The 60,888-nt window shown below is 42.1% G+C and overlaps 1 protein-coding gene across 9 annotated transcripts; it reads left to right on the forward strand.

Annotated features, from left to right (window-relative positions):
• Positions 1-542: 542 nt before the first annotated feature.
• On the forward strand, positions 543-50,800 carry LOC142075675 (zinc finger protein 532). Of its 9 annotated transcripts, none has more exons than XM_075137385.1 (11): positions 543-1,052; positions 1,835-3,213; positions 3,648-3,757; positions 15,847-18,206; positions 24,541-24,722; positions 27,675-27,851; positions 36,244-36,406; positions 40,136-40,414; positions 46,173-46,285; positions 48,014-48,161; positions 49,971-50,800. In XM_075137385.1, exons 4-11 carry the CDS (start codon positions 15,867-15,869, stop codon positions 50,463-50,465), a joined length of 3,897 nt encoding a protein of 1,298 aa, XP_074993486.1. In that variant the 5' UTR covers positions 543-1,052; positions 1,835-3,213; positions 3,648-3,757; positions 15,847-15,866; the 3' UTR covers positions 50,466-50,800. The 9 variants fall into 9 exon arrangements, with proteins under 9 accessions (XP_074993486.1, XP_074993492.1, XP_074993485.1 ...); XM_075137384.1 differs by lacking the exon at positions 543-1,052 and adding an exon at positions 9,602-9,699 and having other exon boundaries at positions 1,660-3,213; XM_075137386.1 differs by lacking the exon at positions 543-1,052 and having other exon boundaries at positions 1,660-1,995; positions 3,009-3,213.
• The last annotated feature ends 10,088 nt before the right edge of the window (positions 50,801-60,888 follow it).

Genomic DNA, 60,888 nt, shown 5'->3' on the forward strand with positions numbered 1-60,888 from the left:
CCAGGAAGGACCCAGTCATTTCATGTTAATCTTTTTTTGTGCGGTACGGTAGCACCGGTACGGGACGAAGTCCTAGGCTGTCCTTTCCTGAAGCGCTGCAGGGCGCTAGGACGGCTCCCGGCGCTGAAGCGGGCGCCGGGCCGCCGCCTCGCTCGGCCGCGCCGCGCAGTCACACCTGCACCGGCGGCGAGCGGGGCGGCCTGGCCGCTCGGCTTCCAGAGGAGCCGCGCTGCAGAGCCACGCCTGCGAAGCAACGAAACGCCCGGTGTAGCAGCGCGCCGCTTCTCCTGTCCTCTGCTGATCCAGAACCGAAGCCCTGGCAGCGGAGCCCCGCGGGGACCGGCGGGCCGCGCGCCCCCCCGCCGCCGGGCAGCGGCTCTGCCCGCACTGCCCGGGGGCTCTGCCGCCCGCTGCGCTGCGAGGCCTGGGGCGCTCAGGGAAAGGGAGACCCTCACAGCCGGGGGGAGCGCGGCGGCGCAGGACCCCGCGGCTCCGGGCACGGCCTCCCGCGGGCACCGCGGGGCCGGGGCCGCCGGCGGCGTCGTAGCGGGCCTGCCCCGTCCCTGCCGCGGCAGGGCCGCGGTGAAGACCGGGGGCAGGGATCGGAGCCGGCCCGCTGGCGCTGCCCTGCCCGAGCGCCCGCCGGCACCGCTCGTTCCCTTTCGGGGCGGGATTCCCTGGCCGCCTGGGCTCGGCGGGCGCCGGCGGCAGAGCGGGGAAGCCCCCGGGCTGCGGAGGCCGCGACCCGCCTGGCCCCGGCCCCGGCGCCTGCCCGCGGAGCGCTCGGAGGCAGCGGCAGCCCTCCCCGCCCCCGGCACACTCCAGGGAGCCGTTTCACACGGAATCACACGGGAGCGTCTCCCCCATCTGTGCAAGCCGAGGCACCCCCACCCCCACCTTCTCCTCAGTCCCGGCAGAGCCTCCCTGCCATTATGTTCCACCATCTCTTAGCCAGGCCGCTCCGCAGGCGGCCGAGGCAGCGCGGACCTTAGCCATGGCCGCCTGAGGCCGCCGGCCGGAGCAGCCGCGGCCGGGCCGCGGGGCCGCAGCAGGTGTGTTTGCATGGGGGTGCGGAGTTTGCATGCGGTGGGGGTCGCCTTCATCCCGGCCCGGCTCCCGCCTCGCCTGCGCGCAGGCCCCGCCGCGCCGCGGGCAGGCTGCGGCGGAGCGGCCTGCCGGGCCTGCTGGGCTCGGCGCGGCTGGGGCCGCTCCGGGGCCGGGGCGCTGCGAGGCCGGCGGCTGCCGGAGGCCGGCGGCTGCCGGAGCCCCGCGGCCACCCGAGCACCGCGGCCGCCAGGGCCGGCGGCTTCGGGCCGGCTCGGCTCGCGGGGGGGGGATCGCTCGGACGTGGCCGTCCCGCCGCCTCCCCCCTTACCCCCCTCGGCCGCTCTCCCCGCCGCCGGCGGGGCTGCGGCCTCCCCCTCCCCAGGCGTCCCCCGCGAGTGGCGGGGGCCGTTCCTCCCGCCCGGGGCTCGGCGCCGGGCCGGGCTCGGCAGGCCCCGCTCGGGTAGGGCCGACCCCGGGCCCGCTCGCTCCCGGGCCCGGCGGGGGGGGGGGGGCGCGGGCGCTGAGGGGAGGGGGCCGCGGTCCGTCAGCGAGGTGCCCGGGGCCGCGGCGGCCCGCAGAGGCGGGAGCAGCCCGCCCGGGGTGAGGGGCTGAGGGAGGGCCGGCTGGAGCCGCCTGTGCAGAGAAGACGGGGCTGAGGCAGCGGAAGAACATGGTCGTTTTCCCCAGAATGGGGTGGGGATGAGGGATGTGGAGAAAGTGCCAGATCTCAGCTCTCTCCGCAGGGGAAGGGGGGGTGAAGGGTTGTGCCCGAGACCTCTGCTAACAGTTACAGGTGCAGCCCGGAGAGCAGAGGGGCTGGTTGGTGTAGCCTAGCGTGGCAGCTGGCTTGGAGGGAAGCCTTGCTGAAGAGCCATCTCACGGCAGATCCCGGAGAGGATGGGGCTTGGCGCGTAGGCGGAGGTAGTTACTGGTTTTACCAGTGCAAGGGTGAGTAGCCAAAACAGGAGCGGGGTGAATAATGTCTCGATTTGGGGTGACTGTCAGCCACGCAGGAGGAAGGCCCTGGGTGGCAGAGAAAAAAGGGGGAGCGGGCTAGGAGCAAAGCTGCCATGGGCAAAGGTGGGTGCAGAGCCCTCCTCTGGAGGGACTTTGGCACCATAGGGAGTCGTGACCTTGATGAGGAATTGCCCCAGAGAGAGATGTGGGACCGAGCAAACGGCTGTAATCAGCAGCCATCTTTGCGGGGTGGGAACCGAGCAGGCTGCGCAGAGCTGTGTCCTGGCCTCCCCCACAGCTGTGGGTGTGGGAAGGCGGGGGGGCTGGTCAGGCGTGGGTCTGCAGCTTTCTTCTTTTCAGTGCCTCAAGGATAGTTGAATAGCAAAAAAAAAAAAAATCAGCTCAGCAGCCAACTCGGTGCTGCTAGGAGGGGGCAAAGGAACTATTTTGCAGGCATCTCGCTGCTGCGGAAATGGATTTCTTGAGGGGAGGGAGGTGCGTGTGTGGGTAATCTTTGTAGTAACGCTGTGCAGAGAAGAGAAAATGCCATTCGGGCGGCCCCAGATGCAGCGAGGAGTGGGGAGGGCGGACAGGAGAAGACCTTGATGGGCCACCCCACGGCCGTGGGCATGAGGGGGCAGATGTGACGTTGATCAGCAGCCACCCCTTGTGCTGTGGGGAGCAGAGAGGGGGGAGCAGCCCTTGGTTAGCAGTCTGTCTCCCAGTGCTGTGGCCGAGCCTGCCTGGTGCTGCAAGAGAGATCCTATGAGGATTTTTATTGCGGTCTCTTTGTTAGCTACAGACAGGCACGCACACACTCACAGCTTTCAGCCAGGTTGTGGGAGGTAAGTGGGGGAGGAGAGGAAGGGAGCGTGTGGGGCGGCACTGGGGAGCAAGGGGGCTGCGTGGGCCGGGCACGAGGGGAGCAGGGGGACAGGGCTGCAGCCGTCCCCACCACAGAAAAAAGAGCCCCTGCGATTTTCAGGGACTTGTTGGCAACTCAGCGAGGGTTGCCATAGCTTTTTATGTAGGGTGACCAGAACCGGCTGGAACTGGTTTGAGGCAGATCAGCTCCTGAACACAATGCAGTCACTGAGCTACTACAGTGGGATAGCTTCCTCCCTTCATGGCAGCCAAAAGCAGAGGAGCTTGCAGAAAGATACCATCCCAAAACAGTATGTGAATGCACACTTTAGACACACAGCACTGGTATGTGGCTAATATAGTCATAAAGGATTCTGTATATAAATGTACATATTTGCAGTAACTGAGATTACTTTGGCTTTTCGTGCCTTTTTATGCTTAAGGAATGGGCAAGAGCTGAGATTTATGACCCTTATTAAAATATTTTTGCTTTGCAAGGGTGGGACACTGGTTATGCAGTCTATTTTAAAACTAAACTAAATAAAATTGATTGAATGATTTGTAATTGTAGTTATGCTTGTGACTGAAGAATGCTGCTTTGCATGCTGTTTTATTTACAGGGTGCTGTCTTGTGGTTTTCTTCTTTAGGAGGCGTTGGGGGGGGGTGCTGTGCCTTTCTGTAAGGCCAAAAGGAAACAATATTGTTGTAGAATTGTGCATAAAAGCATTGCAAAGATGCTGTAAGGCATACTCTTTTTCCCTTTTTTTTTTCCTTGTAGGCCTATTGATTGGGGCTGCCTTTAACCCTTTCATATTTGCAGAGGTAATGCATCTGTGGCAGTAACTGAGCATTGGCTAAAAAAATCTTTCAAAGGTCAAGGTTCACAAGGTGAGATGTGGTGTTTTGGGTATGAATATAACAATAGCATGAAGGTACATGTATGTGGAAAGTAAATCTGGCTCCTGATTGCACACTTGGCACATTAGTAAGGAGACAATTGTTTAAGTGTTGCTAAAGAAATGCTATTAGCGTCCTCCAGTTTTAATAGGATTAAAGCTATTATTTGTAAAGACTTGCTGATATCTTGGCTAAATACAGTATTTTCATTGAAATATTGTATATCCAGATATATATTTTTTCACAATATAGTGATACGGAATAGGCCTCTGAGTGAGAATCATAAATTGTGGACCACATGGCAGTGAACTGTTCTGTGTTGTGTTACAGCATTACACATTCAGAATTTGCTGTCTAATTATTTAAAGGTTGCTTGTTTGGCCATATCTGAGTAACCCAATACTTCTGAATTAAGGTCTTCAGTGTTAAACACGTACTTAATATAGCCTACATAGAAAAAAACACATAAAAAAAATAGTATGGATGGTGTTTCTTAAACTGTTGTAACCCAGGGAGGATTTTGCAGCAGCCAAGTGGAAAGATGTATTTTAGAGGTTTGATGGAGCTCCAGTGGGTTATTAGTGGCATGAATTATAATATTGTGCAGTAATGAAATAAGAATAGGAAACCGGATGGGCAGTGCATCAGCTCCTGAGGCATGTCTACTTTTAACTCAAAGCAATGGATAATGGATAGGATTTTTTTTTCTCGCATCTAAAAAATAAATGTGTACTTAGATTTGAGCTGGCATTTGTATCTTATAGTGAAAGCTGAAGGATTCAGAGAGAGGGAGAGGGGGAGAGAGAAGAAAGCAGTAATGAATATAGCAAAGGGAAGAACAAAGGCTGTTAGAGCTTACACATTGGAACACTAAACATTTTGCCTTGGGGATTCTTTTGCTAGAACTGTTACTTCCTATAACAGGAAATCAGCAACTCAAGAATCTTAACCAGTATGATTTTTAAAAAATCTGACCGGTCCTGGCTGGGTTAGCTGGTTTGGTAATCTACAATCAAGATAAATATGGAGGCAAAACATTGAAAATGTTCTGTTCTAGTGTGAAATGAGGGTCTTTTCTTCTGTGCTCAGCAGAATAAAGTAGACAGTCTTAAAAGCCTTGAGAGGTTGTGGATATTGGGTAAGTTGTATGGTGGCTGATGATAGGCAGGGTGCCTGCATCAGAGAGTGACAATACAAGGGAACCTCTTTATTTCTGACTGCAGTAGATTACGTAAGGTATTTAGATATTAATTGTAGAAAATGAAAATAGTATGCTAATGTTTAGCCTGAAATTACGGTTTTGTGGGGTTTAATGCAGCTACACTGTTGTTTCTCAGATTTGATAGGGCAGTAAATAGCTTGGTGGAGCAAAATGCCTAACAGATCACTGTGCTGATTTCTGTTCATATTTTTCATAATTTGGATGCAGAGGTTCTATATTTGACTGTAGACGTCTGTAGCGAAATTATGCTTGCAAACATGAATTCTTGTTGCATGATAGGAATAGTATCTATTGCTGCTGATGATGCATGTTCTTTTCCAAGTGTCAGCTAAAATTCATGTGTTACATGAGAGCACCTTTTAGATTTTTTTTTTCTCTCTACCAGAATAGTAAGCAGTTTTAAAATTGTAAGTTCTTGAATTGTCACAAAATTCAATGTATCTGTTTCATTTGGATTTTTGAACACTATCTGTACTATGAATTTCTATTTTTAGCAAAGGAGGTTTTGAATTTGCAGGGGTTTTTGTAGGCTGTAAGATGAGAAACCTGAATAGATGCTGGAGTCCGCAGTGTTCTTGGTGAGTTTTATTTTTTTAGTCTAATAATATTTGTAAATGCTCTTCACCAGGAGATTTTGATTTTGCACACAGGCCAGCTTTCCCGCAGAAAACACCGCTTAATGCGGTAGGGTTGGTCCTCTGTATCAGCAATCATGATCTCATTTTGCATTGAGGCTTGTCTCAGGTATTTGATCTTGAGAATAAGGGTAGTGATTTATCAAGTTCCAAGCCTCTTTTGAATGAATTAACTAACTGTGGTTTTCTTAGAAGTATGAATGTGTGTTAAAATATAAATATGCATACAGATTGCTGGGAATGTATGTTTAAAAAAACCCAAAACTTGACCCTGATGTTTTAGGACCTGTTTGTTCCTAGTGTTGCACAGGCGGGCCCTGCCTGGCTTGGAGTGCTCTCACCGAGATTGTCTGCAGCTGCTTCACGCTGGTTTTGAGCAAGAATTGCCATCCACTTAAAAAAAGAGTACATTAAAGGAAATAGGCAGGAAGCAAATGCCATTTAGAATGTGATTCAAATTTGCATTAAATTGGGAATCTCAAAATTCTATTCATTATTGTTGTACATCCAAATTATTCACGTGTTACTGTCTCAGCCCATTTTACCTACAGAAATACAAAATTAAGCCATTTTTATAATTCATTTTTAAGTAGAGTGCAAAAAGCAGGTAAATCCCCATACCATTCTTTTCATGAATTCATCTCCATTTAGCAGACATTCGGGAAGTTGCGAGGCCCAAAACCTTAACTGGATCTCTTGATAAATACAGGTAGTTTTCATTTGGCCAGCTCTAGATAGAGATGGTCTGTTCAGCTCCATACGGTGTGGGAAAGGAGATACCTTGCTCGTGTTACAGTATCCCTGTTCTTTTTGCCAGCCAAAGGCTGATAATAGTGAACTGTGAACTAGTTGCATGTGGTTCTCTTTAAAGTATACTAGACGTGGTTCAGGGGTGGTGTGACAAGAGGAAATGGACAGACTTCAGAAGATGCCCCTTCTCCTTCCCTTCCTGTTTTCTCCTACCCAAAGAGAACTTGAGATACCCATTTTGCAAAAAAATGAGAAAGTTAAAAAATGGAGGAGTTAGACTACAAGATGAGGCTTCTAAGGAGTCATAAACTACACGTAATTCTATTTTGGCTGTCAAAAAAGCCCTGTGGAAATTTGCTTAAGAAAACAAAAATTCTCAAGAACTGTCTTTACTTAATTATACCTATTGCAGGGGAAAAGGGCTCATCTTTTAACAGGTCAGATAAGAAAGATCCATAATCAGATGCAGGATATAGTAGAAAAGAAGACAAAGACAATTACTTGCTCTTTTATAATCGGTTAGAGGCATGGATATGTTTTGAAAACGATGGTAACATGCTCAGGCTCCTTTTGAGGATATCTTATTTGTTGGTTTGACGTGGCTTGGTAATCCATAATTGCAAAACTCAGCTAAGCGATAAGCACAAATAACACTTTGCCATACCTCACATTAAAGACTGAATAAGAGACTCCTCTGCAGAGATCTTGTATTCCTAGGGCTCTAAACCAGAATCCATGGGCAAAGTGATTGGAAAAAGTTTTGCCTGTATGAATTAACAGCAAACAAGGCAACATAAATTCTCAAGTTTAGTCTGGCTGCATTCTTTGTGTGGAGATAAGTATCATCCCCGTGGCCTCTGGGGACTCCCAAATTATTTTGTTTACCGGGAAAAGACAGTGTGCATACACATGCACTCTAGATCTGTCTCTATGCCAGGTTATAGCAATACACCATAACATCAAGTGCCGTTCAATATCTTTGTGACTTTTTCCATGCTTTCCATTTTCTGCTATCCCAAATGTAATTTTCTACCATTGCTTTCATTCCTGGTGTATGTGATTTTGAACTTCCAAAATTCATATGGAAGACACTCCTGAATTGAAAAGTTAAAAATATGTAAACAATTACAACCAAACTGCACTTTTATTCAAATCAGCAGAATACACTTGGTAATGCATTGACTTTGGTGGTTTTATTGCTTGTTTTGTTTTCAGCGTTTGCTAGTTTAAAACAACTCTTGCAGCCAGTGTGTGGATTAACAGGCTTCTGCGGTATTCTAGAACTAGATGAATAAAAGTAGAATGAGTGGAAGAATGGGTTAGTTAAATAATTTTTTTGTTTGTTTTGTAAATAATTTAGCAATTATTCTAAAATAATGTTGTCTTTTGTGTATAATACTGAACAATAGTGTGGGTTAATAGTTGAGAAAGGTTGGCATTCAAGTTTTTTTTCCTCCTTACGGCATCCAGATTTGTTTATAGCATCTTAATTGTACAGCTCGCATGAAAGTAGATCAAAGTCAAATGTGAACTGGTACCGTCTGCTGTGGAAACAGGCTGCAGAGGCAGCCTTGTAAATCACAACCACTACCTGAGCTTTGTGTAGCTTCTTGCCCTGTCCCAATTCCAAAATGTTCTGTCTATCCCTGTCATGAGCTGGGATTGTGCTCTGGATCAGCAACGTATGATTTGATAAGCTTCCACAGCTTGCTTGCATTTGATGGTGCACTCTAAAAATGCATTTAGATATTGTCATAAGTGGGTGGTAAGGCAAGTGAATGTGAGTAGGTCTGAATGCTAATTAATGGTTTAAATCGTTTTTACTGCGAGGGTGGTAAAACACTAGAACCTGTTGCCTTAAGAGATTTTGGGGTCTCCATCTTTGGAAATACTCAAAACCTGACTGGACAACGTCCTGAGGGTCCTGCTATAGCTGTCTCTGCTTTGAGCAGAGAAGTTGGAGTTCCAGACGTCCCTTTCAACCTCAGCTACCCTGAGATTCTGTGGAATGCCTGTTGAAAACTTTTTTGGGCTAGTAAAGAATAAATCTTGAAATTCTTCTGAAACTGTCAACAGCGAGGTTACTGCATTGAGTAAAAAAAAAAAAAAAGCTAAAAATTTTAGTACTTGAAATACTGGGCTAGTACTTACCCTCCGAAGCTTTTTTGAGGAGGAGGAGAGAGGAAGAATATTGGTAGAATGTTCTCTTAGAAAACCAGAAGTGCAAATTCACATTTCTCTTATTCATTAAGGCTTGTGCATGGAGACAAATTGGATTTTTTTTTTTTTTTTTAAAGGCAGATAGATACGGTCTATAATGTTGAAATATCAGATTGCTTGGTATAAATTTTAACTGTAGAACACCCCATACTTCACAAAGATGTTTACATAAGGACTAGCATGACCTTATTGATACTATGGATGGTAAATGAGACCTTTAGCCTAAGAAATTAAAATGCTGCCTATTATGAAAGTTATATTTCTGGAAGCAGGAATCTGTCTGAGTTTTGCAACAGTAACAAGTCATGGGACCTTTGATAAGTGAAAAGGAACCTGTATTTTATGTGAATATGATAGGTATTGCTGATTGTGGTTAAAGGGGCCTCTTGCATATCCTACTTGCCTGCTGAGTATTTCAGACCACACCAAGTTGTGATTTGAGATGTGGTTCTCATTTCCTGAAGGTTTGGTGGTTGAATTAGCATATTGCTTTTGTCTTTCTTTCAGATACTTAGCTTTCAAAGTAAATAGTCAGAAGTGTTAGTCAGTCATAATGACTAATATATGTTTAATAACTAATGAACTGCTCATAATCTGTGTATTAGGCTGACGTTTGCCTAATGTTAGGATATATATTACTGTAATTGTGATTGAATCACTTAAGTCTTCTCTACCTGATGAAATTTCTTGGCATAACAATACAGAAATTAAAAAACAACGAAATGCTTTTATGCTGGTTAGGCTGGTATTACTCCCTGTGTAGGCATTTTGTTCCAGAATGAGCATGATGTTATTTAGGCATCATTACTTGTTTTAGAAGTGAAGTAATTATACCAGATTATCAGACTTTTGTTCGGGAATAGTGTGTCTAACTGGGAATTTATACCAGTCTAACTAGTAACAGAATAGTTATTATATATGGTTATACCAGAAGTATTCTTCCAGAATCAAGACATTACTGTGTGCTAGACACTGAAAAGTGGTGTCTCAATGTTCTTGTTTTCACAGTCCTGAAAAGAAGGCTGATTTTCTTTGAAGAGCATACAGAAGAAAAGGTCTCTCCCTAAAGAGTGAACAGTACGCAACTGTACATAGTATAAACGGAGGTAAAAACTGTAGGAAGAGTTTAAGGAAGGTAAAGGAATGTAGTCAAAAAAACATGAATTCCATAGGTAGATGAAAATTAAAGTTGTTTTTTTTCCTATTTCCTTAAACAATAAACAGACTTGCTGCTGAGAGAAGATTGAGTTGAGTAGTTGTTTGAACAAAAGCATGGAATTACGTGTTGTAAGTATAGACAGTTATGTGGGATTTGAAGGCAAAGGTAAATTTAATATGGTAGAAAAGATGGGGCTGGTACAGACAGTTAAAGCAATTGCATAGAGTCACCAGACTTGTGGTTGAGCAATGAAGATTTGGATGAGCAGGAGGGTGAGTGTCAAGGAGGAAAAGTTGGTCAGTTCTTGAAAGGTTAATGATGAAATAAAAGAATAAAAATTGAGCGTGGAAGACCATGCTTGTGATCCAGAAACAATAGTTAGAAGCCTTCAAGTGTAGAGAATATTAGTGGGAAAAGTATTGGAAAGAGAGGAGGATTATTTCTCATTGCTAGGCCTGGAAAGCTTGAAGTTGTTCTTGTACCAGTCAGTCAAAAATCAGAGTTTTGAGCCGTTTGGAGATATGACCTGTCTGGGAGCTGCCAGATGATTCTGTTTGCTTGTTTTCATTAGGCTGTTGAATCTTCCCAAAATGAGTCTGGTTTGAGTGTTTACAATTGCCTAGCTTTACACCAAAAAGTACCTTTTAATTTCAGCAGCAATTTATATGCAGCTTAGTCTTTCTTGTGGAGAATACTGTGCCCCATCTGCAGCTGTCCTAAAGCCCAAGCTACAAGATAAATCATATTTAGAAAGTGAGAAAAAAATGTTTTCTTCTGTATGTTTCTCTGCTCCCCCCCACCTTGGCAGAGTACGCGAAAGGGTAGGTTTGTTTGTTTTTCCTCATGTGGCTAGAGTCCCTCCACCTGGAATGGGTATAGATACAGGGCTTGAGGAGGAGGGACAAAAATTGCATGTAGTAAAACAAAACTGCCTTTATTAATCCTTCAGAAGCACCTATTTACTTCTAAGCCCTGATATTTCTTTGCTTGATATTTATGTCATTGCATATTTGAGCCTTCCTCACATCTACACAAATAGTTGCTGTAAGAAAGCAGTATTTCAAAACAGTCTCTGGAATCCCAGATAATAGGGCAGAAGCTCCCGGATGCGCTACATCTTGCAGATGTTTTCCCCTTTTTCTGGAGATCAGCCTTTTAAAATCTTTGAATACATCCTTAGGCTTTCTGTCTTAACAGCCAGGATATGAAGACCCCAAAAGGTTTACGAGAATTCAACTGTTTCTCATGAGTGTAGCATCAAATTCTTGTCCTGCTTGCTGCTTCTTCCCCTGTCAGTAAAGAGTTCTCATGGACTGGTTCTCATTTTGACATAATTACCCAAGCGAGTGCTTCACTGCATGTGTTATCAGATGAACTGGAGTAAAAAGGCTAACTGGGAAAAGTAAGACAGTAACTCAAGGGGTATTTTCTTTTGGCTAAAACCTGTGCCATTTACTTCATGCCGTTCATAGGAAGCAGTTATTTCAGCAGATGCGTTTCCAAAGAAAGAAGAATGTAGAAAGTCATGCACACATGCTTTGAACAAAGCATGAACACAAACAAAACAATCTTGGTTTATCCTCCAGAACTTAATTCACAACTTACGTTTCATTAAGGTATTGATGCACACATAGGGTGGACTTTGTCACCAAAGAGATTAATGGAAATCATGAAGTATATTCAGAGTCTGCTATCTTAAGTTTTTAAGACTCGCTGGTATCTCCCCAGAAGTTCTATCACCCACCATCAAAAAAACAGAATCCAGAAGCATCGCACCTCACTGCTCCGTGGCTCTCTAGCTGTGCAACTCCTATTGGCCGCATCTAGATTATTTTTTCATTTTTACTTGCTTTTATAATTGAATAATCAGTAAGCAAAGTAGTGCTTGAATTTTTAAAGAAACTGATTTTTTTTAATAACTTTTCTCAAGTAATTCAAGCACGCTAAAGGTTGCAAATCTTACGACAAAAATGAGAGGCTTTTCCTGGCGTTCTCCTGGTAAACATCAGCAGACAGCCAGGTGGAGAGGTGGGAAATGGAACTAGCCCATGGGAAGGAAAAGGAATGTTACAAAGGGGGACTGTAATCTGAAAATGAAATAGTACTTTGGACAGAGTCAGTAAATCAAAGAACTGATTCTTTATGCGAGTACCCACAAAATTAGGGGTGTTGACTTTATTGTATCATCTATCCACGGTTCTTCATAATATATGCTTCAAGTTAGCATTCCCCTGTTTTGAGGTGAATTTTGTTTCAATTACTTAGAAACTAAAAATGAAAAAAAATCTATTTCAGACAAAGATGTTTGAGGAGGTGGGGGTCTTGCAGATTGTTTCTTTAAATATGTTTTTGTTTGTTTAGTCTGAGGAATGTATCCTTGATTACACACCATGTGCACTGTTTCTCAGTTCGATTCTGAAGATCATCTTAGTGGCAGCCCTCTGATGCTAGGTATTTACACCTTTTTGTGTCTCTTTGGAGACACTGAGCTTTGCTCTCAGCACTTTAAATGCAGTTCTCAAAGAAATTCCAGTTCCTGGAAAATCACAATTTCCTAGGGAACCAGGAACTTGCCTCATTTCCTGTTCTGGAGTATTTACAGGCATCATGTTGGCCCAGAGAAGGAATAGACTAACAGCTTGTCTGGCAGCCAAGGTGTCAGTTGATTTTGATCTTGGATAAAAGGCAGAGTTTTATCCTTAAGGGAAGGAGTAACTGAAAGGTTTTTGGAGGGAAAAAAGGGAGGAACGTGGCTTCAGCGTCTTGGCTGTTGTGCTAGAAACATAGTGAATCTTAAAATGCTATATTAGAATAATGAGGAAGAGATTAATAAAATTGCCAGGTTACAACTTTGCTTACTTGTTTATCAAGACTGGCCATGTCTTTTGTCCCTTTTTGTTTAGCTTAGATTGCTTTAAAAGTTTGAAGAATGGGAGAGATTCTTCATAAGGGCAGCAGTAATTCTGGGTCCCCCATATAGAAGAAACCATTCCATTCTCATGCTCTGGTATGAGCATGTTCCTTCTGCATACACTTGAAAGACAGTTGCAACTTTATGCAGTGTGCTCTCTGTGGATAAATTTATGATCTCAGCTCTGCAGACCTCTGAATTCTTTTGAGGTATCTTCCCGTTTTAGAATTAGCCTAATCGAGATTCTCAGTAAAGGACAAATGCATCTCCTCTGCCACACTGTTTTGCTCTTAAACATACTTGGATAAAATACTGTGTAAGTGGGCCTTTACTTAATTCATTGCTATTGCTAAATGTTAATTAAACTCCAGTATATGTAATTAGAGGAAGTTTTAGACTAGGAAGACTTTCTAGTTCTTTTTGAGTGTATATAGTAACTGTAAAAAGACACCTGTGGACAGATGTACAATCAGAGTGCAAATAATTAGTATCTCAAATCATGAAAAACTGTGTCAATTAAGGCTTTGTTTCTGTGGTTTTACATGGATTTGGTATGCTTTGGTCTCTGGAATCTCTTCCATTTAATTCTTATAAGAACTTCCTTTGTAATTTTGGTATTATGTGTGTATGTATTTTTGTATTGATTAGATAACTTTCTTTGTAATTGTGGCCCTTTCACAGGCTCTTGAAATCCTTCAGGCAGAGGGTAGACTAAAATCCAGGCCTGCAGAACTGTGCATAAGTGTGATAATCATCTTGCTTTGGTATAGGAAGGCATCTACTGCCATGTGTGCTGAATGCGATGGGTTAGCTTCTGACTATATTGCAAGAGAGTTGAGCTGTACTGATTACTTGTCTAGTCTCTTTTCTTAAATCTTTGTCTTCATTTTATCCCAATTACTAGTTTTAAATGCATAAGGGCTAGAAAATTGCTTTTGAATAAATGAATTTTAAAATTTTATAATTAAACAAATACACAATAAAACCAGAATTACCATCATTATGAAACAATCTTATGTCTGATAAGTATGGATTATAACCATATGCTTTACAAAAGTAGTGAAGTCTTGATAATGAGCATTTACCATGATAGGCTAATATATATTGTCCATTAAGTAAAGGAATTATGAGTTAATTAAGAGATTAAATTCATCAGTTGCAATGGTATACTCATATTTTCTAGAGAATCACATGCTGAGTTCAGCTCTGCAGAAGGACTTGGTGTAATGAAAAGGAGTTAGTAAGTTAGACAGAGCAACAAAACCGTTAAGTGGACCATGTAAACAATTTTCAAAACTATTACATATTTATTTGAAGGTATTATGTGAAATGTGAAAGTTGCCTTTCTTAGAGTCCATAATGACTTACAGGTAGCCAGTGTTGATGAATACATAAGTCTTACAGATTTTTGTCAAGCAAAGGGATTATGCCATTTTAATAAACTGCTTCTTTCTGAGGAACAGTTAGAGTGTTGCCCGTGTTGATAGTGATATGCATAAAAATATGTATTTAAACATATATGCATTCTGATTGGTTTTTCTTAGCATTGTTACAGCTGGATTCAACAGTCAGCAAGTAGTTTCTCTCCAGAGCTCAAGATAATGAGCTAAGAGGAGGAGGAAGTGAGCTACTGAAGTTATAGGATGCATCTCCATTGGCAAGTGCCTTCCAACAGACCTTCTGCCATGGGGCATGTAGCTTCTTGCTTATCTGAGCTCACGTGAGGAGCTTGGAGAGCACTGTTGCGGTTAGTCACACCGTGGTTCTCTGATGGCCTATGTTAATTGATACTGGAGACAGAACATTGAGCTATATTAGAAGAGTGTTTTCCAGTCCTTTAGTGCCGATACAAAGGCAGGAGGATACACAGGATGCTTCTTAAATGGGCATTTTCTAACAATAACACTTACGTAGTTAAGTATCTTTTCACATTGAATACTGGCTTTGGCCTGATAATTACTGAACAATGAAAGTACGTTTAAAAACAGCTCTGTCACAACAATACAAAGCATACCTGTGCATGGTTATGAAAGAGAATTAAAAAGTGTCTGTGCTTTCTGTAGCTGAATTTTTTTAGATCTCTACAAGTGATTCCCCTGCACAGCTATGCATATTATTGAAATATAATTGTCTGTGGAAAAAGGCAAATGTCATAGTGGGATTTAAATCTAAAAGTATACTCAAAGTTAGTTTTTCTTTTTACACAGCATTTGTAAAGTTTCAGTTTTGAGTTACCTGTTCAGTTTGGGAATTGGAAGAAAAAAATCCCAACAATAGAGGCCAGTGGTGAACAAAAAGAACAGGATCTAGAAAATGTTATCTGCGAGAGGAAGGAAAACCCTAAAGATCTGCTGTTGGTTAGCCTAAAAAGGAGAAGATTGAAAGGAGATAATGGTCTCAGAGTAAAGTGCTGTTGCAAAGAGGTGAATAGAACCACATGTAGTTCATTCAGATTGCATCAAGAAAGATTCAGATTATGCAGTAGGAAACACAGAACAGTGAAAATTGTGAATGACTGGAATAAATTACAGTGGAGGTTGTAGAATCTCTGTTATGGGAGGTCTTTAAAGTAGTAAAGTAGGTGAGACACCTGTCAGGAGTAGTGTAGATACAGCAGATCCTTCATTAGAGTTGCTGGAAAAAACCATTGTGAACACTGGGAGACACTTACTCCACAATTCTTATACAGCAATTTAATTTATAGAAAACAGTGCAAGTCTTAAACTGTTAGTAGAAAAACATTTGTTACCATCTTCAAGAAGGCTCATCAGGTTGGTAATGCAACTGTCAAGGAAAATCTAGACTTAGGAGAAATTGCAAGTGCCTCACGTTATTTTCATGAAAATCTAGGTATCTTGCTTAATCATAGCGTATGTGGGAGAGGGTAGGAGGGAGTGTAGGAGAGGGGACAGGAAGAAAGTCACTGAAGAGAAATTTGTAGCTGGAATGAAATGACTAGGTAACAGTCTGTGAAGTTGATGGATTACTATACCTCTTGGTGTAATAATTTGGCTGTACACTTGCACTGGAACAATCTTCTGTAATGTATAATTTCTGAAAATATTACTTCAGAAGTGAAAAACACCTTTTTGCATGGTATATGTGAACATAGACTTATTTTGTGTAAGACTGTGCTATTAGAGCTTAAAATACTGAGATGATGACTTTCTGCTTATTTTACAGATTTGCTTACAATCAAATACATGACCATGGGGGATATGAAGACCCCAGATTTCGATGACCTTCTTGCAGCCTTTGACATACCAGACATGGTTGATCCAAAAGCAGCTATTGAATCTGGGCATGATGACCATGAAAGCCACATAAAACAAAATGCTCACACAGATGAAGATTCTCATGCCCCGTCATCATCTGATGTTGGTGTGAGTGTCATTGTGAAAAATGTGCGTACTATTGATTCTTCCGAAGGAGTGGACAAGGATGGCCACCATTCCACAGGCAATGGCTTGCATAATGGCTTTCTAACATCATCAGCTCTTGATAGTTACAATAAAGATGAAGGGAAGTCACTTAAAGATGATGGGTCAGCTTCTGAGACTACACTGAAGGATTCAGCTTTCAACCAGTTTAGCCCAATATCAAGTGCTGAAGAATTTGATGATGATGAAAAAATTGAGGTGGATGACCCTCCGGATAAAGAGGAGATGCGTGCAAATTTCAGAGCAAATGTCTTGGCGGGATCTGTATCTCAGCAGGAATATGACAAACTAAAGGCACTTGGAGGGGAGAACTTGATTAAATCTGGAATCCCAGTTTCAACTAGTATAGATAAAAATAAAGTTGCTAAACGAGAGACAGAGACAAACTCCATGAATTTAAGTGTCTACGAGCCTTTTAAAGCTCGAAAAACAGAGGACAAATTGCTAAAAGACAATTCTGAGAAGCTTCTTGAAAACAGGGTACTTGATGGAAAACTGAGTGCTGAAAAAAGTGAAACAAATCTTGCCAGCATTTCACAGTCCAAAGCAAAGTCATCAGCAAAGCTTTCTTCATGCATTGCTGCAATTGCAGCGCTGAGTGCTAAAAAGGCAGCTACAGATACCAGTAAAGATTTACAGTCTAATTCAGGAGAACCTTCTCCATTACCAAAAGACATGAGTGAAAGTCCCCGGGCTATTGAAAAATCACCTGAGTCTCAGAGTCTCATTGATGGTGCTAAAAAGCCATCTGTCAAACCACCTGATAGTCCCAGAAGTGTATCAAGTGAAAACAGTAGCAAAGGGTCTCCATCTTCTCCTGCAGGGTCAACACCAGCAATTCCTAAAGTTCGCATAAAAACCATCAAGACTTCTTCTGGGGAGATCAAGAGAACTGTTACTAGAGTGCTGCCAGAAGTTGATTTGGACTCTGGTAAAAAGCCAGAGCAGACTGCTTCTATGGTAACTTCCATGACGTCTCTCCTGTCCTCACCAACTTCTGCTGCTGTTCTTTCCTCTCCTCCTAGAGCTCCTCTCCAGTCCACAGTTGTCACCAATGCAGTTGCATCTGCAGAACTTGCACCAAAACAGGTCACTATCAAACCTGTAGCTACTGCCTTTCTCCCTGTTTCAGCAGTTAAAACAGCAGGTTCACAGGTTATTAATTTGAAGCTTGCTAACAATACTACAGTGAAAGCCACTGTAATATCTGCTGCTTCAGTGCAGAGTGCCAGTAGCGCCATTATAAAAGCTGCCAATGCTATACAACAGCAGACTGTTGTGGTGCCAGCATCAAGCCTTGCCAGTGCTAAACTTGTGCCAAAGACAGTCCATCTTGCCAACCTTAATCTTCTGCCTCAAGGTGCTCAAACCACCTCTGAACTCCGCCAAGTGCTAACGAAACCTCAGCAACAAATAAAGCAGGCAATAATTTCTGCAGCAGCCTCACAGCCTTCTAAAAAGGTGTCTCGAGTCCAGGTGGTGTCATCTCTACAAAGTTCTGTAGTGGAAGCATTCAATAAGGTGCTGAGTAGTGTCAATCCTGTACCAGTTTACATCCCAAACCTTAGTCCCCCTGCCAATGCCGGAATAACGTTACCAACGCGAGGTTACAAGTGTTTGGAGTGTGGGGACTCATTTGCTCTTGAGAAGAGCCTGACCCAGCATTATGACAGGAGGAGTGTGCGAATTGAAGTGACGTGTAATCATTGCACAAAGAATTTAGTTTTCTACAATAAATGCAGTCTTCTTTCCCACGCTCGTGGACACAAGGAAAAAGGAGTTGTAATGCAGTGTTCACACCTGATTTTAAAACCAGTCCCAGCAGATCAAATGATAGCATCTCCTTCAAGCAATACTGCTACGTCTATGCTTCAAAGCCCTGTGGGAGTTGGCACGCATACTGTAACAAAGATACAGTCTGGCATAACTGGGACAGTAATATCAGCCCCAGCAAGTACACCTGTCATTCCAGCTATGCCACTAGACGAAGATCCATCGAAACTCTGTAGGCATAGTCTAAAGTGTTTGGAGTGTAATGAAGTTTTCCAAGATGAGACATCTCTTGCAACTCATTTCCAGCAGGCTGCAGACACAAGTGGACAAGTAGAGTATCATATGTTTAAATTCCAATGTTTCATCTATAAGCCTAGGAGGCTTTGGATATGTTTTACTTTCATTTAGCTGTTAATTATCTGAACCTCCGTGATTAAAAGTATAAATGAAAACCACAAAAAATCTTGCAAGCACTTACATAGTGAATGTCAACATTTTTAAAATAAGTTTTCTTAGAATTTTTTTAGGCCCTGAAATCTGAAATTTACACTGTATATTTTTACTGAAATTTAGCATTAGCTTTCGTACAGCTGAACATTATAATACTGAAATTAATAATGGTCTTTACTAAGAATTTTTAATGATTCTTTCTGTGCTTTGGAATTTGAATATCCTGTGGAATCCACTTAATTGGCACCCTCATTAACAGCCCGCCTATTCAATCTGAATGTTACATTTAAGTGATTCATTCTTGATTTGTCTTCACTTTTTATTATTTTCATGTAGCACCATAAGTGAGCTAGGCATTCCTCTTATCTACGGGAACTCTAGGCAATGAATAAATGGCACACTGATTCTATTAAAGGATATGCATGCTGTTTTCTTCAGGTCTTTCTTAAACAGAAGTGAAAAGTGGTGTTCACTAGCATGCATTTCTTGCTGTGTGACCATTTGTTTATTTGTGTTGGTTTTCCTTTCCTCTTACGATTGCTAATGAGTTAAACCTACAAACCATTTTAAAATTCTTTACTAATGTATGTGGCCTAATCCAAAAGACACACATCATTCAATAAAAGGTAATATTAATCAGTGTGCGATCTATTTTATAATCCTGTAAGAGTTGAGATCATTAATTAAATTATATAGTTGGATTTCTGTTGGGGTGTGCCAATTAAAAGGGATTCCGGTGTGTTTCAAAGCATTCTGTTGAGCCTGGTGTTGCAGTTTATTGCTGTGTGGGAAGCTGAAAACCTGCAAACATGCTCAGACTGATAAAGACAGGAATGCCCCAGGAATATTCCTGGGAATCGCACAGCAACGTGCGGGATAAAGGTTTTTAAGTCCTGCAGTTAGGAAAACATCCACTAGTCATAGAAGCACAGACAGGTTCCTGTCAGAATCTATTCACTAAACTTAAGACCTATTCTGTGGCCGTGAAGCAGTTACACTGCACCCACCACTGCAGATAGTAATGTAAAGAGAGATGAATGTGGAAATAATCTTGAGTACATGGATTATGTGGCTCTGCCTCAGCTCCTGCTTTACTAACTGGCTAGCGGACTTAGGCTGAAATTGCCTGGATTCACAGTGAACTGCCATGTGAGTGAATTTCCGTTTGTAAGATACTACAGATGTGCCTGCCTAAAGCAAGTTTATTTAAGCTTTTTGTCAGAAAGAAGTTAGCACAATGTATTCCATCCTTAGATCTTGCTGCAGTTTTGAACAGTATCTAACAGCTGACCATGAGTATATTCTGCACCAGCTCTTGAGTTACTTAATCCTCAGTAATTGTTTTTTAGCTGACTCCTTTGCTGGTGCTTATTGGTGTTAGATTTATCTTTTTTTCCATAATAGGTCCATTAGTTATCATTTGGTATGGTAGGATCCAGTAGTCCTTGTGAAAACCCTGTTGTTCTTGATACTATAAAATCAAGCAATTAAGAAGGCACCAAGATAAAGCAAGTGGATGAGGGACAGACAAATATACTGAGAATAGGTTGGGAGGATGAGGTAAGGATAAAGTGAAAAAATGGAGAAGAACAAAGATAAGAAAGTGATGTACTCGCTTTTTGTGGGGGCCTTTTTTTGTACGGACAGATAAATTAAAAAGATTTGTAGAAACACCTTTTGCCCTTTCCTGCCACCTCTGTCTGGTTCTTTTGCCTTGTTGGTGCCAAGTTTACTCTCTATGCATGTCTTGGTAGATACTGTTTACCCTGGTGATTTACTACGGGAGAGCAACTATCATCTTCATAGAATGTCAAAATATAACTGCAGTTAGGTGCAGAGATAAGTATGGGTACACAGATACTGCTGTTCAGGGAGGAAAGCTCATGAAGGTACAGAAAACAGTCAGCATTGCCTACTACCTGTCAATGTGTTTGTGTTTCTTGTTGGAAACTTGCTCTTTTAAGAGCTGATGTATGAACGAGGCCTTAATACCTGCTTGCTAGGCCATGGATTTCCAGGTTTTAAAAACCCCAAACCCAGCCTTGTTCTGCAAAGCACTGGAAGAAAAGAATATATTCATGTTGTTCCATTTAAAAAAAACACTCTTAATGAACGTAGTTTTAAATGTTCTTTGTTGAAATATCCTCTTAAAAATCAACTAAATATTTTTCTTAGTTCTTTTCATATATCAAGCAGCAGTTTTCAATGCTCTGCTGGTTTTTTTACATTGCGTTTTATTACATACTGTAGTGTTGTAGCTATACGGAAATGCCCAGCATGGAAACTGTTTAACTGAGCAGTTGCTTTAGTGAGAGCAATACATCCTGCTTGCGTTTTGTTCTCTTTTTGTCCATTTTTTGTCCCAAGCATTGCTGCAAGGCTAGTGTTTGCTGAAGAAAGACTCTGTATAGGCGTTTATTAATAAACATTTTAGTACTTTTTCATTATATGTCACCCCTTGAAAAGCTTGGACAAGAAACACTGTGACTTCTGTTTTCCTTCTTAGTGCTTGGCACTGGCTTTTTGTTGTAAAACTACCATTATTTTAGGGAGAGAGAGACAGGAAAGTTAGATGAAATTGATATTTTAACTTTGGAAGGAAGGAAGAAAGAATAAAAACAAACATTTGGATTTTGCAAACAAATAATAGGAAGAAAGTTATTTGCAGCTTCCCATTGTTTCTAGTGCCCACCTAATTGCTCTTGAAATTGAGGTTGTATACTGTTTTATGTTTTCAACGAGTCTAAGCAATAAGTAGCTGTTACTTCTTGGTCTTCCTAAACTGCTGTTATGAAGATAGAATGTTTCTTTTAAAATAAACAATAGTAAAACAGCACTAGCAATTAAAAGATGTTCCCTATAAAGTGTTACCTTTCTGTAATATTTTACTTCCATTAATATTCCTGTTAAAGGGAATGGGACCACTCACTGACAGGTTTCCCGGCTGAGTGAAACCCTCATCTACTTACTGGGGGAGAAAAAAGTAGCAAACCTGGGCTAATTAATGTTAATGTTCATCTTTACAGATATAAGTGTATAGCTCCCATGGAAACTACATAGCTCATTTGCCTTCATACTCATAATTCTTGTGTATCTTTATTTTCCACCTCCACCATTTTTTCTTCTAACCCTTTTTTTTCTGAAACTTTGACTTTAAATGCAGGCAGGTGATGATTTTCACAAACTGTGTTTTATTTTGGTATGGGTTGGAATGAGAGAACTGGAAGTTAATGCCACCTTAAGCCCAAAATAAAATGGTAAGCAAACATGCTGAATTTCAGAATTTCACAGTAGATTCTTCTTGTTCTACTGTAATCAGTTACAATTAAGCATTTACTGTACTCATCAAAATAGCAAACCAGTGGCCTTAACAAATAGCATTATTGGCATTTTGTGTCAGTCTGACTTACTGCCATTACAGATGAATCTTGCAGGCTGCTTCTTGCAAAATCAGAGAGATACGCTTAGTTGGGGTTGAAATGTTGTACGGCTCTTCTGTGGCGTAGCGTCCCGGTTTCCTTTTGTAGTGCTGCGGACGAAAGGCTTTGGAAGGACTATGAAAACCCCATATGTTTCTATTACCGGAATAAGAAGTTCTGTTTTGCTGTTTTCTTACATAATCAGATAATACTCCAGATTCTCCAGTATTGTGTTACTGCTTATTAGTACATAAACGGCAAAAGGTAGATTTTAGGACTGGTACTGAAGCCAAGTAAATGTGGCAAGCACATTTTAAGTAGAGTTGTGGTTAGTCAGGATTTTGCCTTTAAGCCTGAGCTGAAGACAAAGTTAGCATCCCAAAGGAGTTCTGTTCAGTGTTGGAGGGCATGAGTCGGTGGTTCCGGCCATAGCTGTTTGGTCAGTTGAGGACAAATATTTGGCATTTCAAAGTGAGTATTTATATGTGTCTGAACACAATTTCAGACTTACTGTGTTACAAAGGCTCTAATCAGGCTCATAGTTCCAAATCCCCACAGATAGATAACCTCAGGCAAAGCTTTCCAAAAGGGTAGTGAATGTATCCGTGCTATCTACTAATCTTTTAGGCTGGCATTAGTGCTAATATTGAACCTGAATTTGAGTAATGGTAGATTTTCTTTGCTTAACTTCCTCTATTTTAATGTTTTGCATTTCGCCATCTTGCTGTCGTCAGGACATTTGAGAACTATGTTTGGATGGAGACTGTGTTCAAACATATCAGACCACCATGTTCACAAAGTAAACATTAAAAGTGAACCGTATGAAAATACGCTTCTTGCTTCTGTGTGTGTGACCACAAGATGTTTCATGTTAACATTTCTACTTAAAATTGCTGTTTTTAAAAAAAGAGTCAAAGTATTTGCATGCACCCTCAAAAAAAGCATTTAGATTAAGCTATTTTGGAAAAGGAATAAAAATGGAGTGTACAGATTGTAATACAAAAATATACTTGTTCTTAGAATATCAATAATACTGTAAAAATGCCAAGGCAGTTAAGAAGTTACTTTAGACCTTGATATTAAACAGTGTTCTATTTCGAAAAAAAAAAATCCTTTTTTGCAGTGACTATAAAGGCTTTTCCCTTCCGTCTTTGGAGTTAGTGACTGTCTCCTGTTGATTAAATGGGAACAGGTTATTTGTTTTACTGGCCAGTACTAGTCAGTCAGACTCCTATGAAAGCTATTTGTAACACTGTACTATTTCTTCTACAATGGTGGCTTTGATTCTGCTATTATATGATCTGGATATTACTGGTTTTTAAAAGATTTAAAGGAGAGTTGCCTAAATTGGAAAAAGGGGGTGACTTTTTGTGAAGCACCTGTCTTTTACTAAGAAACTATTATTTCTTAATTATTTATTTCAGGATTTCTTCATACATAGGTTAGTAAATAATTTATAATGCAGCTCTGGAGATCTTGTCTTGTTCTGTATTCTTGCAAAATGTAAGAATTGCTACATCTGCAAGACTCTTACAGATAACATTTCTAAAAATGCGCAAATCTCATGTTAAAAAAATACCCATGTCATGAAGGGGTCTTGGTTTTGTTTTTAAATCTTCGTAAGTCACTGGTGAGATTCGTAAGTCCCAAGTCATAAGAAATAATAATAATTTGAAAAACCTTACAAAGCAAAGTCTTATGAAATGAAGTTGAGTTAAAGTCCTGTTCTGCAAAGACTTGTATTTGTGCTTGGCTTTGAGACCTTGAGTGTTTCTGTTGAAGTCAGTGAAGCAGCTTCCATGATCAAAGTTAAACAGAAGCATAGCTCTATACAGGATGTCAGCTATCTGCTTAGAGATTTTAGAGATGTATTCTTGTAAATGAAACATTTTCTGGAATGCTTTTACAGGTTTGGCTCTTCGTGCTCTCCAGTGATAGAAAGCAACTGTAAGCAAAAGTGAAGCCTGTTTACAGCTGGGTTGCATCATTTGCATTTCATCCCAAAAATGGCACAAAGCACCCAAAGAATTTCAGTGTTGCTGATTTGGCATATGGTCAACATACAGTTGAAGATTTTTTTAAATTATTTTTGTGTAACAAAATACAAGAAAAGAATTAGTTTATTAAGTTACTCCTGCATGTAGAAAGATTGCCCTGCAAAGAAAAGCTTCGTAAATATTTTATATATCTCTAGTTTTTACTCAGATGCATAATATGTTGGTATAATGCGGACGATGTATTCTAGCCTGAGAAATATATTTTGAAATTATCTGTGCACTTTCTGCCTGATAACATTCTGGTTTATTGGTGTTATGGATATTACTATAAGAATTCATCAGGAGCAAGGATCAAAGAAAGTGAAGATGGTATATTTGGTGGCTTTGGTTTTTTTTACTTTATATGGTGCACTGAGTTAAAACCATAAGGTTTGATTCTCAAGTTGTACTTAAGCCCCTTGCACTATGAAGGCAAGGCACCTTAGTAAAATTGCACCTTGTGAGGCACCTAAGTAAAGTTTATATAAACCAACATGCATCTCCCATGGTCAGCGGTATGTAAAGAGCTTAGTTGTGTCAGGATGGCCCAGAATGCCAATATGTCTGGTTGCCAATATCTGCCAGCTCTGTCCTACAAGATTTGTCAGTAGGGCCTGCATTTAGTACTTGCCTACTTCTTTTGGTTCACATCAGTCATAACATTTAACCTTTTATTTGTTATATTACAGTGTTTGACACAAGACGTTATGTATAGCTGAACCAAACCTTTTGTTTCATCTGTTTTGGTTTATTGTTTAGAAGACATGCAATATCTGCCAGATGCTGCTTCCTAACCAGTGCAGTTTTGCATCACACCAGAGAATTCATCAGCATAAATCTCCATACACGTGTCCTGAATGTGGAGCAATCTGCAGATCTGTCCACTTCCAGACTCATGTCACTAAGAACTGCCTGCATTATACCCGAAGAGTTGGTTTTCGGTCAGTATAATGATTACTTTTGTTGTCAATTTATGTATAATTTATGCTTTTAAAAGTAATTTTTCCATTTTCATAAGCATTGTTTGTAGAATACAGCTTCATGGGTTTAAGGTTGTCATGGCAACAATGCTATTAGTACTACAAATTTTGGAATAAATACCACATTAGGATTCTGCTTTGTTTTGGGCATCTGCTTTTTGTATGTTATTAAATCAGAATATTAGCTAATCTCATCCAGCCATAAAATGTCAGATTCAGGACTTCACAGTTTAAAAGGTCTAGAGAATTCAGATGTATTTTCTTAATTTCAGGCTCTTAAAGAAACCTTTTGAGTTTTTTCAAAACATTTAATTTTAGATTGTTCTCTCTGGAAGAACAGTCATTTTCAGTATTTACTGCCAGAATTTATTATCAAGATGCTGACGGGCATACTGCATCTATCTGGTTGCTGTCTTTTGTGTGGGAGGTCAAGATTCCTCAGCTTTACATCGCTTGAAAATTACCTTTCTCATTCAAACAGCCTGGTCTTTTGGTTCTTTGTTGCTCTTCAGTTTCCCTTTTATTCGTATGTTTCCCTGTAATGGCAACTCACTGAGAAAATGGGGATCAGAGGCATTTCATGGAAATGTTAAGTTTTGAAAGGCTTGAAAAATTGTTTTATCTTAGAATTTTACTCGCACTGAATGGCAGGCAGCACAGCAAGAGATCAGAAGAGCAACCCGTACAGCCGAGCTTTGCTCAGCGCTCCTAAAACATTTCCACTTCACCCTGTCTGACTGGAGAAGGGTGATTTAAAATCTTACCAGCAGGCAGCTTCTTCCCCCTTAAGGTGCCACAAGTTCAATTTGCTAGGGTGGCTGTGAAATCTTCCACTAAGGCAAGAAAGCATTTTTACTGCATCAAACCAGCTGCTGTGGCAGTCTGTTTTCAGATTGAATCCATGGCCTGACACGACTCTCAGCTCTTTGCGTTTCTTCAGGTTCTCTTTTTTTCTTTTTTCCCAAGCGGTAGTCTGTCTTGTCCTACATTTCTTACATCTGCCACCTTCACTCTACTTTCCTTCCCTCTAGTCTGTGTCTCTTGGGTTTGTACACGGAATCGTCTTCAGGGACTCCTGGCCTGCACCAGTAACACCAGAAGACTCATAAATCCTTCACCGTGAATCTAAAGTTACTAAACTTTTCAAGATGTATCATAAACATCTCATGTCACACTAAGTCAGAATTTCTGTATATGGTGAGACTAAACCAAAAATACCTAGGCAAAGAAAAGCAGTATCTGGGAAATTAATGTCTTCCTTCTTAGATTCCTCAGCATCTCCTTATCACCATGGTGCATTCGCTTGAGGAACAGCATACCTGTCTTGCCTTTCCAAAGGACCTCTGTTCAGTTTGATTTCAGCGGTTTAGGCTAGTTGTCTGAACTAAATCAGCTGAAAATTTTAACGTCAAGTTTAATTGCATCCTTCCAAGTTGAAAACAAGTAAGTTGTTACAGCAGTCCAAGAAAGGAAGGCTTGTTCTTTACGAACTGTTTTAATATACAATGGTGGATGCTGAGGATCATTTATTATGTTGCATCACTAGAGAATAAAGTCCAGACAGGATGGGATGGGGAGGCGAGAGATGCGACCCAGCTCTCTTGAGGTGACACCTTAGGAGTAGATCTGTTAATGAGAGGATCATGCTTTGTACCGCTATGAAGAAATGTTCATCTCTGTATAAGCAGAAAAGATCTTAACAGACCCCAAAAAGACGAGGACCATTTACTTTAGAAAATGCATTGGTAAGCAGAGGCTAGATAGATATAGACTTGATTAATAGTATTAAGAATGTAAATTAAGTGCTCAGAAAAGAAAGGATGACATTTCATAAAATTCAAAGGTGATACATTTTAAAAGGAAAATGGGATTCTTGAATGCAATGTATAACTTTATTTCCTGCTGTATTGCTATCATCAGGGCATTAAAACAGTATCAAAAAACAACTTGACGTTTATATGACAACAATCATACTACCATGATAGATGCCAAAATTAAAATTTTGGAAGGGTAGGGACCTTCCATGTTTAAATGGTAAAACTCTCACGGCAAAATACTAAGTCAATACGAAATTTGTTCATTTGAGAGGTTATTTTGTAATTGCTTGTTGTATGTTCTTGGACTTACTTGGTAGCATTTAGTACTGGAGATGTATGGCACTAAAAGGGACCATTGTGTATAGAAATTCTTATATACTAATATTAATTCAATTTTTTAATCATTTCATTTTAGAATAGATGCGGAAAGGTCACAAATTTTCGACACAGCAGAAGTATGTTTTTGAAAAATATTTTCAGAATTCCAGTCCGATAGATTGATCTGATTGTAGAGATTCAGTTTAGCTGTCCTGAGTTTAAATTACTCTTTTTTTGTTTTTAAATCCAAGTGCTGATTTGATTACATGTACAGAAAATCATTACGAGTATGTCTTCATTAAATCTAAACATGGGAAATGGTGGAAATGTTTTCCTTACTAGTTTTCCATTTTGGTGGTAGTTTCTAAATTGCTGTGGCGTACCTTGTACAATCCACTGCATGTGATAAAAATGCATTTTGTAAAATCTATTTACAAATTTGCAGAGGTTTTAAGTGTTCTTTTTACAATCAATAGAATATTCTTCTGTCGAATCCTCTATCTGTTTTGTTGTAATGCCATAAAAACTTGTTCTGACTTCATACCTCTTAGATTTTCAAATTAAATTCGGGAAATTTCTTTTTTCTTACTTTCTGATATGCAAATCTCTGTTTTTGTTGATTCTTACTGGGTTGTTTAAATTGACAGAATTACATAGTTTTATCTGGTCGTATATATATGTTTATCTCTTCCACTTGCTTGAAAATCAGTGTTGATTCCATTTCTTTCGGTACTGCTTTGGGCTAGGCTGAACTGATTCTCTTCCACTCTTTTTGCAGCTGCGTGCATTGCAATGTTGTATACTCTGATGTGGCGGCACTCAAGTCTCATATTCAAGGTTCTCACTGTGAAGTCTTTTACAAGTGTCCTATCTGTCCCATGGCATTTAAATCTGCTCCCAGCACACACTCCCATGCCTATACACAACACCCGGGTATCAAGATAGGCGAACCAAAGTAAGCAAAATTAATCTTCTACTGCACTTGCCTGCATTTTAATAACTTGTGAAATTGCATTCTGTCCTATGCTTATAATATTAAAAGTCACGTACTGTACAACCAACAGTTTGTCATCCTGTTGGTAACGTGTGGAGTTCGTGTAATGTTTTCATAAGTTTTTAGCTGGCAATTTATTTGGCAAAGGTTAAATTTCCATGAACATAGCAATAGCAGTTCTTTAAACACTGCATGCTACAAGAGAGTAATACAGTAATTACAAAAATTATTCGGACAGGCAGCTAGTATGTTGCTCGTTCTTATTTTTTAATCTGCTTAGCTCATCTGCATTTTTCCTGTGAATTAAGATCATTTGATTCCAAAAAGAACTGCTAAGACTCATTAGGGTTTATGCGGTGATTTTCATAACATCTGGTTGAAAAGGTGGGAAAAAGTGATTTTATTTTTTTTCTATTACACGCTCACAGATAGTCATCTGGGTGAATTAGGAAAATTGGTTCTTTCAGTGCCATCAGTTCACAGGGGTCAGGGTGCGTACTTGTGAGAGGTGGTTTTCGAAGTGCCAGTTGTCGTCTCTGGGCTGACCTCGGGCGATTCTCTCGGGCTGCAGCCGCCTGCGGCACACTGTCCTTCTGCTCAGGCAGCCACTCGCTTGTCAGGCGGCGTTTCTCCTGCAGGATCTGTTACCCTCTTTCTGTCTGCTAGGTTTTTCTTCAGGAAAGCCGTAGGTTTTGGGAGTGGTGAGCTAAGTTTTTGCTTCCCTAAGACAGTCATGGCTCAAGGAGAGCAATTCCAATGTGTTACTAAGTGAGAGGTGCCAGCCTTTAAACCATTTCCAGCCTTGCCCCTCCAAATCAAAATAGATGCATTTATAGAGCTGTTTATATAAGCTTTTTTCCGATACGTAATCTCTTTTTTCTGGATTAAAGCAGAACCAGTTCTGTTCTATAGCTGGGAAAGTTGTGCGTAAACATTGTGGTTTACTGACGATGGTAACACAGGGCACGATTAGGAGCTCGGCTTCAGGGTCTTTGTTTTAAAGATGTTGAACATCCAAGGCCTCCGCTGAAGCCAGTGGGAGCTGCAGGTGCTGATGCATGTGAAAATCAGGCTTCAAATCGCATCGGTCTTAGCCTGATGCCTTCTCATTGCAGGCCTTTTTCTTCTGTCTTCTTCCTCCTCTGTCGGTACCAGTGCAGTATTGAGAGTAAATGTTCGAGTATTTAACTCCATGTTGTTTCTCAGGAGTACGCAGAGCACACTAGTACATTTTAACAACTTGCAGACTCAAGAAAATAGAAAGCAGATGAGAGAAACAAGGTACCATGTAATGTAATAACCAGATATCAGAAGAATTTGGTTTATCACTGTTTCTTCTAACATACTAACAGGAGATTTATTCTTTAGGGTGTTTAAACCTACATTAAAGCAAAATGGCAACAAACTCACTTAGTGTGTCTGATACCAAATTAAGACTTTCCCACCCAGTGACAAGTGATACCTTGTTTTAATTCAGGATGGTATCTTCAGTGAGAGGCTTTGAAATACCAACATTTAATCTAAAACTTGTTTCAGATTCCCATAATTTTCATTAGAGAAAACCAAAAGATTAAGGTCATCATTTGTGTAAGATACTTCACATATGAAAAGTGCAGAAGATTTTTTGAATTGTGCTTGGATCTGCTAAACTGCTTCTGATCAGCTTCGTGAATTAAGTATTTTGCATTTGTTTTCTTTACTTATAGATGTGCTTATAATTGTATTCTTCTATGAATTTATTTTGATTATAAAAAGACTAAAATAAAATTTTATGAAGTACTATTGTATTGTAATAAATCATAGAATTCATAGTCGAGTGCTCCTCTTAAGAAGTGGTGTTTTCTTTAAATTTGCCAGTTTTAATCAAGACGCTATCTTAAATGCACGCAGAGTCACGAGTAAGATTTTCCCAGTCTTCGCAGTGTTTGGAGTTCTTTGCTTCCATTTCACAAGCATCTGTATGGTGTTGTCACCAACACTCAAGATGCTCGCGTTGACTGCTGTTTCACCATTTAATAAGGTCTATTTCAAGCTATCAGGACCTGTGGTTTTCCTCAGAATTAAGTACATGTATTTCTGCTACTCAGTAGCAATTTAAAAAGGAAATGTTTGTGTTATTTAAATTAGTTGGTTTCTGAGGATACTTCTCACATATCTTGGTGAAGTTGACATCAAATGTTTGTGGCATTTTCTGGTGAAAAAATGCACAGAAATCCACATTTGTCACCATTTTTTGTGACAAACTCTGGTTTATCTGCTGTAATGTTCTGTGTTAAAATCACAGAACAGCCCAGGTTGGAAGGGACTTCGAAAGATCATCGGGTCCAGCCTTTCATGGGAAAGGGAGCTGAGATGAGATTATGTAGCGCTCTGTCCAACTGCATCTTGAAAGCTTCCAGTGATGGGGACTCCACCATGTCCCTGGGGAGGTTGTTCCAGTGCATGATTGTTCTCACTGTAAAAAATTCCTTTCTTGTATCAAGATGAAACCTCTCCTGGTGCAACTTGTACTCGTTGCCCCTTGTCTCCTCCACGTGGCTCCTTATGAAGAGAGAGCCTCTGTCCTCTTTGTAGCTGCCCTTTAAATACTGGCGCACTGTGATGAGGTCTCCCTGAGCCTTCTCCAGGGAGAAGAGACCCAACTCGTCAGTCTTTCTTTGTAGGGCAGGTTCTCCAGCCCTTTGATCATCTTCGTGGCCCTCCTTTGGACCCTCTCCAGTCTGTCCATGTCTGTCTTGAGTTGTGGGGACCAGAACTGGACACAGTGGTCCTGGTGTGGCCTGACCAGCGCTGAGTAGAGCTGACAAGCACTACTCACAAGTTGTATTTGAGGAAATAAATTCACATTTGACCAATCTGCTGCTGCTTGTTTCTCTCTATCGTATTACCTAGCATCTACGTTGCGTATGGCTGGCGTACATTTTGAAAGCTTAACAAATTCATTATTGAAAAGAGGAATGTCATATAGTCATTTAACATGACTACATAAGCTCAGTTAAATTTTTGTTCTTCTGAAAGTAAAAATTTTAAAAGAAATGAAAAGAAGGGTACAGTAGCCTTCTGTGTTTGGAAATGTGAAGCTTTTGAGTTTTCATTGAGCGTACCAGAGGTGTCTGACCCGTGAACGTGAGTTCCAAACCTCACCCGGTAGGCAGGTGTTGAACTCTGCATGGCCGGGAGCCTGGCTTCTGGGTGTCCCCCGGGCGCCCCGGGGAGCAGCGGAAGCAGGGCCGGGGTGCCGGCGCGCCGGGGTGCCTGGGGAGGATCCGTTACTGCTGCCCTGCAAGCGGGCCGAGGCGGCCAGTCCTGAGGGACTCCTCGCTGGTTCTCACTTTGTTTACTGGAATTGGGCTCACTGGGTACGTGGCTGTGTGCCTCTGGCATCTACTAGAACTGTGTGATTTGCAGCTACATTGCAAATGGTTGTTTCAGAACAGATACGGTAAACTATTTGGCGTATGAAAAATGAAGTTTATGTGCAGTGATTCTCAGTGGGATGAAATTAGATTATTTTAATATAGGGAAATGGATGGCTGTCTTGTCTCTCAACTTTGCGAAGCTCTCTCCTGTAGCATACCTAAGATGCTACATGGTTTTTACGGGAAACCAAAGCTTGTATGTGATTTTCTGTTTTCAGTAAACAGTGAAACTTCATAGGAATGGCACTAAGATATTTTTCATGGCTGATCTCTTTTTGGGTATTGGAGAAACTCTTGTTTATCAAGCCAGATTATGGATATATACTGTACTATTGGTACAAAGTATATTATCCCACAAGTACCATTTTTTTTAGAGAGAAAAATTACGGGAAGGAGAAATACGATACTCTGGTGCAGAAGCTTTCAAAACGCTAAACATCTTTTATGTGGTATGAAAGTGTTTTCCTGTGAGATAACATCTGTATTTATTCGAAGATAATATGTGAATTTGTTAACCCAATTTTTGAAAAGTGAAGAAGTGCGGTACCATGCCTATTTTGGTGTGTACTGTGGGGCAGGGCAGTTACTGAGTAACCGCCCTGGCAGCGTGACTGCAGTTGCACTGCCCGCCTTACTCGGCCGTCTTGCTGAGTTGAGCTGGTTGTAAATTATGTCCTGACCTCCCTTTAAGCTTTGGACAGGGTTTTAAGCTGTTATATGTTAAGTACTGACTACTTCAATTATAAAACAAACCAGCATACTCAGTTGCATGTGTTATAGGACTGAAAATCATGCTTTTAAAATACTCGAAGTGGGTATAGTGACAGCTCATAGTATTAGATCCGTTGGTATGAATTTAAGCAACTACAGTCTTTTCTCGAGACCTGTCTGAAATTTGGGTCTCTACCAGATAGTTCTTGTGCCTCTGTGAAAACAGGGTAGAGTCTTTTAGCTTACATAGAAAATATATATATTCAGCAATTAGTGTTTTTAGAGAGATATAATTTTTGTATGTGATAAATTCAGAAAGATGTCAGATTTTCTTGTAGCAGATTCCCTTTCTCCTGTCAGTGCTCGCGAGTGCTGCGTTACCCAGGCACGTGGTCATTAAGGGCTTGGGAAGAGCATCGCCAGCAGGTCGAGGGAGGTGATCCTTCCCCTCTGCTCGGTGCTGCTGGGGCAGGGCTGCAGTACTGCACCCAGAGCTGGGTCCCCAGTGCGAGAGACGTGGAGGTACTGGAGCAAGTCCAGCAACGGGGCATTGAGATGAAGAAGGGACTGGGGCATCTCTCATGTGAGGAGGGGCTGAGGGAGGTGGGGCTGTTCAGCCTGGAGAGGAGAAGGCTCAGGAGAACCTTATCGGTGTGTATAAATACCATACGGGAAGGCACGAAGAAGAGGGAGCCAGACCCTTCTCCGTGGTGCCCAGAGACAGGACAAGAGGCAATGGGCACAAACTGAAACGCAGGAATTTCCACCTGAACACAAGAAGTCACTTTTTTACTGTGAGGGTGGTCAAGCACTGGAACAGGTTGCCCAGAGGCTGTGGAGCCTCAGTCTGTGGAGACATTCAAAACCCAACTGGACGTGGTCCTGGGCAGCCTGCTATCGCTGGCCCTGCTTGAACAGCAGTTGGGCTAAATGACCTCAAGAGCTCCCTTCCAACCTCAGCGATTCTGTAGTCTTCTGTTCCTTACTTTATATGCAATAACAATCTGAAGCATATAGTAGATCATAGTTTATTTGATTAAATTATATAACCCTGCGATGATAAATTTATATGCTACAGACTTGAAATCATTCCAGGTGAGATCACTGTCTAGTTTTACCACAGATGATTAAGCAGGTTTTCTAGCTTCTTCTGTCTAGTTTTATTTGCAACATATGGTTCTAATAGAAATATGCATCATGAAATAATCAGAGAATTATTTTTATTTCTGCCAGTCTTTACTTACATCTTGCTAACTGGAACAATGTAACTTGAGTCGTCTCTCTTTAGCATTAGCCATGGGATCGGCTACTCGGCAACAGGCACCAAAATGCTGGGATTCTGGATGTTAGCAGTGGTATGTGAGCAATGAACCAGAAGGGTGAAGATCACCCTGCCAGGGACAAGGCTGTGATAGTCTTGTGCCTCGGCGTGTTTGCCTGCTTAGTTAGTAATCAGGCTTGACGCTTCCTGACTTTTGGACAAAGTTGCTGATGGAGATGTAAGACAGTTTTGTAAGAGACAGGACGTAAGGGACAGAAGAAAACTGGTGCCCCAGGATTAGGGAATGTGTGTGGTTAGTTCCAGCTCTCTAGCTTGTGACATTACAAGCAGATTGACTACAGAACTGCAGCAAGTCCTTTTCTGAGGAAACTCTGATTTTTTTCTTGGATGGAGTGAAGAGGGCTGACAGTAAAATCACTGCTTTAAATTATCTCTAGCTGCTCTGCTGAGATGGGACCAAGACGGTGGAGCGTGCTTAGATGCTCAGTAGCTCTGTGTGCTGTGGCCAAGGGAAATGATCCCTGGCATAGTGAATCTTTTGGCTCTTTCTACCCTTAGAGCTTAAAGAGTGCATCCCTCGGAGTGTGCCTGTCATAGCACCGTGCCTGGAGGAGGCTCACGTTCTCTCTGTTTCGGTCTGTGCTCAATTCAGCTGACCCGCTGGGGTGGTGATCCCTTGACTTTTTTCCCCAGAAGTTGTCTCTTATGATCTCAGTTAAAACTATTAGTAAGATACGTGGGTTTATATTGATGTGAGGTACGTGAGGCGAAACTGCATTTTAGGAACCTGGGGTTTCTTTCTTAGCCATTATTATCAAGAAGCATTCCCCTATTTCTGGCAAGCTCTTTTACACCTTTCATACGGGACTTACCCAAGAAGTTAGGATTCTGAAGGGGTATAGATCAGTAACAACGCGACAAACTAAAATACTTGTTTTGAATAATGTTTAAGAAGCTTTTATGGACAGTAATGTGGGGGGTCAGCGGATGGGGAGGGGGCTCCCCTCTCTACGTACTCCGTGCTCGCTAGGTGAAGCTAGCAGGTGTATGTTCTGCTGCGCCTGTGCAGAGTATGTCGTCCCACGCAGAGGGTTCACGACAGACAGCAGGACGATAGTATGTAGGTCGTCAGAGGGTGCTGTGTGAATAAATAAATTTGTCTTAGCATGTGTAAGAAACTGGGACCACTTGATATACCACAAAAAATAGTATTTTTCACAGTTAATACGACTAAGTGTACTGTTTTTCATTATTTCAAATATTTTGACTCACTGAATGGCTTGGACATTGAAGCAATGTCCCTGTTCGTGTCATCTCAAAACACAGTGCGGAGTGGTCTTTAGAGCTCTTGAACAATGTATTATTGATAATTGCTTAAAGGGATGTAGAAAGGGCTCGGAACATTTATGTGGATAATGAGAAAATTCAGCATTCTAGCAAGCAGTATTTGGGTTTTTTTTTTTTAATGAAAAGTCATTCTTTAGGACAGAGATCAACCTCTGATTGATGGGATTAGGAAGACTGCTTTCACAGAGGAAGCGCCTGTGCTCATTGTACTGAGCACCTCTTGCTGGGTTTCTTTTATTTTAGCAGAACTTTTTTTGAAGTACTACCACTACTGATGGCTAATGGATTAGATTTCTCTCTCATCATAGAGAGTTACTTTTCTGTCATGTGTCATTTCCTTTCATTCATTTTCCAAGTTAAAAAAAAGTGCAGTGTTTCTGAAAGAATAGAATTATTTACTATTTATAAGCAGATACATTACAGGGTTGCAGTTTGAATGGCTAATCTTGTTACTCACCTTTAGTTGCCAGGGAAATCATTCTTAATAAAATCAAACATGCAGATAAGCAAAAACAACAAGCAAAGTCTCAAGTAAATAATTTAAACTATACTTTTCATTATAAAATCATCATCAAAATGAAACAAGCTTCAAACTATTGTCATGTAGTAGTTGTTGCAGCGTTTAGATCAGAGGATTATGTTTCTCGTTTCCGTATGTTTTTTGTCTGTTGGATAGACACTTGACAAGGATCTGCTAAAAATACAACTATTTTCAGATTGTTTAATAGCTTTCTTAGATTTTGTGATACAGAATTTTGGCTATCATATTCATTTTCAGGGACTATGCTTGTAGTGTCGAGTACTTACCTAGTTCTTTGTTAATGAGTATATCTATTTCTTAAAGCACTTTTGGAATTATATTAATAGATGCATTGCTTCTCCAGTTACACATCTACTAAAACATAGATAGCTTTTGTAACAATTTTGATTAGAATATTGCCTGTCAGAATGGGAGATTTAGGTAGCTAATTTCAAGTGTCGCATATGCTTTGAGAGAGGAAGTTGTGGTTTTGGTGGTGCCTCTACATTGTTTCGATAGACAGATTCTTAAAGGCATGTAATTGCAAAACAGGGAAATACCATCCTGTGAAGTTTCAGCTTCAGAGCATTAACAGAGTCCAGGCTTGGCATTCAGGAGGTTCAAAGCCACGTACATTGCCAAAAATAAATTTATCTTGAAGTGTATTACCAATTATGATCGAATCAGTCACTCCCTTGAAACATACTGCCTTTACAACCTGAAACAGGCATATTGTCCTTTAGTTGCAATATGAGTTCAGAAACTGAAGTCACTTAACTTTCAGAGTATCCTAAGCAGATGTGGGTGTTATATATGTAACTAACTGGCATATGCTGTTGTTTTCTGGCTTCTTGTTTGCACTTTTTAATGATTTTTTTTTCTATTTTTCTGCTGCTCCCATATTTTGAAATTGGAGGATGTTTTGAATTAGTTTAATCTTAACTTTTTTTGGGCAGTGTGAAATGATTGCTTAAACATGTCAGATCTTATCTCTGCTGAGAAAAAAAGTTAACATGATTTTTGCAAATAGATCATCAACATGACTGACATTGTTTATTGTACTTCTGTTTTTAGAATAATATATAAATGCTCTATGTGTGACACTGTGTTTACTCTACAACCTTTGCTCTATCGCCACTTTGATCAGCACATTGAAAACCAGAAGGTGTCTGTTTTCAAGTGTCCAGACTGTTCTCTTCTATATGCACAGAAACAGCTTATGATGGATCATATCAAGGTGTGTAGGCATCTTCTCTTGTTTCGTTCGTAGATACCATTTGTCATGCAATATATGCTATGAGAAAATACTGTAAAAAGGCACAGAATAACAAGAAGAATGCTGAAGGAGAGAGATGTTAGTAATTCCAAAAGAGTAATCTCTGAATAATGTTCTCAAATGTTAAAATGTTGTATTTTGTATTATCTTCAGTGTATCTGTGATGTAATCACTAACTCAGTTTTTCTATATTAATGTTGATTTTGGTATGCTAGGAATATCTCAGTGCATTGCATTCAATAGGTCATTTCATCAAAATAATAATGGGTATAGTGAAGAAAGTTAATCCAATCCTAGTAAGTATTGAGCCTTGTTTACAGTATTCTAAGTATTATTCCAATTGTTAGGAGTTGAGAATGCTGAGTACATTGTAAAATCAAACCTTTGATGTTCAGAACCGGTAGGAACCAGTATGTTTCCTGAATAGATACAGAGGTTATTTGTGTGTGTGTTTATATACGAACATGAACACATACATGCTTTGAAAAAAACTTGAAGTTGATTTTCTCATACATACCCTTACAACTGAAGAAGATTCACTGTCATCCTTGCAAATCATGTTGTTAAGAATCAGCAGTCCCCTGACTGTAATTTGATAGCTGCGTATTTTAAATATGCTGCGTTACCTTGTTTTATATACCAAATCCGTTAGCAGTGCTGAAATTTCTTACGCCTCATTAACATGATCTGGTGCCTGGTAACAGTTGAACTTATTTACACCATTGCAAAGTATTGCAGTCCAGAATGGTAGCACTTAATTCAGTGGGTTTCTCTTGCAGTGACACATAAGACTTAGTAAAATTTGTATACAGAATAGTGGAAAAACAGACATCTTTCTTGTCTGCTAAAACCAGCATTTTGCATTTCAGTCTCAAGTATGGCACTTGTAACCTCAGAAATCTCTGGAGTTGTGTTGAAAACAAGATCACAAGTCTTGAAAAAACAGTTGGTCTTAAAGCCAATCTTAAACTTGAGGAAGAGATAGGAAAGGGCTGACCCAAGACATTCAGAAATAGGAGGACTGGACATTTTCTTTGTTGCTGAACTAGTTCATGTTTACTGTAAGAATCATCTTACATTTATGCCGGATATCTTAAATGGTCCTCTCATGCAGCAATGCAAAGTCCTATTATCCTTTGATCTGCTTGTATTGCTTCGTTTTTAAACTAAATAGGCAAATTCCATATATTGCAGTCTATATCTTGTTTATGTAATTAGTTTTTCTTGACTCAGATATTATTGGAAAAGTATTGTTATATCTGTACGTAACTACTTCTTTAAGACCTGAAGAGAACTGTTTGAGGAGCATGATCTGACTGTAGCTAGGGCCAGAAGCTATTCTTACATAAATTAGGGTTGCTCAGCATCTCTCGTTATAAAGTCATTCTCAGTTACTTACGATTTGGGCACTATTTAACTCTTTTGGCTTTAGTGTTCCATGCCAGTATTTGTACTTTCAACCAGTGTTTTTTTAGCATGTTTCACTATAAAGGATTCAGGCATTTTTGAGAATTAGAACATACACGTGCAGTAACAGTATTACTGCTTTTATTCATAATTGCTAGTGCTTTTACATTTAGGATGTGTGTATAGTAGTAGGGACAGCAGCAGAAGAGTATAAATTGGGCTTCAGTTAAGGGGGAATGAAAAAACCAGTAACAGGGTATAGATAAAATCAGAAAAGGACTTGGGGAGAGGACGAGTGCCAGACAAGGGCAGAGCTCAGCCCAGCTGCACAAAAAGTAATTGTTTGGTATGGCTAGACATAAACCATCAAGGCAGAGAAGACCTGCATGAAAATAGAACAGAAAGGGATAGAAAGAAGCTCACAAGGAAGTTATTTAAAGCTACAAAAAATAACCTAGAATAATTCCTGCAGGTGTGACTGTTTCCTGTTGGCAAAACGTATGTCTCATTTTCCTGTAACAGCTAGCTACAAGAAATTTCTAACAGCCAGTGACAACAGGCGCTGGAGGTCTGGACTGGAGGTGTAACGCTGCCAGTTCTGCTGGTGGTATGTGCTGTGATCCCTGTGACTCCATGTTATGCTTTAATGCTTTTTGTTTCTTTTCAAATAAGAAATTAAATTTCAAGTATTGTGTTTAAAAGACATTTAGAAAGTTGAGCACTAACATTTTACATGCTGGCAAGTTAAGCTGGGATGGAATCTCCAGGTCAATTTTCAGTGGCCTGAAAGTATAGGAAACTCCTTCCCCCCTACCCCGTGCTTCTTTCTTCTTGTCCTGGTGCAATGGGATACTAAAGGCAACCTCTTCCTTTACTACACAACTTCAGTTTGTTCTTAGAGCCAGTCAGGTGGTCCTGTGTGCTTTGCTTTTTAATAACATTTTAGGTTTTTAAATTACTGGCTTTTCTTTTAAAAGTTGTAAATGGAAGAACATGTTCTACAATCAGGTTGATATTTGCTGTAGAGCCAGCAGGTAGACCCAAAAGCCACAGGATTTACAAAAGAACTTCATACTGAAGTATTATAGTGGAGTATCAGATTTGTATTCTTATATTCTCAGAATCAAGAATGTATTGAAAGTTTTTTTGTTTCTGAGATTGCCTGTAGGAAAAATAATTATGTTTGGGATGGCTAGACACATCATCCAGGAGAGTTCTAATAAAGGTCAGTAGATGAGATGATTAGAACACTGTCATTGTAAAGGGCAAATCTCTAGATGTGAAAGAGACCTTGGTAGTGGATCCACGTTCAACAGTACGTTAAGTCTGGGCTGCAGTCATCTTTGTTGGCCCAGAACTCTGTTGACTCATTCCTGTTGTGTCCGTGTTCATATATGAAACTCGGACACCCAGCTGCAGCCCAGGTCTTCCTGAGCTAGTCATCTCTTCGGTAGGCTTAGCCAGCATGTGACACTGGCTCCAGAAACTGGGGAAGGAGGAGGTGGAAGAGCTCTTCCCTTCTTACTGGTTGTTCACTTAAAGTTTAGAAATCAGTCAGTGAGGCAGGGTCACTACCTAAGAGCTGCAGGCTGCTTGAGAACAGCTTGTTAGACACCTCTTAGCTGTCCCCTGGTCTTGGGGACCCCGTCAGCCCTCCGCACCTTTGCTTCTAAGGACTGTTAGCAATGGAGCCCTAAGTTAGGGTGCTCATAACCTGAGCATGGAGTGAGACAGGGCGTAACTCAGCCACAACATAAAATATTAATATATCCTAAACGATATTGTTGCCTGATCTTTCCAGAGTTGTCTTTTCTTGTCTTACTTACCAACGTGCCAAGTTAAAATTTGTCAGTAAAAACCTTTCCTTCTTGGAAATCTCTAGTCACGTAGTTTGAAATGGGGATGCTCAACTAATACGTTAGGTAAGTAAAACGAGAAATTAAACTTAACATAAAGTACTTCTCGAGCCCTTTTTTCCTCCCTATTAAACAGCAATTTAAACCTAACCTACAAAGTCTCTTTCTCTTTTGTGAAAAAATCTAGCCACTGAAGAAAACTTCTCTGTAGCTATGGATGGTGTCTGTTAGTGTTGTTGGCTAGTTTCTCTTTATCCTGGGCCTTGCCTTTACTTAATCATGTTTCTTTAAGTTGAGAATATGATCTGATAATAGTATGGCAAAGAAGTAAATGAAGACTTTTGTTTCAGAGGGACTTTGCATTTTGTCCATACAACTGTATATGTCTGTGATAGTTTTGTTCTTTTTTTTTTCTCTTTTATTGTAGTCTATGCATGGAACTTTGAAAAGTGTTGAGGGGCCACCAAACCTGGGGATAAATCTGCCTCTCAGTACTAAACCCACAACTCAGAACTCAGCCAGTCACAACAAAGAGGACACAAAATCTGTCAACGGAACAGAAAAGTTGGAGAAGAAATCTCCTTCTCCCATAAAGAAAGCAGAGCCTAAAAAAGTCGCTAATCCTGGCTGGACGTGTTGGGAGTGTGATAGGCTCTTCACTCAGAGAGACGTTTACATCTCTCACATGAGGAAAGAACATGGAAAGGTAAATGAATAATATTCAATTATAAAAAAAGTGAATGAAACCTGAACTATGAAGTCATTTTTTTCCAAATTGAGTTGTGTTTTTGCAAATAATTCCTTTAAGTTCCATCGTTATTCTTCTCTGTTCTTATATGTATTTCGTCTTTCTCTCTTTGGTTGCTTAGTTTTTGTCATTTTCTATATAGCTCTACTGAGAAAATCCACACGCTCTTACTTAATTGTAGGCTTGTTCATCCAGTACCAAAATTTCTTCAAGATGGAAAGAGTGAAAGGTGTTCCAGTATTTTGTCCAAGTCATCTAATCTGATCCAGGTTCTCATTTCTTCCTTTGTGCGTTCTCAGTTCCCTCTCTCTCTTGAAAATTCATTAACTGTTAGACTCAGGGAATGGAGTCTTGTTTTATCGGTCCAATGAGTGCCAAACAGCATTTCATTTTAAAGGTAGACTCACTCTAAAGTCGAGCCATTGCTCTAATCTTACCCTTGTAGGTTCAGGCAACAAGTCAGCTGAGTTGAACAAGTTGAATTTTGAATTTAAAGGAGCTGGATTTCAGATAGCTTACTTGAAATGGATTGAAAGTGAAATATGGGAATGCTCTATTCTGAAGTCAGCAGAAAGACAACTTGATGTTCTTGCTGCATCCCATAGCTTTTCCAATTAAATGAAATTAAGACGACCGGCAGGTAGGTGATAATGAAACGGATCCTCGGATGGATCCTTCTTCGCTGCGTTTGAGACAGACCGTAGCAAGCTCCAGCCCGATGCTGACACACAGCAGTTGTCTGCTATCCAGTCCTGTCCTTCGCTGTGTGCTGGTGAAACTGGCCTGATTCTCTCCTCGGTTGGGAAGCAGGGAATCGAACTAATGTACTGTGCTAATGTAGGAGCAGAACTGGAAGGGGTGACAGACTTATCTTGTCTAAGTGGAGAAGAATCATCCTTAGTGAAAATCCATAGTCTTCAGGATGCTAATATGCTATAATAAATGATAGCACATTTCCAGAGGTTTCCGTGTCCCTTCAAATTACAGTGCTTATCTCTAAAACTGTTGTGCAAATTATTTTACTCTGTTTATAAACATTTTATGGAAAAGCTGAAAATGCCGGACTACTGAGTGTCATCTGTAATTTTCTTATGACAACTTCAAGCAAATAGCACCCAAGCCTGACTGACGGGAGACTATTTCCATGTTTCTCCTTGCCTTCAGTAACTCCCACTCCATTCTTTCAGCCTTCCTGCTGTAGAGTCCTGTAGCTACACTGCCAGTCCCCCTTGGAACCAAACTCATGAACCCAAAGGATTACGATTCACAGAACTACATTTTCTTTTACCTCGTTCTCCTTTTACAGCCTGAGGGCCTGAAAAGTAGACAAACAGCTGAGATCATGTGGTCTCCATCTGATTTCTCCAGGTGCTTTAAAAGACCATTTTTGCATTTCTGTCCATTGAAGTCACTGAGGAACTGTTAATTGCTTCAGTTTCAAGCCGGTATATTCTGACACTTCTGCTAGGAAGTGTCTATAAAGAAACTCTATGAAATGTATTCCAGTCCCTGCGGCATGCCTATGCACTGGATGCTTGTTTCTGATCCTGTAACACTCATACAATCATAGTTTAATTTTATGTCAAAATCAGTCTCTTCAGCAGCATATAAACTGTTGGTCCAAATATTAACTCATGGGTGCTTTTACCAGCAACCAGAAATCAGTTTAAGACCAAATGCATTTTACATCGATGCAATTCTTAAAAACAAAACAACACAACCTCCCTATGAAACTGTCACTTCAGAGTGCACTAGAGAATGATATCCCGTCTGATCACATCTGCAGCGAAGTGGCAGAAGGCATGTAAAATAAGGTTAGTAACATATCGATAATGCTTCTAAATACTAGCTTCAAATATGTATCTTTCTATCGCTGATGTTTAATAAGAATGTGCAATGTTACCTCAAGAACAGCCCTTATTATGTAATATTATATAATTGTTGCACTCAAATACTGGCCTAAAGGCTGTTTCATTGCTTATATTTATGTGCCATTTTTTATCCCTCTTCAAGCAGTTCCTCGAATAACATGGGAGGCATATATATTAAAATGAAAAGAGATACAACTCCATGTCTTTCAGAAAAGGGTGATAAAGACCAGTTCCTACGTTCCTTTGAGACCCCTCGAGATTTTCAGTAATCGTTAGCTTTCAAAATTACTATATTCAAAAACTAAACTTTTATGGATACATTTTATTGTAGAGAGACTAGAAATGAGCATAAGATAACCAAGCATGTGACGTGGATCTAATAAATAATGCAATTAATTTATATTCTGTTTTTCTTAAGAATGATAGGTGTGGGTTAAATGGTCTAAAATTATCTATGCAGAACGTTTGATAAAAACTTTAATTAAGCAATTCATGAGCTATTCACGAAGTCCATTGTCATGTAAGGTATTTGAAGATAATTAGTTTCAAACTTCTAATTGCTGCTTTTGCAGGATCAGAGTGAAAGTCTGGAGCTGTAACCCTTCTTAGCTGATCCCAGGCTGGATTATTCAGAGGTACTCATAGAAGAGGTATTGCCATGTATATCCTCTTTGGACAGATTCTTGAGTTTCCAGACCTTATTGGGAAATGTCTACACAGACAGATAGACAGATTCACATTTTCTGTATCTTCTTCCTGAGCTGGTTGAAGGTAAGCCAGCTGTAGGGCAGGGAAATTTGTAGCCACTTTGGTGTGACTCTCTGCCTGATCTTAAAAGTGCTGTTTTAAAAAAAATATTAGCCCAGTCAAAGGGTGGTTCTGACAAGTCTGTACAACTCCTGGCTTGAACTGGATCATGTATGTCTGCACTCAGCTGGGTAGACATACGCTGAGCTTCCCAGGACTTGTGTGTAAGTGTGTTTCTATGAAAGGACAGATGTTTTCTAAGCAGGAATTTACCAATTCCGACTTGCTGTGCATCTAATTGAACATCCTCTTTCTTGTAAGGACAAGATGCTGTACAACAGGTCCTGCTGCACCTAATTACAGAACTAATTTTTTAGTTTGTTGGGTTTTGGCTGCCACTGCAGAAACTAATGCATCCAAAATCCTATTTGGGTCTCTATCCGGAATCTTCCCAACAAATTTAGAACGAGTGTGGTGTCACGGATGGTTACCCCAGGTAGTGCCCCTGGTGCTCTGAGAGGACTGGGTCCTACTGAGCACAGTCCTCCTGCTGCCAAGCGCTTGATGCATCTACGCTGTGCAGTGGCGTCGGCAAAGATACATGGGCTGCCTTGGTTGAGCTTGGATGTTTGTACAGCATGGTGATGGGCTGTTTCTTGATAGAAGCCCTAATATGACTTCACATTTTATTTTATTTTATAAATTCTTCCCACAGCATTGCAGTCATAAGCATACTGCAAAACCGTACTGCAAAATGTATTGATTAATGCATTAGCATTAATGAGTATGCACTGCGTGTAAACACTGTCAGGTTTTCACCTTTAACAATTTAAGAGCGAAATATGTTGATTTATTTTAATTGGCCTTTAAACATGAAAAGGAAGTCTAGGTTGAACAATACTGCGCCTCTAACAGCATTATGTTGACTAGCCCCAATAAAATTACCATATCATGTTTCCTAATGGGCTGCTTCACATTTGCATGAACAACCTTTCAAAACTGCTTTTCTTTCCTTCCCCCACACTCCATGTGATTTTGGTCTTGATAGCAAAAGGTCTCTCATCTCACTGTAACAGCTTTTAGTCCTTTAGCCCTTCCAGACATCACTTTTTCCTCTCTACAAACCTTCCACCGTTTACTCCAAACTTTGCGGTAAATGATAATTTTCAGTAATGACATCACCTCTACAGATCTCCACTGCTTGTCTGTAGCTGTTCCTGAGCAATGCAGCCATTAGGGAGAGTATGAACATCAACATAAAGTTCAGCACTCGGAGCACAAATATAAGATGGATGTTTTTCAGTTCCTTAAGCATTTCTGTATGGCTTGAGCTTGTTAGTATTTAGGATTAAGAATTCTTTTTATTATTATTATTATTATTATTATTATTATTATTATTATTATTATTATTATTATTATTATTATTATTGATTAATGTTAGGCACCAGAGAATGACTCATGTCATATTAAAATGTCCATGTGGATTATTGTGCATCTCCATTGTTTAGGAATTTGTCACTTCCTTGGAAGGTAAGAATAAGTAAGCCAAACCCCTTACATTATTCTATGAAGCAAATCTTTGCTATTGAGTGCTTTGGAACATAGGGGCAGATCTTGGGTGGATTCTCCAGAAGAGTCAAGAAGGGTCCAATTTCAAGCGTTGATCCAAGTTTTTTGCTCAGTGACCTCAGCTGGAATAGTAGAATAAAATTATATCATTTGTTTTTTTCAATTTCCCAACAAATGCAGGAAAGAGAATGTTATTGGCACTATGAAGGAAAACTATGACCACTGCTAGAGCAGGAAAAAGCAATCCAAGGAACGTGGTTTTCCTTCTAGATACTTGACTGATGGTACGAAACTGTCCATTCCTTCACTTGTACCTGACTAGCAGGCGTGAGCCCTCCCTCAGACTGGAACACTTGAAATCTAGGTCCGCACGATCCAGATTTCTTTTGGGAGGTTCCAATAAAATCCATTTCTTTTTCAGATCCAGGATACCTTGATTCTGGCAGGAATCATTATACTGAATGATGAGTGTGGGATCCTGGCCCTGACTGGATTTTTGAAAAGTGAACTGGAAAAGTAATCTGGAAAGGTCTTCAATTAGATTTGTTTGGTCAGTGTTCGGATTTAATTTCCAAAATGTTGTTTCGATTTCCTTGTTACTGCCAAAACAGCAAAAATTACAGATAGGAGCTTGAGCAATCTAGTTACCTAGAAGGAAGGTGAAAGGAAGCAGGAAATCTGATGGGGAATATTTCCATTTCCTTACTGCAGCTACTCAGGTTGATAAGACATGCCCTTTGATCTGAGCTCTAGGACTGATGGAATTTAAGGGACAGGACCATGTCATTCATTCGTTCTTGGGGCTTGTATAGTCTGTAGTTTTGGAGATGTTATTTCTTCAGATACTAGAACTCCCGTGGCCATGTTCAGCTGGAATGACAGAGATGGAGACCACTCCATCCTTTTCAGCTTCCTTTCTTTTCTTTCTCCTTCCACTGCAATGTAACTGTAATATAAAACCCACAGAATTCCCCAAACAGATGTCCCTCAAGTTGGCATCGGACCATACCTCTCATTTCTTCATGACTTTTCTGAGCCCTTTTCACTTTTCTGGTAGTGTGTCAGTGTCTGTGACGTTTTGCTTTGGTCCTTATTCTGTGCTCGTCACCCCTCCGTGTAGGTGACTGGCAAGCTCTCTCAGTCAGCGACTGCAGACATAGTCCGCTGATGGGAAGGGAAAGGTTACTTTATAGCGCAAGCAAATCTCTCACGGTACTGCCTTTACTGATCCAGAAATAATCCACTGGTCTTCCTTGCTTCTTTGGTGGGAGGAATTCACTTCATCCACAGTCTGTGACACCGGTTTACAACTGGTGATAGGTGTGTGTGTAACTCGTGCTGGCCACACTGCTTTGAAAGAGGTCCAGGTCCTCTGACTTCTGCAGTGTTGCTGTAGGAGTGGTGTGTACTTGAAGATACAGTACCAGACATTGGTAAGTGATGTTTCTTCCCGATTATTAAAAGGTTCGACACATACGCTACTTTTACTGAGCTTTTTTAATTAATGTATTGTTCTTCTTTTTTTAAAGCAAATGAAGAAACATCCCTGTCGACAATGTGACAAATCTTTCAGTTCATCCCATAGTTTGTGTCGTCACAATCGTATCAAGCACAAAGGCATTAGGAAGGTTTATACATGCTCGTAAGTTCTACTTTTATTTATTTAGAAACAGATTATAAACCAACAAAAAACATTGTTAGTTGAATTTCTTTTCTTGATTGTATGAAAGCCAGTGTCCCATTCATTCAAATGAATCAGGTATTTAGATACATAGACAGGCCAAACTACTTAGGCTATCCTGCATGCATAAAACATAGCAGGCTACTGAGAATGCATGTACATGAAGTCTGCTGTCCTTCGGGGGCTTTGGCAAGCAAATCTGAAACTTTACTGAGCTGAGAGTTTGCATGGCTGATTGTTCTACAGAAGTGAACTTGGTTTTCAGTAGTCTCTCAAATAGACAACCCACTCTTCTAATCTACAAAAGCCAGTATCTGTAGTATTTTTCTCATACATAAACCGTGTATGTAATGTCAGAAAATCCTTAGTGATGTTGAAGTGGCTGGAGAGATGATACATAATTTAATAGAAAAGTCCATGTCAGTCAGATAAGATACGGAAAACAAAGGTTCTGTTGTATCTCCGTTCGTAGTTCTGTATGTATTTGCATGCTGTGGAACCGAGTTTGAAGGTCTGAAAAGGATGCTGCAAGCAGCAGCCATTCTCTGTGGCTGAGACCTTACCAGTCCCTTCTCTGCCGTAGCATGATCTCTGCTTTGTTGTGGGAAGCACAAGGCCCAGCGGTGTGGAAACTTGAGACTGCCGTGCATAGCATAGCGTTCCAACAACCCCCCGTCTCCCTGCACCACGGCTGCCTGACACAGCCCATGCATCAGGTTGTTTCTGGTGTACCCTTAATTTGTACTTCAGCCTTCGTGAGCTGGCTAGCCTAGACACTATTTCTCGTGGTATATGACAAGTAGCAAGTGCCTGGTTTTGCATACTCTTTGAGCAGAAAGCTTATTGTGGTTCTCTCTTTTCATCTCAGAATGCCTACAGCACTGTCTTTTTTTCTTTTTCTTTAATTTTTTTTTGCCTAAATAAATGAAACAGCATTTAAAAAGTTAAAACCTTAGGAGAGAGACTGGGAAAGAGAGTATTACAGTTTTAACTTCTCCCCTGCAGTTCTTGTTTGGCCATCCCTCCTCCAGACACCTGTACAATATGTGACAACATTGGAGCTCAGGAGAAACACACTTCCCAAAAGCACATGAGAGATTTAGAAGTGATGCAGCTGGTCCTGTGCGGGAGAACAAAGCACAGATTGTGAAAGACAAGTTTGTTCTGCTGGTTAGTTTGAGGTTGGAAAGGGAGCTGAGAAGGAATTACTGGTTCCAAGGAGATAAAGTATTTGGATTTGAATGCAGAATTAAGTGTCATTTGGAGCTAGCCTTCATCCTACATGGAAGGTGATTGCTTTCCCTATGAAATTTAAATTAAGGAGAACTTGGGAAAGTGTCTAATAGAATGTACAGTTTGGTGACATTAGTAGAGGTCCAAGAAACAAACTGGATGCTCCCAGGTTTTATTCTGACTCACACTTTGTACCATTTTGGATATTATCTTCAGAAAACTTCTCATTTGCTCTGAATACAAATTGCTCAGATATTTCTGGTTTTATTTTGTAATTATGCTCATTTTCTTATAATACCTGTGCAATTGATTGGAAAAACGTTGTTGCTATCTTAATGGATTGTACTCTAGTACTCTAGATTTATTTACTAGTCCTATTTATATTCTTGAGGATACTACGACTTATTGTTAAGCGTGACGTTTGAATCTGTGCATGTCTGCTTTGTGTTTATGTAGGCACTGCCCAGATTCAAGACGTACTTTTACCAAGCGGTTGATGTTGGAAAAACATATTCAGTTGATGCATGGCATTAAAGACCCTGATGTGAAAGAAATGACTGAATCAACCAATATGGAAGAAAGGGAAGTAAAAGAAGACACAAAGGTAATCACTTAGAAGATTCATTCAGTCACTGAGAGTGAATTTTTTGTGGGTATATATTCAGGATATTTAAATAAATGCAGGTATTTTGATCCCATAAAAGTCTGATCTGTGAAGTAGAGCCCAAAAAATGTCTCAAAGGTTCCTGCAACAAATTCTGTCATGCTTGAACTAGAACATGTTTTTGGAAAGACTTTGTTTAGTTTGATCACTGAATGATGGAGAATATAACTTACCCTTAGTGGTTTGCTTTAAAAGCACCTTTCAAATCCTCTGCAACCAAGTCCTCTCGTAGCTGTAGAAAAGCTACAGGTTACGTAGAAGCAATGTGACCTTCTTCCAAATACCCAGCCTTGAGCTTATTTGATATAAATTTTACAGTGAAACTGCTTTCAATCTGATGATTGAAATACAGCAGGATCTCCCACTGTGCTTGACGTTGGTGCCGCCTCACCTGGAGCGCTGTGCGCAGTTCTGGCCCCACCATTTAAGAGGATGTGGCGGTCCTTGAATGTGTCCAGAGGAGGGCAACAAAGCTGGTGACAGGGCTGGAAGGCCTGTCCTGTCAGGAGCGGCTGAGGACTTTGGGCTTGTCTCGTTTAGAGAAAAGGAGGCTGAGGGGCGACCTCATTGCTCTCTGCAGCTTCCTGAGGACATGGACAGGGAAGTGCTGATCTCTTCTCCCTGGGATCCAGGGACAGGACACCTGGGAATGGCTCAAAGCTGCGCCAGAGTTGGCATTAGGAAGCATTTCTTTACTGAGAGGGTGGTCAAACCCTGGAACAGGCTTCCTGGGGAGGTGGTCGATGCCCCAAGCCTGTAAGAGGCATTTGGACAATGCCCTTGATGATATGTTTTAACTTCTGGTCAGCCTTGAGGTGGTCAGGCAGTTGGACTAGATGATTGTTGTAGGTCCCTTCCAGCTGAAATAGTCTATTCTATTCTTCTCTTGATGATGAGTGTTAGGATGAAAGCAAAAATAAGATGACAGCGCTGTCCAAAGACTTGTTACATGCAGAGATTAACAACATTTTTTAAGTGTTTTGGGCTCTAGATGATAAAGAATTTCACCTGTGACGGCATGTCCAAAGCTGACAGCAGAGGCACAAACATACCTGTTTTTTAAAATGTACTATTGTCTTTTACATGACTCTCTTTCAGCCCAACATATTGTCGTCTTATTTAAGTGTTGAAAATATGGCAGCTATATACATTGTCTTCCTAAACATCATGGAGCATATCTGAGCTACGTAGGATGCAGAGGATTCTTGAGGAATATTCATGTCAGAAGAATAACAAGGAGAATATAAAAATGATCAGTTTAAGTAGTTTAAAAAATTGTGCATGTTGTTTCATCCTTTGGCAATATGTTAGTTTGGTTACTAACGATCAGGAGATAATCTATCAAGTCAAATTTCAGGCATGAAATAATAACAAGTAATTAACAGAAGGTAGTGCTGAAAAGCTCCTAGACTGATATTCCACATTCTGTGCACAATTGAAGATTCATTGGTGTGTGTACTTGGATGCAGTTATGCTGGCAAATACTTATTCAGGTTTATACAGTGTATTAGATACCGAAGCTCTATCAGAGCTGACAAAACAAATTTTGCATGCCATTTATAATAAAGAAAACCCCTAGTTTTCCAACATGTACCACATATATTTGCTTGTATTATTTCAAATATTGTATTTACCAAAGTTGTACTGGAATCTCCAAAGGAAAGTTTTTGAAGCTTGCAAGTCATAAATAGTTATGAGAAGAACTGCATATTTATGCTTACGTGATATACCATTTATGGCTTTTTTTAGGTTCCTAGTCCAAAGCGTAAACTGGAAGAACCTGTACTGGAATTCAGGCCTCCACGAGGTGCAATCACTCAGCCATTGAAGAAACTAAAGATAAATGTTTTTAAAGTTCACAAGTGTGCTGTTTGTGGCTTTACAACAGAAAATCTTCTCCAGTTTCATGAACATATTCCTCAGCATAAGTCTGACGGCTCTTCATACCAATGCAGGGAATGTGGACTCTGCTACACATCTCACGTGTCCCTCTCCAGACATCTCTTCATTGTACATAAGCTGAAGGAGCCTCAGCCAGTATCAAAACAAAATGGGTCTGGGGAGGATAATCAGCAAGAAAATAAACCCAATCATGAGGATGAATCATCTGACAGTACGGCATCAGACAGGAGATGCAAAGTGTGTGCAAAGACTTTTGAAACTGAAGCGGCCTTAAACACTCACATGAGAACGCATGGCATGGCCTTCATTAAGTCAAAAAGAATGAGTTCAGCTGAAAAGTGATCGGATTATTTGGGATGCAGAAATCTCTCTCCACATTGGAATACTAATGACATTTTTGCTACAGAAAGTTCAAGGTATAATAGTGTTAACAGTACTGTTCAGGCTGTTGCAATATATTCTGCATAACAGTGTCCCCTTCACCTCATTGTCTATACCCTCAAAACCATTGAAGCAGTATTTGAGTTGAAAAGAGTTTGTATATATTTAAACTAATAACTTTTATACTCTTTGTTATGTGTTTGTATTGGTATCTAGTGGAAAATTTGGGTTTTCCTGTTTTGTTTCTGTTTTTTTCTAGTAGGTTTCTTTAAAACAGAGTTCTGAATGCTGGGGCAGTTCCTTAGGATCTCTTAAACTGTTTCTTATTTGAATGCTTCTGAAAGAAAGTTTAGCTAAGTGCATCGGAAAGCAATTCTTGGAGGGGAGTGGGGAGGGGAAGCAAGCTAAGGGGAGATTTTAAATTCTAAGAACTTGCGCTTCTGAATGTCTAAGGAAGCTTTTAAACTTTCTCTTTAAAACTATATATTTAAAAAAAAAAAGAAGAAAAAGTACCACTGCATATGTAAAATGCAGTGCTGGTTTTAGGTGGCAACACCAGAACAGGTGCAGACCCCCTAGAATGATAAAGTACTTTTGAAAAGTATAATTGCACAACTCTATGTATCATGAAGTGATTTTTTTAGGCCATCAGGTGCTTGTGATCAAAGCTCAAATTGTTACAAAAGGGCTGGGCTGCTCTGGATTTAACAAATAAGATGTAATTAGAGAAATAGGTTTATACTGATGATGTTTTTTGTCATGTAATTTATTAAACATTATATAGAAGCGAGTACACAGCATTACGTATTTTCCTTTATTTCTGGTTATTGAAAGAAAATAGTTAACCCTTGCTACAGCAGTTGGTATTTCCCAGCTCTGTATGCTAATGCCAAATGTTCTGGTGCTCAGTGTTACATACATCCACAACTGTCAAGAAGCTAACACACCAGCCTATGTAAGTATAATTGGGGCTTTCAGCTTTAGCACAGACCTTACGAAGCTAGTTCCGCCATTTCAAACATGTATCTAATATCACTAGTTACGCTTTCACAAAGTACAGAAAGGTACCATCCTGTCCCTTTCATATATAGTTCTCTGTGAGAGTTATATTTTTGGTTTGTTTTTGCATTTTATACCTTGTATGTATCCCTAAAAAAAAATTTTGTACTTTTTTTTAAAACAAATCGTGTATATATAGATAGCTGCATGATATACAGTAGTAATTGTTTGGTTCCTTAAACGTCTTGCTGCTGTCAGATGTTACTATACACTATGTCCATTACAACTGTATTAAACACATTTCATATGTAAATAAATGTGGAGCATTTTGCCCCTAAAGATTTGTGAGATTCTGTTATTTATCATTAAATTTTAACAGTTTTAAAAATGGAAGTGTTTGAAAAAATATGGATCCTTCTCAGCCACCTCTGTAAAACTTCGTAATCACTCTGGAAATTGTGTATCGGATACATTACTTCTGCTTTCTCTCTTCATCCTCATTCTTAATTTGGTTCATTGGTAAATGCTTGTTATCCCATTTATATTACTCGCATATTGAGTGGTTATGAGGTACTTCTCCATCCTAAAACATACAGCTGGCATTGCAGGATCTTAGTGTGTAATGTACACTGGCCATCACTGCCCTTTCCATTAAGTGTATACCTCTTTAACACTTGTTTGTTGATGTGCACTGTCAACTGTACAACAAATGAGTTATCACTATGCAGAATGGTGTTTTGTATACAGTGAACAGATAATAAAAGTTAAATTTTCACAGCCATTATTAATACTTTCGTTTATTTTCCCTTTTCACTGTCTCGCACCTGCAAGGGATGCTGTGAACCCGTAACTCACGTCATTGTGGGTGCTGCCAAGAGGCAAAACGCCAGAAGTTACTGACGAGTCCTCTGAAAGCTGTTGGGCACGATGTGAAATCACTCCGTGGTCACAGCCCACTTCCCAGATGTGCGCAGCGCAAGGTCCCACACTGCCTTTGCCCCCGTGACGGGCACCACGTGTCTGCACGGGAGTTCGTTTTGCCACGGCCATTGAGCGGAGCTCGGGTACTTAGCGGTAGCCTCTATTCAGTTTTAATTGGAAGGTAGATTTAACTCTCCTCCCAGTAATCTCTTGAAAGGTTTAAGGGATCGTGGGTCTTGAACTGCCCCGTAATCTCTAGACACGTTTCTGTGTCAGAACTTACACACGCTTGGGTATGGCTGTAATGGTTCCTTTTGACAGGCAGAAATCCACTCAAGTAGGTGAAGGGGGTGGGAGCTCTTCTGAGGACCGTGGCTTTTTCCAAATACCAGACCTGGGGAAAAAAAAAGAAGAAGAAAAAAGTTTTAGTCGGACAATTAGTATCATAATGTTTCTCACCTAGTATTTCTTGCCTAGTCCTCCAGCTCCTCCAGATATTGGGGATTTCCCTTCTGTATCTTCTGAGTAATTCAGGATTCCTAGATAATAGTAATGAAAAAGGCCTGTTGGGTACCCCTCTCTCTTTCCAGGGCAGATTTCCAGTGTCCAAGCGTTACTCCAGGAGTGATGCTTCTGCCGGTTCCCTTTTGACATTCTGCTTGGAAGTTGGTCTTGTCCAAGCAGAGATTTTCTGGTAATGACCAAACTCTTCGTTTATTGCTATTTTAGTTGATCTTGGGCAAAGAAAGTTTCACAATTTATTTGGCTGACCCTTTCAGAGATCATGGCTCCGTTGCTCCTCAAAATCCCTCAGTGCAAGCTTGTCGTGGTGCTAAGCGGGCTGGTCTCGTCTCCTTGCCCCTCTAGCTCTCGGGGGACACACACGCTTATCAGACGGAAAAGCAAAAGCAAGTAGCGGTCCCAAATACAGCACAGGCACGTTGGAAATGTAGTGCCTTATTAATGACCTAATTGTTCAATGACTTGGAGGGTGGCTAGTCACCCGCCCTCTCTGTGTCCCGCTGCTGGCCCCGTGGAGGTTTCACTTTCTCTGCCCGAGGAGAGGCTGAGCAGTCTCACGCTGAGCAGGGGGTAATGCCACCATCCTTGCTGCAAGGCACGTGTTTCAAACAGAAGGGGTTTTAAGGGACAACATGGTGCAATATAGCCAGCAAGGATGGCACAGAGAAGGCAAAGTGTGAGAGAAGTTTTCTGTGCATTTGCATGCCAATCAACCAGCAGCAAGCAGCTGGCCACAGCTACAGCACACTGGGAGCCCGAGGAGAGCTGCTGGACAGCTAAGGTAAAGGAAGAAATTAATCTGTGGCCTCTCCTCCTTTTCCATCCCAGCTGTGTGCTTGTGCAGGCTGAAAAGGGGGTAGCTGTAACCTTGAAGCACAGACTGGCTTCCAAGGCTTCTGCTGGGGCATAGCCTGAGCGATGCCATTCACAGCTGCTGTCCAATTAAAGCAACTTCAGCCGGGTGCATGTTTGCTGTGGGTCCCCCTCAAGAGCAGGAAGCAAGCCCTAAATTACAAATTCTCTGCAGAGGCTCCCAAAACATGGGAACGGGAGGAAGGACAGGAGCGATAGCAAGGCAAATCTCCTTCAGAGCACGCAGCAGGACCCCCATCAAGGCAGCTCATTATACCTGGCCCTCTGCAACAAGCAAACCCAAACCCCCAGTCCCAGCTGCAGCCGGGCTCTGGCACGGAAACCAGACAGGCGGAAGCAGCGCGCAAACAGGGCTGGGAGAGCTGGGGAGGCCAACGCTGGCGCAGTGGCCACCCGCTGCCGGGAGCCTCCCGACCCCGAGCGTGCTGAAGGCACCGAGCCTGCTTTGCCGTTGCAAATACCCCAGGGACCCCTGGAAGACAGGGCACCCTCCGACCCGCGCTGTGTACGTGGAGCTGCAATGTCAGGCCTGTGTCTCAGGCCTTCCTAGCAGGAGGATGATTTCCTGAAGACCAGGGGGTGAACAGCACGTTGTAAAGCAACGTGAGACACCAGTGAAAAGGCAAACATCTCAGTTTGCATGCCTAGGGGAATTATTTCCTCTTGTAAACTATAAAGAAAATATTTAAACATATTTTTACGTGAGACCTGACATTTGAGTTGTTTGCTTTTAATTAATGGTGTGACACTGACAGTCAATTACAGTGATGACATTAATACTTCTCTTTTCTACACCTTCTTTCCTCTGAGGATTTAACAATAACGGATTAAACCTCATAAAACCTCTCTGTGAGGCAGGAAAGGGATCATTTAGCCTCCGCTGTTTTGCAGCCACTCTTTTGGTGGAACACAGAGATACTTAACATTGCACATCAACTCTAGCAAGCGGATTAGAACAGAAATACTAATTAAGGCTTCACGGAGCGTTTAGGCAGGCAGAACACAGCATTAGTGTCAGGTCTGGGGTTAACATGGTCACCCTGTACAAAGGCAGGGATTTCTGCTCTCCGTGGAGGCAGTGCCTGACAGGTATATATGTGTATATATATAACTCCTCCCGTTGCGTGCTTTCCCATTCAATCCCTTCTGCTCTTCAGTGAGGTAGGGACTTCACTGAGACCTCTTCCCAAGCATCCAGCTACAGAGAAACCGCCTGACCAGGACTGCAACCACCCGCTCGGGAACGGAGTGACTACTCGACGGGAGCCGCGCTCCCCAGTGCCACAGCCAGTCCCACCGCTCCTGTTCAGATTCGGCTGCCTGGAGCGTGGGCACCCAGTGCGTCCCGACGGCGCCGGGCAGCACCCGCAGCCGGGCCGAGCGGGCTGGGGGCGGCGGATGGCAGGGCCGGGCCGGGCAGGGGAAGGCATGTCCGGCTGGAGGGCCACAGCCGGCGCCTGCCCTGGCCCGGAGGGAGCCGTCAGCGCAGCCCCTGCCCGACAAGGCTCGGACCCACCTGCCAGCACAGCCCAGACAAAACTGATTCTGCACCTGCCAATATTGGTTACTGCTGGCAGTGCTAAACGCTGCCCCCTCAGGCCCCTTTAGCTGACTTAGGCACGCTTTAGTGTTTAAAAACAAAGCGTTCAAGGGCGGGTGAGCTCTCCTCAGCTGTTGCATTTCCCGCTGTGCAGACGTTTTGCGGAGAGGTTGCAAGGGTTGGCTGTGGTGCGGCGGGTGCCAGGCGCCGCGCTGGGGTGGGTGCGCGGTTCACCCCGCAGCAGCGGGGCACGCGGGCAGTGCCTGGCTGCCGCGCCACGCGGCTCGGGTTGTCCTCAGGGCCACGTATACGTGAGGTCTTCGGGAAACAAGTCAGCGAGGCTGCAGTACGTGTGGAAAAAAAACCCACAAACCACTTGGGAAAGTTCTGAATGCATCTTGATGGGGACACTCGCTCACTCCTCAGTGGGAAGGCAACAGAAAATGACAGCATGGGAGTTTACAATAGCCCAGCGAGGCAGCATGGAGCCGGCCCTTCGCATTGTGCACAGCGCCATACTGAGACGCTTTCCAAAACGTTCAATTTGCCAGCAACAAGAATGCCCTTGAGAAAGGCTGTGAGACCGGCGGGAAGGAACAATGAGCACGGATAAGTGGGACACCGGGTCAGCCAGAGCCGCCTCGCTCCGTGCAATCAACCCCATAGGAAGCAAACGCTCCGCCATGGGAAAAGCAAGCCAGCGCGGCAGCCCTGGGGCTCGGAGGAGAGGCAAGCACGGCGCACCCCTCCCGCTGGGCCCGGCGCGGGCAGTCAGACCAAGGGGGCTCGGCAGAGCGGCTGCATGTGGCAGGCAGCTGGCGCTGGGACGGCTGCCCGGCGCCGAGAGACAAGCGCGCAGGCCCCGTGGCGTGCGCCATGCCGGTGCGAGCCCCGGCCCCGCCGGGACTCTGCGCCTCACGGTGCCGCGGCCGTGGCGGCGTGGGGATGGTGCACGGAGGGGATGATGTGCGCAGGCAGGCGGTGGTTTCTCTCTCCGGCTGCCCGGCGCGCCCAGGCCGCCTGCCTGCGCCCAGAAGGACCAGCCCGCGGACAGCCATGGGGAAGGCTGCAGCTCAGAGGAAGGGGCGGTAAGAAGGAACAGGCTGAAGCACAGCTGTGGTGGGTGGTGCAGAGGGCTCGCCATGATGTGACAAGGGGAACCATGCCCCACAAGGAGCAGAACATTCAAAACTAATAAAACACATGGTTTTTAACTCTATCATACAGTTAAATAGTGGAACTCAATGCCCAGAAAAGGATGAATAGGATAAGAAATGTATTTATAGGAAATACAAACCTTTTGGAAGGATTCCTCCATCTCTTGACAGAGTAATACCTGTGCAAGAAGCCAGATGATCTCACGTCTCCCCTGTGGGGTTTCTTTGTTCACTTTGCAAGAACCTGGAATAACGCGATCTTGAGGCAGATCGGGTCTGGCAGTTACTGCACGGGGGTAACTAGTCTACTACGTTAATCCAGCTAGTGTAAGGGCAAAGGCCTTTGGCTTCCATGCAGGTGGAAACCTGCTTTTCACCCTCACCCATACAGTGTCACAAAGTGTAATTCAGCTACAGGGTCTCAAACAAGGTTTGGTTGGGCTGTTGGCACTGCTTCGTCATTCACCTGAAATAAGACGATGTAGTCGTAAGAATACAAGAAGAAGAGAGCAAAGCGCTTCAGTGGCAAGGGGTGTGCACGCATACATGTTGAAGTGATGATACTTATATTCGGTGGAGGGTAGTCTTGAATTAATCCCCAGAGGGGTCTGGGTTGAGGGCTGTGCTGTTCATAAACAGTCTGAAAACGGGATTCACAAGTCACAAGCTTGCTGATGACACTAAGCTATGCAGAGTAGTAAAAATGAAAAACGATTGCCAAGCACTGCAAAAGGACATCGCCATACTGAAAAAGGTGAAAAACTGGCAGAGGAGTCAATGTAGAAAAATGCGACACGATTCAGAAGTGAACAAACGGGACTGAGTTTACAAACCAAATGACAGACCCCAAACCAACCACCGCTGATCAGGAAAGACGACTTAGAGTGGCCATTGCTAGTGCTGTGAAGTTGTCAGCCTGGCACATAGTAGTGATCAAAAAAGCAAATGCATTAGTAAGACAGGAATACAAAAACAAATAGAAAACGTAGTTATACCACTAAATAAATCCATGAACACCTGCATAGGGAATACCTTATGCAGCCTGAACTCCCCATCAGCACCTCGAAAGACAGAGCAGACCTGGGACAGGCATATGGAAGGACAGATACTGGAAGGACTTCTGCACGCGGACTGTCAAAATGGGGTATGGCTCATCAGCCTGCGTAACGGATGGCCCAAGCGGATATGCCAGAGGTTACCAAAGCCATGGTGATGGTGAACAGGGAATGACTGCTCCCTGCGTGAGAAATGGGGGCGTCCACATGAGATGAAGAGTTCAGAAATGCTTCTTCATCAAACACATAGTTAAGAGGGGGAACTCTCTGCAACAGGATGTCACAGATCCTAAAAGCTTACATGAATCTAAAAGTGATTAGACAAATTCATGGAAGAGCCCACTCACGGCTCTTTAAAGACAAAACCAGCTTCTCTGGCTTGGGAACTCCCTGTTCTTACAGCCCCTTCCAGGCATCCAGTGGTTTTGGCTTTCTCAGAGACAGGGCTTGAGCTAGACAAACCTTTGGTCTGATCTGGGCAGGCTGGCTTTAGATTCTTTCTTATCCAAGTTGCAGCTTTTTCTCGCAAGCTGAGATCCGCAAGTCGTCTTCCCATCGTGACATCCTCTGCAGCCCCGATGGCCCTGACCCAACGGCCAGGAGGTGCCTGCCCCTGCGCTCCTGGGCTGTCCGTCCTCTCTCCACCCCATAGCCATGCCTGTGGTGCAATGCCAGACCCTCGCCAGTCCTATTTGTGCCTCTCCCATGCAGAATGGGTTCTCAGCGTGGCATCCACTGTTTCAGTCTAGCATGCCACAGGGGTGTCAGCAGCCCCAAATCCTTCATGCCCCGCCCCAGGATAACCGTGCACATAGGGGCTATGCACCTTGCCGTACCTCTAAACTCAGCTAGAAATATGTGATTAAATGAATTAAATGAATGCATATGTGTTGTCCAGTGCATGGCCCCTTTAACAACTCCCGTGAGTATCTGCCTCCTTTGCTGAGGGGGTTATTTGGCACGATGCATGTTTGTACTGCCCACCCCTGCGAGGTGCCCCTTGGTACTTGCCTCCGTGGTACCCCCGGGTATTCCTGGGGCTGGTCTTGACTTGCTCAGGGAGGTGTTTAGCCCTGTCTTGGCCAGCAGGCCTTCTTCCAGAGTTAGGTACGGCAGAAGTTGAACCTGGCTGACCATAACCGTTGTGCTTCTAGACTCGTCTGTTTTCTTTATTTCTGGAGGGCATTTACAGATGCACAACTTGACCTGCCAAAGTCCCGAATGTTCTCCGTTCTTAACCTCTGTGTATCTGTGGGGAGTTCAGTACGGCAGGCCTATTTAGTTTTAAAAGGATTTTTATATAACTCTGACCTTTTCATTCCGTTAATATTACCTTTCTCAGTACACCCAGCATACACACGCAGCTGCCAGGCCAATAATGGGACACAGAAAAACCTATTTTATTTTAAAACCTTTCTCAAATATTAGGGTAGTTCAGGAGTCAATTCTTTGTATTTGAATTTCAGATTATTACTAAAAGGTTATCTGTCTGGGTAATGGCGTGAAAAGGGAAGTAAGTACAGAACGTGGCAAACACAGCAGGCACAAGCGTACCCGACCTACATCCCTGGGCTTCGCATACAAACTGGGTTCTGTAGCCAGAGGTGGGGGCAGAAGGAACATGAAAGAAGGAGCACTTCTTGTCTCCTCCCTGAGCACTTCTTCCCTTTGAAAAAAATCGTATTTTCTCCTCAACAGTGACTGTACAAAAACTGGTTTTAATGTTATTTCTTTCATAGCTGGCAAAAAGATAGCTTTCCTCCCTGGGGGCCAAAGGGTCCGTCTGAGGGCACTGCAGTGAGACACCTCGCAGTGCGGCTCCGTGGAAACACCGAGGAGAGGACCCTGTGGGCTGCCAACAGGACGGGGCGACCTTGTCCTCACAGGACAGCCCTGCACTGCAGAAGATGCCAGGCCGGGGCAAGCCCTCCAGCAAGCCGCACGGGGACTGAGCGCAGACCTCGCATTCGCTGCTGGGCGAAATGCCAGCCTGCAAAGTCCTAGCCGGCACTTTGCCCGGGCTGCTGGCACCCCCGCAGCTCGGCAGGCGGGGGTCACTGCCCCAGCAGCCCCCCCGGGCAGGCTGCGGGTGTGCCTGGGCTCGGCACTGCCCAGCAAGGGGCTCAGGCGATGCCCTCCCCGGCGCAGAGGACCGCCATGAGCAGGGTGGCTCAACCCGCCCGTCAGTGCCATCACTGGGGTCGGCAGCGAGACTGAGTCCTGGCAGATCTTGACACACACGGAGATCCACATCTCCACTGAAAACATCATCCGGGATGACTGATGCCAGCCAGGGGCGAGAGCAGAGCTGCGTGCTGAAGCACCGTGCTCTCCTCCGCTGCTATAGGGTGTTTTGGAAAGACCCCGTGTCGTGGTTTAACCCAGCAGGCAGCCAAACCCCACGCAGCCGCTCGCTCACTCCCCCCCCTGCAGTGGGACGGGGAGAGAATCGGAAGGGTAAGAGTGAGAAAAACTCGTGGGTTGAGATAAAGACAGTTTAATAGAACAGAAAAGGAAGGGATAATAATAATAATAATAATGATGATGATGATAGAATATACAGAATGAGTGATGCACAATGCAATTGCTCACCACCCACGCTGACCGATAACGAAGTAGCGATCGCTACTCCCTGGACCACGCCCTTTACATATATACTAAGCATGACGTCATATGGTATGGAATACCCCATTGGCCAGCTGGGCCAACTGTCCCAGCTACGCTCCCTCCCAGCCTCTGAAGAGTCCTTGACTAGCAGGGTACTTAGCAACAACTGAAAACATCAGTGTGTTATCAACGTTCTTCTCATACTAAATCCAAAACACAGCACTAGGATGAAATTTAACTCTATCCCAGCTGAAACCAGGACACCTGGTAAAGCAACGCATTGGAAATGACCCAAATCCATCTGGAAAATGAACTGGAGACACTACGGTTTTCTTCTCTGACCCCCTGGTTTCTACTTTGAAGGAAAAAATGTATTTGGAGCAGTAATGTGACTATCAGAAAAATAATTGGAGCATTGTATCCTTCACACATATGTCCCCTAATGTGATTTGGCAGAAGCCTTTATCCAGTTCGCTTATTTTATATTCTCAAATTCTGCTATTTTGCATTCAATGATTCTAATATGATGGCGGGTATACGGATGCACTGCATTATGAGAATTGCCCTCTCTGAGTCCGTCCACCACTTGGCTAACATTGCCATAGCTCCGTGTGCCAGATTAATATTGAAGGTCAAGTACAACAATATTTCCTGGTTTAAGTGACTGTCACTTCCTCAGTTAAAATGCAGAGCAGTCCCCGAAGAATGCA

This window comes from Calonectris borealis, chromosome Z (assembly GCF_964195595.1).
Source record: "Calonectris borealis chromosome Z, bCalBor7.hap1.2, whole genome shotgun sequence".
Lineage (NCBI taxonomy): Eukaryota > Metazoa > Chordata > Aves > Procellariiformes > Procellariidae > Calonectris > Calonectris borealis.

What these genes read in the sequence shown, in the direction of transcription:
- LOC142075675 (XM_075137385.1), top strand. Translation starts at nt 15,867, where the DNA reads ATGACCATGGGGGATATGAAGACCCCAGATTTCGATGACCTTCTTGCA. An exon ending in ACCCGAAGAGTTGGTTTTCG is followed by an intron (nt 24,723 to 27,674) that starts GTCAGTATAATG and finishes CTCTTTTTGCAG; the next exon opens with CTGCGTGCATTGCAATGTTG. An exon ending in TTATGATGGATCATATCAAG is followed by an intron (nt 36,407 to 40,135) that starts GTGTGTAGGCAT and finishes CTTTTATTGTAG; the next exon opens with TCTATGCATGGAACTTTGAA.